Source organism: Triticum aestivum, chromosome 7A (genome assembly GCF_018294505.1).
Source record: "Triticum aestivum cultivar Chinese Spring chromosome 7A, IWGSC CS RefSeq v2.1, whole genome shotgun sequence".
Lineage (NCBI taxonomy): Eukaryota > Viridiplantae > Streptophyta > Magnoliopsida > Poales > Poaceae > Triticum > Triticum aestivum.
This window is the reverse complement of record NC_057812.1, coordinates 330,511,050-330,583,138: the sequence shown is the minus strand read 5'-3', so window position 1 is coordinate 330,583,138 and position 72,089 is coordinate 330,511,050. Positions and strand designations below refer to the sequence as shown.

General features: G+C 47.2%; 1 protein-coding gene across 1 annotated transcript; it reads left to right on the top strand.

Moving 5' to 3' along the window:
• The first annotated feature begins 18,114 nt into the window (after positions 1–18,114).
• LOC123154306 (dicarboxylate transporter 2.1, chloroplastic) lies at positions 18,115–39,972 on the top strand. Its single transcript, XM_044573062.1, has 4 exons — positions 18,115–19,005; positions 28,683–28,996; positions 38,787–39,235; positions 39,606–39,972. Exons 1-4 carry the CDS (start codon positions 18,214–18,216, stop codon positions 39,719–39,721), a joined length of 1,671 nt encoding a protein of 556 aa, XP_044428997.1. The 5' UTR covers positions 18,115–18,213; the 3' UTR covers positions 39,722–39,972.
• The last annotated feature ends 32,117 nt before the right edge of the window (positions 39,973–72,089 follow it).

Sequence of the window (72,089 nt, the reverse complement as noted above, 5' to 3'; positions counted from 1 at the left end):
ACCGCAGGATATCTCGAGGAGGGTGCATGTGGCGGGTAGGGCGATGCTACCGACAAATATGCTCAATGCTGCAACCGGTGCTATGCGGAGTCTGCATGACAGTGTTCTTGCTTTGGAGAAGCGGCGTCTCAGAGAGAAGGATGTGGCATACCTAGTTTTCGCGGCCAAGGTGCCAGAGGGAAAGGGCTTTGTGGATAACTCCATCGGGCGTACGATCGTCCTGCGTTTTGATGACATCCACGCTATGTTGAACCTTCATCCGCTGCACTACACCTTCGTTCGGCTATTTTCGCTGAGTATGGAGATGCGGATCATTCGCGACAAGACCCCGTACATCATGATAGTCGACCCCTTCTACATGCGTGCCAAGATCTTGGGCAGCGCTGGGGACCGGCAAGTCGCGAGTTCTTACCTCGAAGGCGTCATTCTGGCAAACCAAGATAAGGATAACTTCCTCGTGCCTTACTTTCCCGAGTAAGTCCTCCCCTCAACCGGCCCGTAACATATGAATTCTTACATTTCGATCGTTTTTCTTTTAACATTCCGTGTTTTCTGCAGTGACACACGTTGCACGCTCATCCTCCTAAGCCCCAAATATTCCATGGCCACGTATTTCGACCCGGACCGTCAGTCGAACGTAGACTACACAAATGTCAAGAAGGTTCTTGATGATGTTCTCCCCGGCTACGCCCAATCTGGAGGCACCTTCACCAGGCCTATTCGTAAGTACGGCAAGCACGTGTTCTCCCACAATACGACGTTCTGCTGCGTCAAGCAGCCGCCTGGCGGTCAGAAGGGTGCCTACTACGCCATCCATCACATGCGGGCGATCGTACGGGACCATCATCAACTTCTACTACCGAGTAAACTCAAAGATTGGGCCGCGAGCGTGTCGGCAATCCAGGACGCGGACCTCCGACAAGAATTCTTTCGCATCCAGTCGGAGTTTGCGAAAATCATCCATCAAGATGTCCTTCGTACCTCGGGGCAGTTCTACCTCAGAAATCAACCGTCCAACAGTGACATCGACACAATGCTACAAATGTAGGATGACAACGCCCGTTCTTTCATGACTCCCACGATAGACGGCGGCTTCATCCACGCTCCGGTCCCTTGAGTCGAGTTGTCTAGTTCTGAAACATCGATTGGCTCATGTTGTAATTAAACTTTAATGAACTTGTAGTATGTCTCTTTGGTTTCGAAAGTCGTTCAACTTAGATGTAATCGATGCTATTAATGTCTTGCTTTTCTCTTCCGATCGTTCTGTTGCATACTTATATATTGCTTATGTATTGTCTGTGAATTGGTACTAACGTTTCGTTTGGCTAGTGCATAGCGATGCCGACGTATGTCGTGTACAAGGGTAAGGTTCCCGGAGTCTACGATGACTGGGAGGAGTGTCGGAGACAGGTTCACCGATTCAGCGGTAACAGTTACAAAGGGTACACCACTAGGGCCGAGGCCGAATCTAGATACGCCCGCTATCTAGCGGGAGAGGGGAGGGAGCGTTGGAGGAACCGGATGAAGACGAGTTTCATCGTGATGATGCTCATCGTGATGACCGCAGCTCTCTTCTATGTGATGGTAGTTTAGATGATCGGTATCGACTTGTAATGTGAAGACAGACTCGCTACTCTCGGTCTCGAGACTTCTAATATAATGTTCTATCTTTGTTTGGTCTTTTCAATTTGGAGACTAATATGATGAATTGTATTCGGAGACTAATATGATGAATTGTATTCAAAGACTAATCTTCTATTGTATTTGATGAATCTGTTGTTGATGTGTGATGTCTATATTTTGTCAAATTATACATTTTGTAACCTGTGCAAAAAACAGAAAATAAAAAAATAAAAAAAACCTAATATTCATACTAATGGAGCATCACATGACAGTGCGCCATTAGTATGACAGTGCATACTAATGGCGCATCACTGGGCAGTGCGCCATTAGTATGCCGTGGTTACTAATGGCGCATCCGGAGGTGGTGCGCCATTAGTATGCCAAAGCACCTGGGTATACATGGCCCCTGGGAGGCATACTAATGGCGCACCTGGCCTATACTAATGGCGCACCCGAGGTGCGCCATTAGTATACCAGATACTAATGGCGCACCAGGTGGTGCGCCATTAGTAAAAATTACTAATGGCGTGCTGTTAATGGCGCACCACAGATGCGCCATTAATGGCCATATTAGGTGCGCCATTAGTAGGGGTTTTTTTAGTAGTGTCCCAAAGAACCTACCAGGTATTGGAGAACCTGACGTCCATAGCAGCCATGTAGCGACGGACGTGCTCGTCCTCCTCCCTGACACGATGACGCGCCACCTCCGACAGGGCCAGCTTCCTCTGCACCGAATGTGGCCCACGCGAACGCCACCAAACAAGATCAGGGTCGACGACGGGACCCGGGGTCGGGTTCCTCACCAAGCGGCGTGCCCCTGAAGGTAGCACCTCCCAGTGCCAGCCCGGCAAAGCCCAGTCCCGGACATGGGTCCTTTGAAGCAGGATGTCGTCGTGAACGGGTCGACGGCGAGGATGCAGGCCGGGCATCGTCGAAAACAAATACTATATGCAAATGTAACATTTTTTAAATTATTGGATTGTGTCTTATATTCAAATTCTAAATTTCTATAACTAAAATTATAAGAAACTAGAAAAACATCGATCATCGTCTACCAATTTGAAATTAATCTAATTCATCTAGCTAAAACTAACATTTCTAAAATTGCTAACATTTCTATATACTAAAATTTATAACATTTGTATAAAAATAGAAAAAACCTTTGACATTAACAGAAAAATTGTGTGTGTGCGTGCGCGTGTAGTGTGTGTGTGTGTGTGCGCGCGCGCGTGCGCGCGTGTAATGTGTGTGCGTGTGTGCGCGCGTGGCCGGCGCTGGTGGCGGCGCGGTAGATTGGAGGGAGGAGAGGCCGGGGGAGGGGCTCACAGCGCGCATGGGCGAGGTCGAGGCGACGGGGATGTTGACGGCGTGGGACGGGGCGGCGACAGCAACGGGGACGGTGACAACGACGACGACGGGGACGGCGACAGCGCAGGACGGGGCGGTGGCGCGACGGGGACGTCAACAGCGCGGGACAGGGCGGCGGCGCGACGGGGACGGCGACAACGCGGGACGGCGCGACGGGGGTGGCGACGGCGCGGGACGGGGACGGCGACGACGCAGGACGGGGCGGCGGCAGAGAGAAGTGGGGGATGAGGAACTGAATTTTTTTTAAGTGTTTTCTTATATAGGAGGCACCTTTAGTACCAGTTGGAGCCACCAACCGGTACTAAATGCCTGTTTTGGCCAGGCCAAGCGGCGGGAAGGGCTGGCCTTTAGTACCGGGTGGTGGCCCCAACCAGTACTAAAGACCCCCCCTTATTACCGGTTGGAGCCACGACCCGGTACTAAAGGGGTGTGCTGCCAGGCGTGGGGTGCAAAGTTTAGTCCCACCTCGCTTAGCGAAGGGCAGCCGCACTGGTTTATAAACCCAGCCGCGGCTGCTCCTTCGAGCTCCTCTCCAAAGCAGACCTTCTGGGCCTACCTGTTCTGTGTTGCCCTGTGGGCCAACTGGGCCTTACGGGCCTGCATCCTGGCCCAACAACAGGTTGGGTTTCTAGTCGTATGCAGGCCGCTGTGGCCCAGTAGGCAAGCTTTTTTATTTTATTTTTTTATTTTTTTTATTTTTCTTATTTGCTTTATTTATTTTCTTTTGTTTATTTCTGAGTTGTTTTTTGCTGTATTTAGAGTTTCTTTGTGAATATTTTTTCTTTAGATACAAGAATTACAAACTTTCTGTTAGTGCCGGTAGTTTTCAAATTTGAATAGTTTAAATTTTGAATTATTTGAAATTTGTGTGAATCACTAGTTTGTGAATAACTTAACTTTAAAAATAGATTTTTCAGTGATTCTTTTTTCTTATGTTTAATATTAGTGTGTTTTATCATTATATTCAATTTGGTAATGCTTAGGTTATTTAAAAAATGAAATGCCTTTGTAACAGATGAGTTTTTGTCCGAAACTCTGATACTTCGAAAGAGATTGTCCATTTTGTACACGAAGTGCATCCAGTTTTTGTCGTAATCCTCTCTACTTTTTTGCACATGCTATGTGGGTGAATTTATGATACCATGCCAACTTTCAACCTTTTCGGAGTTTATTTGAAGTGTTTTCAATTTCAGGGTCATTTAGCTGGAAAAAATCAGTAAATGCATGAAAGAATTTGTTTGCAAATAAAGCGTTTCAAATGCCAAAACACATAACTACCCTAACTATTACAGAGATTTCCTCCTAGGTGTGAAACACAGAAGAAAGTGATGATAGTGAAGCCGATCACATCCCAGATCTTTGGGTGTGAAACTTTTTCTTCGCGTGCGTCCCTTTGCGCCGTAACCATGGAAAATCTTCATCATTTAACTAGATGCTCGGATCAATATTCACTGTGAATGGAGCAATTTCATCAAAATTTTCATAATCTTCTGACATGTCTGTCTTGTCATCCACTCCGACGATGTTTCTCTTCCCAAAAACAACTATGTGGCACTTTGGCTCATCGTATGATGCATTCGCTTCCTTATCTTTTCTTTTTCTCGGCTTGGTAGATATGTCCTTCACATAGAAAACTTGTGCCACATCATTGGCTAGGACGAATGGTTTGTCTGCATACGCAAGATTGTTGAGATCCATTGTTGTCATTCCGTACTGCGGGTCTTCCTTTACCCCGCCTCGTGTCATATTGACCCACTTGCACCGAAACAAAGGGACCTTCAAACCAAGTCCATAGTCAAGTTCCCATATGTCCTCTATGTAACCATAATACGTTTCCTTTCCTGTCTTGGTTGCTGCATCAAAGCGGACACCACTGTTTTGGTTGGTGCTCTTCATATCTTGGGCGATCGTGTAAAATGTATTCCCATTTATCTCGTACCTTTTGAAAGTCATTATATTCGAAGATGGTAACTGGGACAACAAGTACATGTCATCTTCAATAGAGGCGTCATGCATGGCACGTGTCTGCAACCAGCCGGCGAAAGTCCTCGTTTGTTCACGTGTAATCCAGTCATCAGACCGCTCCGGGTGTTTGGAGCGTAGAAAATTCTTGTGTTCGTCCATATACGGAGCCACCAAGGCGGAATTCTATAGAACTATGTAGTGTGCTTCAGTGAGAGAATGCCCGTCCATACATATTATTTGATTCCCTCCTAGCGTGCCTTTTCCATCCAGTCTGCCCTTATGTCGCGATTCAGGAATACCAATCGGCTTAAGGTCAGGAATAAAGTCAATACAAAACTCAATGACCTCCTCATTTTCATGGCCCTTGGAGATGCTTCCTTCTGGCCTAGCATAGTTATGAACATATTTCCTTAAGACTCCCATGAACCTCTCAAAGGGGAACATATTGTGTAGAAATACAGGACCCAAAACGTTAATCTCTTCGCATAGGTGAACTAGGACATGTGTCATGATGTTGAAGAAGGATGATGGGAACACCAACTCAAAACTGACAAGACATTGCACCAAATCATTCTCTAACCTTGGTATGATTTCTGGATCGATTACCTTCTGAGAGATTGCATTGAGAAATGCACATAGCTTCACAATGGCTGATCGAACATTTTCCGGTAGAAGCCCCCTCAATGCAACCGGAAGTAGTTGCGTCATAATCACGTGGCAGTCATGAGACTTTAGGTTCTGGAACTTTTTCTCTACCATATTTATTATTCTGTTTATATTCGATGAGAAGCCAGACGGCACCTTAATACTGAGCAGGCATTCAAAGAAGATTTCCTTCTCTTCTTTGGTAAGAGCGTAGTTGGCATGACCCTGATATATGTTGTCTTTTCCGTGCATACGTTGCTGGTCCTCCCGTGCCTCGGGAGTATCTTTTGTCTTCCCATACACGCCCAAGAAGCCAAGCAGGGTCACGCAAAGATTCTTCATCACGTGCATCACTCGAGTGCGGAGGGGACCTCTAGGTCATTCCAATAGGGCAGGTCCCAAAATATAGATTTCTTCTTCCACATGGGTGCGCGTCCGTCAGCGTCGTTTGGAACAGGTTGTCCGCCAGGACCCTTTCTGAAGACTACCTTCAAATCCTTGACCATATCATGTACATCAGCACCAGTACGGTGACGATGCTTCGTCTGGTGATCCGCCTCACCTTTGAAATGCTTGCCTTTCTTTCTTACGGGATGCCTGCTTGGAAGAAATCGACGATGTCCCAGGTACACATTCTTCCTACAATTACCCAAATATATACTGTCGGTATCATCCAAGCAGTGCGTGCATGCGCGGTATCCCTTGTTTGTCTGTCCTGAAAGGTTACTGAGAGCAGGCCACTCATTGATGGTCATGAACAGCAACGCCTTTAGGTCAAATTCTTCCCCCATGTACTCATCCCACGCACGTACACCTGTTCCATTGCACAGTTGTAAGAGTTCTTCAACTAATGGCCTTAGGTACACATCAATGTCATTGCCGGGTTGCTTAGGGCCTTGGATAAGCATTGGCATCATAATGAACTTCTGCTTCATGCACAACCAAGGAGGAAGGATATACAAAGATAGAGTCACATGCCAAGTGCTATGGTTGCTGCTCTGCTCCCCAAAAGGATTAATGCCATCTGTGCTTAGACCAAACCATACGTTCCTTGTGTCACCTGCAAACTCCTCCATGTACTTTCTCTCAATTTTTCTCCACTGCGACCCGTCAGCGGGTACTCTCAACTTTCTGTCTTTCTTACGGTCTTCTCTGTGCCATCGCATCGCCTTGGCATGCTCTTTGTTTTGGAATAAACGTTTCAACCGTGGTATTATAGGAGCATACCACATCACCTTGGCAGGAATCTTCTTCCTGGGGCGCTCGCCCTCGACATCACCAGGGTCATTGCAGCTGATCTTATAGCGCAATGCACCGCATACCAGGCAAGTGTTCAAATCCTCATACTCACTACGGTAGAGGATGCAGTCGTTAGGGCATGCATGTATCTTCTACACCTCTAACCCTAAAGGGAAGACATCCTTCTTTGCTTAGTACGTACTCTCTGGCAATTCGTTATCCTTTGGAAGCATATTCTTTATCGTTACCAGCAACTTTCCAAATCCCTTGTCAGATACACCATTCTCTGCCTCACATTGCAGCAATTCCAGTGTGGTGTCCAACTTTTTCTTGTCAGCTTCGCAATTCGGGTACAACAATTTCTTGTGATCCTCTAACATGTGCTGCAACTTCTTCTTCTCCAAATCACTTGCGCAGTTTCTCTTTGCATTGGCAATGGCCCGACCTAGATCATCAGCGGGCTCATATAATGCCTCTTCTTCAACTTCTTCCCGCATTGCCGGCTCAGCTTCTTCCCCCATTGTTGTATCATCGTATTCAGGGAACCCATGGCCAGGATAGCTGTCGTCGTCCTCTTCTTCTTCATTGTCTTCCATCATACCCTCTTTCTCCGTGCTTGGTCCAAACATTATAGTGGGGCATGAAACCGGACTCAAACAGGTGGATGTGAATGGTTCTTGACTTAGAGTAATTGTGATCATTCTTACAGCCAGCACATGGACAAGGCATAAAACCATCCGCCCGCTTGTTTGCCTCAGCCGCAAGCAAAAAAGTTTGCACGCCATTGATGAACTCGGGAGAGCATCGTTCATCGTACATCCATTGTCGACTCATCTTCATTACACAACACCGAAAAGACCAAATTAATACAAGTTCATACATAAAGTTCATACAACACTTAAATGCAACAAACAAATAACTCTCTAGCTAAGCATTAAAATGCAACAACAAATGCGATCAAGATCGCAACTAAGGTAACAATTGATCCAACAGCATAATGATACCAAGCCTCACTATCAATGGCATATTTTCTAATCTTTCTAATCTTCAAGTGCATTTTCTCCATCTTGATATTGTGATCATCGACGACATTGACAACATGTAACTCCAATTCCATCTTCTCCCCCTCAATTATTTTCAATTTTTCTTTCAAATACTCGTTTTCTCTTTCACGTAAATTTAACCTCCCGACTATAGGGTCGGTTGGAATTTCCGGTTCACATAGCTCCTACATAAAAATATCTATGTCAACTTGATGGGCATAATTTGTCATAAACATGAAATGCAACAAATAGTTTCAAAAGAGAATATACCACATCCGAATCATAACAAGGACGAGGGCTGACGGGGACAGATATCAAAACCATGGCACTATGTATAACAAACAACGTACGGGTAAGATAATTATACGAGTAACTATATATCCAAATCACACAAACATCAATTTTTTATATAAAAAATTCATGAACAAGAGGCTCACCACAAGGTGGTGCCAGCAACGGGACGATGCGGGCGATCGACGGTGGTCACGTCGGAGATTTAGAAGGCACTAAGTAAACCACACCTACATATGCAAACTAAGTGTTATTTTGACCTCAAATTGCATATAAATCAAATACTACCACATATAATTCCTCCCAAATTACTAAAACCCACAAATTAATCACTATATAAACCATTGCAAGAGCTAATCTAGCAATGAGATATGAAAGGACAAAGTTGCTAACCTTTGTGATCATTTGAATGGATGGGGGGCCTTCAAATCTTGACAAAATTTGGGCAAAATTTGTGATGAGCTCGAGAGGAAGGGAAGAACAAAGGAGAGGGGAAAGGGGAAAGAAGCGAGCTCGAGTGGATGAAGGGTTTATATAGGGCGACCTTTAGTACCGGTTCGTGGCACGAACCGGTACTAAAGGTGCTGGAGGGGCCCCAGACTGACAACATCCTACCACCACTCTCATTAGTACCGGTTCGTGGCACGAACCGGTGCTAAAAGTTTGGCAAGAACCGGTACTAATGAGAGCGGCCGGGCTAGCCGTTGGAACCGGCACTAATGGACACATTAGTGCTGGTTCAAATTCAAATCGGCACTAATGAGCTGAACATTTGACCCCTTTTCTACTAGTGGTCTTACCAAAATCAGGAAGTGAAAGCAATGGGGCTGATGTCAATCTCATCTTCAGTTCTTGGAAGGACTTGTCCTGGGCACCACCCCATTGGAATGGAGTGTCTTTCTTCAGTAACTCATTCATGGGTGCAACAATGGTGCTGAAATCCTTCACGAACCGGCGGTGGAAACCTGCAAGTTCGAGGAAGCTACGTACTTGGCTCACATTTTGTGGAGGCATCCACTCACTAATAGCCTTGATCTTCTCTTCATCGACCTCCACACCTTTTGCTGAAACAACAAAGCCAAGAAACACAACCTTGTTTGTGCAAAATGTGCACTTTTCCACGTTAGCATACAACTTTTCCTCCCGTAGAACAGCAAGCACACATTTTATATGTCCAACATGATCCTCCAAAGTTTTGCTATAAATCAATATGTCATCAAAGTAAACCACTACAAACTTGCCAATGAAGGATCTAAGCACATGATTCATCAATCTCATGAAAGTACTAGGTGCATCCGTTAATCCAAAAGGCATGACCAACCATTCATACAAGCCAAATTTTGTCTTAAATGTAGTTTTCCATTTGTCACCCTCTTTCATTCTTATTTGGTGGTAACCACTACGCAAATCAATTTTGGAAAATATGGTGGAGCCACAAAGTTCATCAAGCATGTCATCGAGCCTATGAATAGGGTGTCGATATCTCACAGTTATATTGTTAATGGATCTACAGTCAGTGCACATGCGCATGGTACCATCTTTCTTTGGAACTAGAAGTATAGGAACAGCACAAGGAGAAAGACTTTCCCTTACATACCCTCTGTTAAGAAGATCTTTCACTTGCCTCTGAATTTCCTTCGTCTCCTCTGGGTTTGCTCGGTAAGGTGGTCAGTTTGGTAGTGGGGCGCCCGGAACCAAGTTGATTTGGTGCTCAATGCCCTGCTTCGGTGGCAAACCAGGTGGTACCTCCTTGGGAAACACATCCTGATACTCCTGCAAAAGATCAAAAGCAACACTAGGAAGAGTTGTGGGTAAATCGTTAGCAGCCAATAAATTTTCCTTGTACATGAGTACAAAGAATGGAGTATTAGGTTCTCTCAATTCCCGCATATCCCTTTTCCTAGCCGTCATAACTAATCCCTGTTTTTCTCCGGGCTTGGTCATATTTGGATGTGGAGCTTTTGGTTGTGGAAACACTCCCTCACTATGTTGGTGGCTCACTCGTTGTGTATGATCACTCTCTCCCTTTTTCTTTCCTTTTCTTTTCATCTCATCAAGATAGACTTCCTCGGGTATCATGGGCACCCAAGTGAACTTTTCTCCTTTATGGACAAAATATAAGCGATTCGCATGCCCGCTGATGTGCACATCATGGTCATGCAACCACGGTCGTCCAAGAAGCAAGTGACAAGCGTGCATTGGCACCACATCACACTCAACATCATCTTGATATGTCCCAACAGAAATTGGTATTTGCACGCTGCTAATCACCTTAATTGCGCCACAATCATTCAACCATTGCATGCGGTCTGGGTGTGGGTGACGTTTTGTTTGCAATTGAAGCTTGTCAACCATCTCTGTGCTTGCAATATTGTTGCAGCTGCCACTATCAACAATCACTCGACATATCTTTGAGTTGACATGGCAACAGGTGTGGAAAAGATTATGCCATTGCCCCTTGTCCTCCTCCACAGCCTGGGCATTAAGTGAACGACATACAACCAAAGCTTCTCCATCAAGTTCCTCATGAGATAAAATAGTTCCTCCTACTTCCCAACCTTGCTCCTCTTCCACTTCATCATTGCCACCTTCAGGGTCACTTTAAGACTCCCATTCACCTCGTTCATTGATGATCATAGTTCTTTTGCTTGGACATTCCGAAGAGATATGACCTCTTCCTTTGCACTTGTGGCATTGAATGTCGCTGCTGCGTGTAGAACTCTTTTCTGGAGGTGGAGCAGAGGATACTCCAGCTGTACCTGATGACCTCTTATCTTGATTGCGAATAGCAGGTGAGGAAGCCATCGAGGCATGTGGGTGTCTAGGTGGTGCACCCTCAAACTGAGAACCATATGGCTGTTGTGCTCACTGCCATGAGCGTGTGGTGGTGCGACCTTGGAAGGCACGAGTATGACCATTACGCATATTCTTCTTCTCAACTCTTATAGCTTGATGTACCACATCTTGTAATGTATCATAAGGAAACATATCCACAAAATCTGATGTTTCATCATTCAACCCATGTAAAAATCTCGCCATCTTCACCTCATCACTTTCACAGGTTCTTGTCCGAATTAGCAGCACCTCCATCTCTTTATTGTACTCCTCAGCAGTGTGAGAACCTTGAGTGAGCCCCTGCAACCGCTTATACAATTGACTCTCATAGTATGATGGAACAAAACGGCGCCTCATGACTTCCTTCATCAAAGTCCAGCTGCGGATATGATTATTGCATGACATCAACCGATCGTCTTGCAGCTGATTCCACCATGTAAGAGCATAACCAGATAACTCCATAACAGCAAGATCAACTCTCTTGGCTTCAGAAAAAACATGTATGTGAAAGATTTGATCACGCTTCTCTTCCCACTCACTATATGCATCCGGATCCTCTTTTCCCGTGAATGATGGCACATGGAGCTTCACTCTCGCTTGGTTGTCACGATCATCCTGATCACGACAGTCATAATGATGACCATTGCGACCAAAAATAGCACCACATCGAGGCGGGGAGTAGGGTTCATAGTCCCCCATGCCTTCATCTTTGTCACCATGCTCGGAGAGATCTTCAAGGAAGATGGCATCACCATCATGTGCCACTCGTCTCTAGTGAGCAGCAGCAAACCCGCGGGGGTCATGGCCTCACCCGTGAGCTTCTCCTCCATGTAGCCAGCCCTCACGGGGGCAGCAAAGTCGCCACGCCTCCGTTCAGCACCAACAGCAGGGGCGCCGCGGGCAGCAGCTCCTGCCACTCGTCCACCACCAACATGGCGATCGTTGTGTTCTTGACGTTGCCGGTTGTCGGCGGCCAACGAGGCAGCGGGGCTGTGTTGATGTTCATCCCCATTACCCGCAATAGGAAGATGACCACCGAACATCCTTCGCATAGCTGCAACTATACTCTCCTCAATCATATCACCAAGTGTTGCGTGAGTTTTTGGGAGATCATCTTCCACATGTTGATGTCCATGTACACTCGGGTTGGATCATGTCATGTTAAATCTTGGAAACAAGTGGACAAAAGAAAAATATATGTGGAAAACACTCAGCTCACCTTCTTGCTTACCCAAATTCTAATGATTCCTTGGTGGCTATGCGGAAGTAGCAAATCAGGAGTGGACAAGCGAATGAAAGGAAGGAAGCTGATGGTTTCTAGGTGGATTTGGGTGGGGTAAAAAGGGAGGGCTAGTGCTGAGATCCAATCGATGCAAACCAAATGAACAGGAAAAAATTGTAGATCCTTGCACCATGTTTGAGCTGCAACACTTGCCACTACAACTTCTGAAATTTCTCACCCAACTGAAAATGATTGCACACTTGCTCAACACTTTCTCTTCTCTTTTTTTGCTCTTTTCACTCTTGTTTGCTCTTTTTTGTAGCACAATAGATCCAACAACAAGACTCAAAGAAAAACATCAGCAACTTTGGATAGAACTTGGTGCAAACACAAAGAGGAAAGCAAACAACTAGATCTCAGCAACAAAGGCTTGGATTTTTTTGTGGCTTTTTGGCTTTGGACTCTAGGACAGGGAAAACCAAACTAAAAAGGATAGATCTAGCAACAAAGAACATATCCTACCGTGTAAACCTTGCTCTGATAGCAGATGATGCGACACCGTCTTCGGAGAAGAGGGTGTTTAAGGGGAGGTCTGATCTTCACGGCGTAGGATTGATAAACGGATGGGGATAACCAGCTGCAATCAGCCAGAAAATGGAAAATAAGAGATTATGACCCGATGAGGAGGAGGCTCACCGAAGCTTGCAATCCGAACATTCACCGATCCACAACCCGCAATACTACCCCACACAACCACACTCAAGTCGTGGAGCACGGGATAGGTGCAATCCGTAAGGGAAACCACGAACTCTAACCCACACAACACGATCTGGTCGTGGAGCACGAATTAGGAGCGATTTCTCAAGGAATCACGAGAATAAGGGTAACAAGAGCTCTCCAATCTCAGGAGGAGTCTATGTCTTTGGTCTTTGATAGAAATGGAAAAAGTCCCCAACGAAGGGAAGAGCTAGCCTATTTATAATCGGGACAACCCCCCTCGATAGGTGTGAAAGAGAACTAGCTTCTGGAACCATCTTGGGTGTGAAAGGGTACCAACTTTGTTTGACTAAATGGCTTCAAGACTTAATGAGGTAGCTTCTGGAATACTCTCGTTGGAGGTGGTTGGCAGTTCCCGACCAAACATTGTTCACTGGAGTCGAACAATGTTTCCTTCAGCAGCAAACTCGAGTTCTGGGAACCTTTCGCAAGTTGGAATATGCAAACTCGTACAAAACATTGTTTCGTCAGAATCAGAACAATGTTTCTTCAGCAGACAACTCATCTTCACGAAATCCTAACTTTGTTCCTTCGCCATAAAACATTGTTTTGCATGGACTGAAATGTGTTTGGCCTTTTTCGATATCGCACCTGAGTTCAACCAACAACAAAGGAGGTGAAGGCACAACCATGTTTTCAAGGTCAAATGATATACTTAAGTTAGAGTTCACCTGATCATGTATTTGCATTGCGCGGCTTCTTGTGATTGGACCGTTGATGATTGGTGGTGTGTTGCCCATGGTTGGGATGTCCTCATCAGAACGTGACTTTGCAACATCAAGATCAACAATATATCAGCAATACCTACGTCGCTATCACAGCCGTACTTTCCAGGAGGGCGACTTAGTGCTCCGACTGATACAAGATCAAACTAGCATGCATAAGCTTTCACCTCCATGGGAAGGGCCTTTTGTCATCAGCAAGAACCTCAACAATGGGTAATATTATTTGATTGACATACGTGAACACAAGAAGTCACGTACATCTGAGGAGGAAACCAACATGCCTTGGAATATTGCTCATCTCCGTCCTTACTACACTTAGAGCCACTGGCTCCAGCTTTTGTACATACCTATGTGTATATATTTTTTATGATCAATGTTAATAACGCCGACATCCCCGAAACTCGGGGCCTCTGTCCCTTTGTCCCATATATTGTACATGAGTCTTTATTTATTGATCATAGGTTAATTGGGGGCTTCCAACTCATTGAGTTTAGCTACTAACATCCCTCTTGGCCCGACATATGCCATTATATATCATGGTTAAACCTGCCTGTTTGCTTGATGCTCATCCGCCGAGATGACCCGGCGTACTCTTGACAGTCAATGTATTATGACCTTGAACTTGTCAAGGTTAAAACACCGTCTTAGTCATGAGAGAGTCGGCTTATAGAAAGCTAGGATAAACCATAGGCTATCAAGCCAACTTCATTGTAGCAAGACTCGAGCCTCGAAAGGCGACCTAACATCTATATTTATCTGTGTTTATTAAACTTGTTCATTTTACAGGACTATCTTCTTTGATCGCGATTGATATTGGCCATGAGCCACCAGGTCATTAATACAATGTCTTCTTTCTGATCATGGACAGACAAATATCAACCATGATTTGCCGGGTCAATAAAGCACTTGATTATTCTGATCATAACTCATGGTTCAGTTGGCAGACAAGAATTAGTTATTGGCGACTCACACAAATATGACTCGCCAAATCATTACTTAACAAAACAGATTTTTCAAAGGAGACTGGGCCAGTCAACATAACCCACACCAGTCAAAATCTTTATGCTCAAAGTATCAAAAGTGCGCGAAGGCACCAGAAATGATGCAAAAGTTTTACTACCCTATTACATAGCCACGCTTGGGCTCAGTATGTTAACAAAGTTTTTTCAGGAGTTATCTACTCCTATAAGCCGGCCTCTGTGCCCTCCGGGTTGTCTCTTTCCCGGTTGACACCTTCTTGAAGATCTTCCGTGTTTGAAGCCTCTGGCTTATCCTGCACCGGCTCTTCTTCTTCTCCGATCTGAAGGTTGTTCAGATCCCAGTCGATAGTTGTTAATGCTTGGAAGATGGCATCGACTTGCATGATAATTGATGGATCGACATCAGGAGCGAAGATATGCTTACGCCGTGCAGGAGTCAGGTCAAAAGGTTCAATGGTTGGCGGCTTAACTCGTGCGTTCTCCTCATTATAAGTTGGCTGATACTTGTTCAAATCAAGATCTTGAACTAGTTGACTCGCCAAGACGCGCGTTTCCTTCATGCAGCGGGCATAGTCTATTGCAAAAAACTGAGTGCCGTCAACATTGAATTCATGAAAGCCGCCAAGCATCTCAGCCGTCTCCATCTCTGGCAAAAAAGCTTTGGCGCGACTAAGTGACATCATCGCACCAGTCCGGGCGGATGATTTCTTCCACTCCTCAATTTGTTTGGGGATGGTGGATAGTTGTTTCAACACATCCTTTATAAATTGTGGCGGCTCTTTACCACCCTTCACAACCATGATGGTAAACATGCTTCCTACATATAGCTGCTCCAGGAAGGTATGTACAGCCTTTACCTTCACCAGGGGTGCCTAACAGAGATTTCCACTTCTCGTACCTACACAATTTCGAGATTCAAAGGTTACAAAAAATGCCGCCTAAAAATTGTTAGGCGGGTTATCATCAACTTAGTTCAGAACAAGCTAGCTTACCAAAGTAGTTGTGGTCGTCTGAGTGATATACTGCTTCAATGAGTTCAGCTCTTCAGTAACCGGCTTAAGCTAGCCCTCTACTTCCTCAACGTGTTTCAACAACGCTGCTTTTTCCTCCTCATGAGAGGTCTTCAAGGAGCTCAAGTTTTCAGAAGCAACAAGCACTACTTTTTGCAATGAGGAAGCTGATGACTCAGCCTTCTCGCGCAACCTTTTCTCAGTTTTGAGCTGCTCTTGAAAGCTGGCAGCCTTTGATTCCGCAAGGTTCAACATATCCTGTCATAAACCAGCAAAGTCAACATGGATACATATTGAGTCCCGAGCCGACAAAGTTGCATAACCCCACCCTTGGGGATTCAAGACTGAAAAGTTTCTATATTCTAGTCCCAAGAAGTTGCAAGCAATCTACATGGCACTTGGGGGCTAAAAAGAATGACCCGGCCCTAAACGAGCGGGTGATATCGCGGGGTTATATCCCCAACAGATGGTGTGTATCCTGCGCGACCCCGGGCATGCGACAGACTCTCTGGCAAGGTGCTCGTCATCGTGTACCGTTGGCTTGCTCGACTGCCTGTGCGCCTCGCGCTGGCCGTGCGAGTTGCAGCGCCGCGAAGCGAGTTGCACTGTCAGCTGAGGTTGAGCTGTCTGACGAACCGGCACCGAGGAGGAGCAGCAGTGCTAGCTCGGCTCGGCCAACCAATTTGGCTTGGTTGGACCATGTATAAGGTTTGAGTCTAAATCGCGTTGGAGCCCGAGGGCGTCGCCAACGCCTCCACAATAAGACATCATCGCGAGCATCTCCGCGTCGCGAGGAAGAGAGCCACCACTGGTCCTGATCTTCTAGAGATGAACCGAGGGCCGCGTCGTTGTGTCACGTGCTGGAGGATGTTCTGCGCCGCACACCGTCTCAATCAAGGAGCTTGGACATGGTCAAATGGACCAGGACCAAGCCGAGTGCAAGCATGGGCGGTTGTGCGTTGGTGGCGGGGCGGCCCATGTTGTATCTCAGGCCGAGGGGGTCTTGCCAAGCATGCACCGGCCGATGGCCATGGCAATATACGTGTCGCCTATGAGCATCGCCGCACCATTGTTGGCTGCACACTGGAGGGTTGACGGGTGTCGGGTCGCTGCTGGCCGAGGAGAGCCTCGCCTTGGATGATGCCGTTCCTACCGCGCACTGTGGGTGAAGGATGTTGTCTCAGGTGCTGCCACTCTGCGAGGATGCGGCCCGAGCGACCGCACCATGACTGGTGAGCTGATCGTTGTTCCGTTCGTCACTAGTGCCGCCGCGTGATATGAGCGAGAGAGAAGGCTCAGGCGCGGTCCACCACACAAGGTTCGCGGGCGTAGTCGGCATGCCTCCCCGCCATGTCATCCTTGCAAGCGGGCCCTATTTGTCCAGTTAGGCTTTCAAAAAAAGGGTTCAAACTAGAATTAGTCTAATTTTTGCGGCCTACCCTAAGCTTTGTACTGATATGCTAAAAAATCAATGAAAACCCAGCCACAAATGTGGTAATTGTATGCAATTAAGGAAGTGTTTGGTTGCAGATCGGTAACGCAAACGCAAATGTAATCGGGTTACAGCGTTAACGTAAACGGTATGGGCAAAAATCAAACTTTGTTTGGCTACCTACGCTGTAACGTTAATGAATACCCTGGACCTGCGCATGGGGGCGAGGAAGAAGGCAACATCGTTCCTGTCTTGGAGGCGAGGGCCCGAGAGCGAGGCTAACAGCAACGACAACAGCGGCAGCGCCGGCGGCGGACACGACGGCGGCTGGTTGCGGCAGCGCAGGCAGCGGACGCGATGGCGCCGGCGGCTGGTTGTGGTGGCGACAGCGGCGGCGCCGACGGCGGTCGCAACGACGGCGGCTGGTTGCGGCAGCGCAGGCAGCGGACGCGATGGCGCCGGCGGCTGGTTGTGGTGGCGACAGCGGCGGCGCCGACGGCGGTCGCAACGACGGCAGCTGGTTGCGGCGGCGCCGATGGCGGTCGCAACGACGGCAGCTGGTTGCGGCGTCGGACGCGATGGTGCCGGCGGCTGGTTGCGGCGATGGCGTAGACGGCTGGTGGCGGCAGCAACGCTTTAACCATCGCAGAGGAGATAGCTAGGAGGGAGACGGCTGCAGCGGCTTTCGTTACGGATAATTTTGACCGGTAACAGATTTGTACTAGGCTGGGATCTAATACCGTGTTATGGGATTATGGAGCAACGAAAACAAACAAGATTTGACGGTATCTGTTAACGCTGTAATCAGGTTACGATACAAAAGCACGAACCAAACACCTCCTAACTCTCATCCACAAATCAGAACAAAAAAGCGCAAAATGCACACTAAGACACTGACACGACGGGCCAGTGTCTACACTGTATACAGAACCCTAACGGATTATGCTTTCCCGTATAGACCAATCTCACCCGTAGCTCTCCGAAGGCCACAGCCACCAGTATCCGACCCCCGGTTCCTCCGCTCGGCCGCTCGCGCCGCCGTGCACAGCCGGGTGCCAATGGAGCGCCTACACCTCGCGGTGTCCCACCGCCCGGCTCTCCCCCTCCCCACTCCTCACAACCACCTACGCCGCCGCCATCTCCAGCTGCAGCCCTCCACTAGTTCTCTCTCCCTCTGCCGCCCCATCTCCCCTCACATCTCCCTCGCCCCTCGCCGCCACCTCCATCCTCTCCTGGCCTCCGCGTCCGCCACCCAAGCTTCAAGCCCCAACACTGAGCCCGCACCGGCGCCGGCCCCCGCCGCGGCCTCGTCCGGCGCGAAGCTGCTCCCCCTCATCGCCTCCATCGCGGTCGGCCTCGCAGTGCGATTCCTGGCGCCGCGGCCCCCCGAGGTGACTCCGCAGGCGTGGCAGCTCCTCTCCATCTTCCTCTCCACCATCGCAGGGCTCGTCCTCGGCCCGCTCCCCGTCGGCGCGTGGGCATTTCTCGGCCTCACTGCTACCGTGGCCACGGGTACGCTCCCCTTCACCGCGGCGTTCGGGGCGTTCACCAACGAGGTCATCTGGCTCATCGTCATCTCCTTCTTCTTTGCACGGGGGTTCGTCAAGACCGGCCTCGGCGACCGCGTTGCTACCTACTTCGTCAAGTGGTTGGGTGGAAGCACTCTGGGTCTATCCTACGGTCTCACCATCAGTGAGGCATGCATCGCGCCGGCCATGCCCAGCACCACGGCGAGGGCTGGAGGGGTGTTCCTTCCCATTGTCAAGTCGCTGTCGCTATCGGCCGGCAGCAAGCCGAATGATCCATCAGCGAAGAAACTGGGTGCCTACCTTGTCCAGTCTCAGCTGCAGGTACACTACAATTTACTGACGCACATGCCAAAAGACTGCGCTTTTTATTTACGAATTTAAGATATTACTGATGAATCATTGTAATCTTGGAGGTGCATTTTGCCCAGATGGTCATCAATTTTTCCCGAGATCGCTGAGTCCGTGATATGCGCTCATAGCTAGGATCACGTTCTGTTTCTCATATCCTGATAGAATACATAATTACCATTTTATCTCTATACTACATTGCTTATGGGGGTGCTCAGAATGAGTTCTTCATTGCGTCACATGGGTTGTCCATATGCTGACAAGCAAGTAGGATGGATCTTAGTAATAATTATTATACTCCTAAGATTATAATTTCTTGTGCGAAAATTTCTGTCTTGCTATTATTAATCAAGAGTTCTGTTTGCTTCCTCATTGCATCCAGAAGCATGCGTTCTGGATCATTCTTATACTTGAAAGCACCTTCACTCTGAAACTATTGGAAAATATGTGGCATTTGTATCACAAGATCTGGTTTGCATGGCATTTTTTAGTATGCTAGCTACCTGCGTTAAACACCGTGTCAGGGGCAGAACTTGATACATGTAGGCTGTACTAGTGTTGTTTGAATGGGTTTACACGGTCAACAGATAGTTGTGGTCATGGAGTCGATATATTTTTACTATTAATTAAGGGTTCTTCATAATTACTGGAATTTGACTCTGTTATGTGGGCTAGCTCATCAAATGATGGAGTCTTATTCCTTAATTAGAGTCCTGGTTGATTAAGCAAGTTTGTTAGGACTTAGGAAATAGTCCAATCAGTTTAGATTGTATTAGAGTTTGAGTAGGGCGGATGCTAGGAATCATCCGGCTGATCCGTGTGTGGGATCAGCCGGGTCGGTAGCCACTCGATCGTCTTGCCAGCCCGTATTATAAGCCATCCGATCCACCCGTCAAACCTGTTCGATTCATTTCTTTTGGAGGGTGCGGGTCGCGACTCGCGGGTACTTCTTTCACATAAAGCTACGCACACATGACACAGTGAAGAGCTTCTTGTTCAGCTAAGTAGCAAAGTCATCTCATATCAGTTCCGTAGCAAGTCACCCATTGCCTAATAAAAAAACGAAATTGCTATGCACACGATTGTTTGACAGACGATTTTTGCACGATGCTCCCATCGATGGCTGCTGCATGCAATACATACGTGATAAACGGTTGTAGATCTCTACAACAACAACAACAACAAAGCCTTTAGTCCCAAACAAGTTGGGGTAGGCTAGAGATGAAACCCATAAGATCTCGCAACCAACTCATGGCTCTGGCACGTGGATTGCAAGCTTCCACGCACCCCTGTCCATAGCTAGCTCTTTGGTGATACTCCAATCCTTCAGGTCTCTCTTAACGGACTCCTCCCATGTCAAATTCGGTCTACCCCGCCCTTTCTTGACATTCTCCGCACGCTTTAGCTGTCTGCTATGCACTGGAGCTTCTGGAGGCCTGCGCTGAATATGCCCAAACCATCTCAGACGATGTTGGACAAGCTTCTCTTCAATTGGTGCTACCCCAACTCTATCTCGTATATCATCATTCCGGACTCGATCCTTCCTCGTGTGGCCACACATCCATCTCAACATACGCATCTCCGCCACACCTAACTGTTGAACATGTCGCCTTTTAGTCGGCCAACACTCAGCGCCATACAACATTGCAGGTCGAACCGCCGTCCTGTAGAACTTGCCTTTTAGCTTTTGTGGCACTCTCTTGTCACAAAGAATGCCAGAAGCTTGGCGCCACTTCATCCATCCGGCTTTGAATCGATGGTTCACATCTTCATCAATACCCCCATCCTCCTGCAGCATTGTCCCCAAATACCGAAAGGTGTCCTTCTGGGGTACCACCTGGCCATGGCTAACCTCCTCCTCCTCACACCTAGTAGTACTGAAACCGCACATCATGTACTCGGTTTTAGTTCTACTAAGCCTAAACCCTTTTGATTCCAAGGTTTGTCTCCATAACTCTAGCTTCCTATTTACCCCCGTCCGACTATCGTCAACTAGCACCACATCATTCACAAAGAGCATACAACATGGGATATCTCCTTGTATATCCCTTGTGACCTCATCCATCACCAATGCAAAAAGATAAGGGCTCAAAGCTGACCCCTGATGCAGTCCTATCATAATCGGGAAGTCATCAGTGTCGACATCACTTGTTCGAACACTTGTCACAACATTATCGTACATGTCCTTGATGAGGGTAATGTATTTTGCTGGGACTTTGTGTTTCTCCAAGGCCCACCACATGACATTCCGCGGTATCTTATCATAGGCCTTCTCCAAGTCAATGAACACCATATGCAAGTCCTTCTGCTCCCTATATCTCTCCATAAGTTGTCGTACCAAGAAAATGGCTTCCATGGTCGACCTCCCAGGCATGAAACCAAACTGATTTTTGGTCATGCTTGTCATTCTTCTTAAGCGGTGCTCAATGACTCTCTCCCATAGCTTCATTGTTGGCTCATCAGCTTAATTCCACGGTAATTAGTACAACTCTGAACATCTCCCTTGTCCTTGAAGATTGGTACTAATATACTCTGTCTCCATTCTTCTGGCATCTTGTTTGCCCGAAAAATGAGGTTGAAAAGCTTGGTTAGCCATACTATCGCTATGTCCCCGAGACCTTTCCACACCTCAATGGGGATACAATCAGGGCCCATTGCCTTGCCTCCTCTCATCCTTGTTAAAGCCTCCTTGACCTCAGACTCCTGGATTCGTTGCACAAAACGCATGCTGGTCTCATCAAAGGAGTCGTCCAGTTCAATGGTAGAACTCCCATTCTCCCCATTGAACAGCTTGTCGAAGTACTCCCGCCATCTATGCTTAATCTCCTCGTCCTTCACCAAGAGTTGGCCCCTTCACCAAGAGTTGGCCTGCTCCGTCCTTGATGCATTTGACTTGGCCAATATCCCTCGTCTTCCTCTCTCGGATCTTGGCCATCTTATAGATGTCCCTTTCGCCTTCCTTCGTGCCTAACCGTTGGTAGAGGTCCTCATATGCCCGACCCCTTGCTTCACCAACAGCTCGCTTTGCAGCCTTCTTCGCCATCTTGTACTTCTCTATGTTGTCTGCACTCCTATCCAGGTATAGGCGTCTGAAGCAATCTTTCTTCTCTTTAATCGCCTTCTGGACATCATCATCCTACCATCAGGTATCCTTATCTTCGCTTCTCCTCCCCCTGGACACTCCAAACTCCTCCGAGGCCACCTTACGAATGCAAGTCGCCATCTTCATCCACACATTGTCCGCATCCCCTCCTTCCTCCCAAGGGCCCTCCTTAATGACCCTCTCCTTGAACGCCTGAGCTACCTCCCCCTTGAGCTTCCACTACTTTGTTCTAGCGACTTTGGCACGCTTATCCCGCTGGACACGAATCCGAAAGCGGAAGTCAGCAACCACCAGCTTATGCTAGGGTACAACACTCTCCAGGTATCACCTTACAGTCTAGGCACGCACGCCTATCCTCTCTTCTCGAGAGGATGAAATCAATCTGGCTAGAGTGTTGGCCACTACTAAAAGTCACCAGATGTGATTCTCTCTTTCTAAAGAGGGTGTTAGCTACAATCATGTTGTAGGCTAGAGCAAAGCTTAAGACATCTTCTCCTTCTTGATTCCTGATGCCATAGCCAAAGCCCCCATGCGCCCCTTCAAAACCTGTGTTAGATGTACCCACGTGGCCATTGAGGTCTCCTCCTATGAAGAGCTTCTCACCAATCTGTACACTCCTAACCATGTCTTCCAGGCCTTCCCAGAACTCCCTCTTGGTGTTCTCATTGTGGCCTACTTGCGGGGCATATGCGCTGATAACATTGAGAACCAAGTCCTCAACTACCAGCTTGACTAGGATAATTCGGTCCCCACGTCTCTTGACATCTACCACTCCATACTTGAGGCTCTTGTTGATCAAGATGCCTACGCCATTTTTGTTTGCAGCCGTCCCCGTGTACACAGCTTGAAGCTGGTATCCTCCACCTCCTTCGCCTTCTGTCCTCTCCATTTGGTTTCTTGGACGCAAAGGATATCAACACCTCTCCTCACCGCTGCATCAACTAGCTCCCGAAACGGCTGTAGATCTCTGTCGTCTGAAAATCGTGCACAAACGGTCGTCCATGTAGCAGCGCTCATAAAAAAATAGCAAGTCATCCATTCTCATGCAACGACACCAGCTGCTTCATAGACAATCGACAGAGTGGCTGCTGCATACGAAGGTAGACGCGCTGCAAGCAGAGACAACATTGTCGCAACGGGTTGTCTGACTGTTGCGAGCGAAGTGTCGCAACGGGTTGTCTGACTGTTGCGGGCGTAGTGTGAGGGTGCGAGCAGTGTCACGATGCTGGACGGTCATCTCTGCGATAACAACCCGACTACTTTGACGGCGGCGGTGATGCTACAAGGTGTGCTGTGAGGAAAACCTGGCCACTTCAACGATGTTGCGATGTCATGCTTCGACGGCTGTGGCGATGGCACGATGCGTGCGGCCGCGGTGATGCTGCGACGACAGCCCATCTGCTTCGACGGTGTTGCGACCGCATGCTTTGAAGGTAGCAGTGATGCTACGGCGACAAGTTGTCTGCTTCAATGATGTTGTGATGGCGTGCTTCGACCACCACGGCGGGTGCTTTAACAGCCGCGGTGATGCTACGATGTAAACACGGGTACTTTGATGATGTTGCATCGACATGCTTTGACGGCAGCGGCGAGTGCTTCAATAGTCGCAACGATGCACGACGGCATGCCGACTGTTTCGATGATGTTGCGACGGCATGCTTCCAACACTAACGACTATCTTGCGGCGAACCGCGATGATGGCGTTCTTTGAACGATTGCGGCAATGCTGCGATGGCGTGCTTTGATGACCATGGTGATGCTCCGACGATGGTTCGATTGCTTCGACGATGCTGTAACATCGTGCTTCCCAGCCGTAGCAGTGCTTCGATGATAGGATGGCTGTTTCAATGATGCTACGACATCAGCCCGACTGCTCCGATGATGTTGCGGTGGTATATATGTTTCGACGGCCATGACGGCGGCAGGAACGCTACTCTAAGCATTGCTATATCTAAGCAAATCATGACTCCATGTGCTTGCTAGTACCAAAATCCAACAAAGACCTACAATCAACGTCAAATATATGGCATTCTGAAATCCTTGTTTAGTGCTGGCTATGTACTTCCTCTTGAAATTGTTGGTAGCGTCACGTAAATATGTGGGGACGTGCTAAGCACTATGTGTGAAAGTGAAAGTATAAGTAAAAAGAACCTGTTAAACGCGTCACGATAGGTGTTCACGCGAAGGCCAGAGGCTCCACGCCACACGATGGCGTGCGATCACACGGCGCACGACGCGGCTTACGAAGCCCAAAATCATCCGGCTGTTTTAGAACATTTCCCTTTGAATATACTTACCGGCTTGTCGGTCAACTCTTGTCTACTGTATAAAAGGGCCGACCTTGTAAATAAAGCAAGCAAAGAAAAATAGTGTTGTTACTTTCATCTACTTTTCAATAATTAGGGTTATGTCATCAGTAGATTATTCCAGTTTGGTACTTGAGCCATCTACGATGGTGGGCAAAGAAATCGAGATCGAGGCTGTGGAGCAGATGAAGAGCATCATGAAGCAATTGGAGGCCTTCACGCGCCAACGAGCAGAGGACCAGACGCTCCTTGCCGGGCTAGTGACGGCCCTCGAGCAACGGCTGCTGCCTTGCCTGTGGCACTAGATCCCACGGCTGCAGCGGCCATCCATTACACCACCTCCCTGTCCCAGGCCCTCCTCCCCGGCGACAATGTGCCCCTAGTGCCCCCCTCGCCAACCCTTCTCGAGCGGGGAATCATCGATTGCCCATCCCAACCACCCCTCGCTTTCCTGCCATCAACCGGCTGCTTGCTGTCGCAACACAACCCTGTGCTAACTCCTGCTAACCACCACCAGCAACCATTCCCCTTTTACCACCTCCAGCCATCTCCTTACTCACCAGCTGCCTCCTAACATCAATTTGGGCCACTTCGCACCCTCACCTTACAACTCAAATCCTACCCCAAATCCCGCCCCAATTTTGTCGCCCACCTACTAACAACAGCTCTACCATCACCAGGCGCAGATCTCTGCCGCCTTGACCGCCTTCACGCCTCCAGCCACCAACTGATTCCTTACACCAGTATGGCCGTGCCCCCTTCCACAACCCATCTATGGATCCACCCTGCCCATCACCTCCCTCTGCCCCTGCCTAACCATTACCTTGGCTTTGGTTTAGGTTCCGGCATGCTCCGCTTCCACAAGCTCGACTTCCCAACATATGCTGTCTTGCTTGATCCTCTTGGTTGCCTCAATAGGTCTGAGCAGTTTTTTCATGGACAACACATGAACTAATGATGCCCAGTTTTGGTACTTACAACTCGAGCACAATTTCGACAGTTGGCCATGGGAACAGTTCAAGGAGGCTTGCCACATTCAGTTTGGGCCATCACGTCGAGCAAATCCCTTGGGTGAGTTGGCACGTTTCCCATTCACTTCCTTGGTCGTTGACTACACCAACAGGTTTCTAACGCTCAAGTGCTGCAACAATGAGCCATTAACACCGTCCCAACAACAGTACTAGTACACAGTAGGCTTGCCTGATGGTCTTCGCTTTGACATCGAGCTTCAACGACCATCTGACGTCCACACCGCCATTTCCTTCACCAAGGCCTATGAGCAGTGGCATTTCCTCGCAACATCACTACACTAGCCTTCTGAGCGGCCCCTCCGACCCTCCCATGATCAACGCAACTCCAATACCGCCACTTCCAGCACCACTAGCACTTGTTCTATCGTCGACCACTCCAGTGAACGCCGCCATGGCAAGTTTGGCGCCTCACCCCAATTGAGTTGGTAGAACGTCGTCGTTGGGCCTTTGCACAACATCGTCGACCACTCCAGTGAACGATGCCATGGCAAGTTTGGTGCCTCACCCCAACTGAGTTGGTAGCACAACGAGATTTATGTTCGGTGGTCATCATTGTGCGTGGCTCTTCTTCATCGAGGCTGATGACTACGACCAAGATAGCTCCACAACTAGTAGTACCCAAGGTTCCTTGAAGAAAGGGAGAGATGATATGTGGACCAGCCCATCAAACATGGAGTCTTGCTCTTATCCCTTAACCAGAGTCCTGATTGATTAAGCAAGTTTGTTAGAAAGCGTCTAGTTAGTTTAGAGATCGTATTAGAGTTTGAATAGATTTACCAGCTTGTTGGTCAAGTCTTATGTACTATATATGTTGCTTAATGAAAAACCACATAAGGTGTTTTTTTGTCGATCAAGTCTTGTCTGCTATATATTCGATCTGAAGTTTGAATAGTCTTGGTAGATATTTGTCGTTGATCGAGTCGACGTGGCACAATGCTAGCAAGCATCGCATTCATCAACCTTAAAAACGGGCATACACATTGGTTATGCAACCGGTCGACGTATACTGGAGAGAGGTGTTTTCTTTTGGGTTTGTCCATGCCTCCTGATCGAGTGAAGCTTAATCTCGTTGAGGGGTGGACCCCCAAGTATTGTTACGATACCCGGCCCCGTGTTGTAGGCTGAATCCTCGACACGTGGTAAGCTTTCTACGTGATGTTTCCGTTCCGAGCCTGGGCTCGGAGGGAAATTCACTTGGCCCGATTGCCTAAGCGGTCGTCTCAAAAGGAAGCCAAGGTCTTGCCTGTTGTGAGAGCTCTCTTATTCCAAATGAGAGATAGGTTACAAATGATCCATGTGGTGCCTTTTATAGGCTCAAGGCCTTGTACAAATGACCACCACTACCCTTGGTGGGGAGGGAAAGCATGGGCAAAAGAGTCTATTGTAGAAAAAACTAAATGCCCCTACGAACAAAAAGAAGAGGAAGGTTATTTCAATCTTCTTTGGTCCATGAGGGATGTGCATGAGTGGGGTTAATGGGCTTCATACTTTCTTGGGTCTCTTTATCATTAGGTTGCCATTTGACTTGGCATTTGACCTTTCTTTTCGTGTCTTTGATCTTCAATATTTCTTGGTGCTCTGGCTTATACAACATGGAGAACCAGGAACCTTCTGATTGATAGCTGATATTTTTATTTACAACAATATAAAGGGGCTCGGCCCCTCTCAACAAAGCAGAGAAGAATATTATCGTCTGGTTTTATCTACTTTTCAATAATTAGGGCTATGTCAGTAGTAGATTCTTCAGACTGCGCAAGAAAGCTGCTTTGATTTGCATTGGGCATGGTAGTTCAACATCAAGTTTGGAGTATTATATTGGATATTCAGTCTAAAAGTCCATCACTAAGGGTGCAATTTTAGATATTTGATGTTTATACACAAGGTTGCGCTGTAGAGCTCATCTGAGTAGACGACACCATCAAATTAATAAACTGGCACTGGTGCTGAAAAAGTCTGCGAGTGTTTTGTATAAGCGTGTTGTTGGGTATGTGGAAAAAGAAAAGAGAAGGGGGGAAATTGAAGCAGCACAAGGTTGTGGAGGAACAACTCCACCTTGCTGGTTGCTCCTACACAGTGTGCAACACAAGTGTTGAAGGAACTACTTCAATGTGCTCCTTAGATATCGCTCTAGAGGCCAAATAGGCCAATGTGGCAGCAGGAGTTTAGTCCAAAACTCCTTGAGCACAAGATCTACTCCAAGATCTTAGATAAGAATACCAAGTTCTATTATAGGTAGTGGGGGGTACATAGCCTTGTCACAAGTTAGAGATGAGGACCTCTATTTATAGGACTTTGGGAAGTCTTCACATCCCAAATTCTACTTGTAGCTAGAACATTCTAGAAAACATCACTTAAGATACAATATTCCATTTATATCTAGAAGACTCTAGAAAACAGTAGCTAGGTTAAGAAAAGAAAATACTGGAGGGGACAGATGTGCGTGGAAGCTAGCTATCCATGTGCTAGAATTATGAGTTGGTTGCGAGATCTTATGAGTTTCAGCTCTAGCCTACCCCAACTTGTTTGGGACTAAAGGCTTTGTTGTTGTTGTTGAGAAGTATCTAGAAGTTTGCTCTCTTCTTCTTCTTCTTTTATTTTCCTCTATTGTTCCTCATCATTCTCCCCTGGTTGTTTGTAACTCGACCTTGAGTTATCTTCATAGAGCGCTTCTTCTGGGTGGTAGAGAGTCAAGTCCGCAACATTGTATGCCCATCTCGCCTGGAAGATCTATCACATAAGCATTATCATTTATCTTCCTCATAAGAGGGAAGGGCCTATACCTTTGCTACCTAAGCTTCCCTTTAATAATGAAGGTCTTGAAGTGTGGTTTTGTAATGTCCGCTGCTCTTTGTGTGATCTGGAGCTGTTTCTGGGTATGTGCGTAGAGGATCTGGTGCGATCCTATGCATAGTGGAATACTGAGACTAAATCATTAAAATAATGATAATATGGAAGGATAAGATATACTTTAGTATGTCGATGTTTTGGTGGAGAAATCTGAGTTTCAAAGTAAACCATGGGCAACCAACAATCCTTCTTTAAGTTTGGAAGTTCTGGTGCCGTTTCTCTGTGATATACTCCCAGAATTTCTGATGTGTTGCTTCTAGAGTGGTTGCATGTATAATTTCTCTCTGTTTCACTTCTTAACCATTTAGCTTGAATTTTAAAACTACCAATAACAGTGTCGTGTTGGTTTCTGCTGCTTGACAGGCATCTGGCAACTCCAGTGCTCTCTTTCTGACCGCTGCTGCGCAGAATCTCTTGTGTTTGAAGTTAGCGGAGGAGGCTGGTGTCAAAATTGCAAGCCCGTGGATATCATGGTTCAAGGTTGCAAGTTTGCCTGCCATCATTTCGCTTTTAGCAACACCTTATTTGCTATACAAAATATTCCCTCCAGAAATAAAGGACACTCCTGAAGCCCCTGCATTAGCTGCTCAAAAACTAAAGAAAATGGGCCCAGTGACAAAAAATGAATGGGTCATGGTTGCTACAATGATTCTTGCAGTCTCACTCTGGATTTTTGGGTAAGATTTATGTCTTTTTGACTAAAGTATTTCTCTGCACTGAGTTTACCTACTAGCAATATACTTCAGATTTATGATTGATTTACAAGAGATAAACGCATCATTAGTCATACAGCTCATGTGATATGTGTAGTCTAAGAATGTTCTAATTTTAAAGTGGCCACAAGACTTATAGTTTATGAGCAAACATGTGACATGTAAATTAAACCCCTCTCTTCCCCTCACGCTCCCAGCCATGAGGCTGATGAGGCTGTATTTTTTTTAAAAGTAACTATGATGACGCTTTAGTGTCGTTTAGTGCAAATTAAACCCCTCTCTCTTCCACGAGGTTGATGAGGCTGCGAAACTGACTTATGGCACGACGCACTTAAAAAAGGGACTTCGACTGAAGTTGTCAATCGATGACATCATCGCAGTTTCCTCCACCTATTTGTGTAGCCGTGTCGTGCGCGTCGAGAACATAATGTCAGCATTCTGATCCGATAGTAACTATCGGGGGTCTACGAGTGGTAGATCAGAATGGCGACACACAATACTCTACTCCTGCTGCTGAAATGTATTGCTTAGTGGGCCGGCTGGATATCGGAGACATCTCAGCTAGGGTTGTACAAGGGGCGCCACGGTGGCTGCAGAGGTGGGAGCTGAAGGGTTAGGTGAGGAACCATAGATCTCGCTAGTGGTGTGTAGAATGATCTGAGATGAATCTCTTGTTTCTCGAGAGGCCTATAACTTTCCTTATATATGTGGTCAGGTTAGGGTTACATTGCTCGGGTCGGTTTACAAGTTGGTGGGGGCTACTGGGTCACAGCGGACCCTGGCTTGCTGGGTGAGCTGGTTGGTTGACTTGTCCATCGAGATGATGAGACATCCCATCTAGGAGCCGGACGTGAGTCGCCAGTCCGGCCATGCTAGGGTCGCTGGGCTGGTTTTCGGCCTTGCTGACTATACCCTGGTGCCGTCCGTGTCCTTGTCACAACCCCTTTGACACCGCGGAGAAGGAGGTCTGTGACGCCAACGAGCTCATCGGCCGGGTCCTCTCCGTCCACCTCGCCGCCCATGGTGCAATGGGGAAGGGAAGGGCTATGCCTTTGTCGAGTACGACGACGACTCCGAGCGTGTTCCACGACTTGCATGCCCCTTGCGTAGCTGTGGGTCAGCCCCCAAGACCTCTTCCATGACTTCTGCGGACCATCACCGCTGTGTTCGTCACTGCCACACATGCCTTCCATTGGCACCGTCTGAGCTCACATCCAGTGACAATCCGGCCACCTCCACTCCTGTGGACGCCATGGGCAAACTGGCGTGCGTGTCCTCGTAGCTCACGGACCCGTCCAGGGCCGCCATGGGCTGCTCCATGGCCCTGCCTAGCGCCGAGCATGGACAGTAGGTCCGTAAACAAACCGAACTCGAGCCACCCAGGCTCAGCTCGAGCTCGATTTCCATCACAAGCCAAAAGGTTAGCTCGAGCTCGGGTCGTGAGCTTAGGCATGAGGTTGCGCTCTACTAGCTGAAGGCTTTACAAGCTTGCAGAACTCTTTATTTTTTATATTTAACAAATTCAACCAGCACATCTGTTAGACGGCACAAATTAGAGTATACTGGCCAAGATGACAACAACACAAGCCTCTATTTATTGCTGGAGCTCTGCCGTGCTCTGTATCAGCAACCGATGTGGTATGAACTGGAGTGCTCCAACGCACATGCATTAACGATGAGTTACTAGGCTGCAAAAGGCTTCATTGCCTCAGGAGTGAAGTCCCGTGAGGTGCCCAGACTTGTGCATATCAGGTAGTAGTGGCAGGGGTATGATAACATTGGGCCTACAGTTATTTGCTGAAAGAGCTGGAACGTTGAGCATGCTCGTTCTACCGAGCCTTTGCGAACCGTTCAAGCTTGAGCTCGCCAGGTTCGTGAGCTTCACATCAGGCTTGAGCTCAGCTTGTTTAGCTCTCAAGCCAAGCTCGAATCCAGCCTGGAATGAATCAAACTCGAACAACATGACGAGCCCAAGCTTTTTTTACAGCCCTAACGGCCAGCCCCTGAACCCCAGTGCCGTGGGCGGCGACACGCTGTGCTGTCGGACAAGAGGGCATGCGGCGGCGAGCATGAGCGCCACCGAGCCATGGCTAGGAGCGCGAGGGGAAGAGGGAGGTTTAAGTTGCACATTAAACCACTGTAAAGATATTATCAGGGTTTATTTTGTAAATAGACGGCCTCATCAGCATGCCATGTCAGCTGTGGTTACTCCGCAAAAGGGTATGTGATCTGTTTGCTCATAAACAAATGCGACCGCTATTTAACAATCTAATAGTTCTGTGACTAAAGTACTCATCCTGCGTAAGCAATATGACTAATGGTGCGTTTGTCTCCATTTATATCTACTTGTTATCTGCAGTGTTGCTTGCAGTTTCACGAACTGCATATCTTGCTGCTTCTCTTATTACGTTACACCTTCTTTGTGAAAGCAGACACACATACACATCACATGATTACAAATACTTCTATGGTTGGCTCTGCTGACTTTGTAGTTGTGTCCAGTTGTCGAAACTAAGAGGGACCTAACATGAATTAGGCACTATTTAATTAAGATACTGGGGATGACTGTCTAGCTCACGATCGGTGGTGCTGACGAGTTGCCCCTGGATGACGTCTCCAGTTATAACAAACTATCATCATTAGACTCCAATAGATGATGTAAAATAGGGCACCAAATTGTGGTTCGAGTAAAATTTACATCACCTAAAAGTGCTATTTTACATCACCAAAAACCTCCAACTCCGATAGATGATGTAAAATAGGGCACTAGCGCTCCAAGAGGTGATGTAAAATAGAGCAGCCGCACAACAGCCGCTCCACAATTTCATACATATGTGAACCAAATCATTTCAAATCAATCCTAAACCTAAACCGGCATTGAAAGTACCTCTATGAAAAAACTGGTTTAGGAGTAAAATAGTTGCCCATCAATCTTGCGTGAGCCTCGAGCTGTTCTCTTCGTGTGCTCACGGCCAAACATGGAACCGCCATGCTTCGGCCTCTTCTTGTGCATCATCAAGAGCAAAGCAATCACGAGCGAAATAGTGTCCTCTTTGTCGGCCAAATCATATTCCTCATCCGATGAGGAATCATCCCAAACAGAGGAGTCACATGAGCTCATCTACAATACGGAAATCTCCATGAAAGTACTTCTTTCGTGCACGTTAAAAAAACCATGACAGATTTAGGATATTTTTATCTTGTGCAATATTTGTCGAACACCTTGTGCACGAGGAGGAGAAAACTGGGCGGCTGCTCGTCGGAGCAAAGATGGTAGCCGTGCTGGCGACGAGACGCTCACTAAGGCCTCTTCTACGCCTCGTTGACGCGTGCCGGTTGGGGGCTGCCCGTGATTTTGGTGACATGGTGCCGGCGGCGCCGACCAAAATCATGGCGGTCGCGCGACTGCCCGCGGTAGCACCGGTGGCCAGAAGTCCTATCCCGGACAACGGCCATGAGCTGCGAGAGCCATCACGGGAGTCAGCGCTCTGGCCAACAGCCGAATCGGACAAAACATGGTGCGGCGGCAGGACCTTCAGCGGCTGGATGGGGTCGCAGCGAACTCAGGGGAGGATGGACGAGCGGCGGCCGCAGCCTTCCCTTGCAAAATTGCTGGCAGCGGTGGTCGGGTGGACGAGCGGGCGGCAGGAGCGGCGTAGGAATGTTCCACGCGGCAGTTGGGCTACGCCACGACTGCACAAGTTTTGCTCGAGCGACACAAGTTATGCAAATTTGCATCACTTGGTGGCCTATTTTACACCACACCCTATCCCTCTAGTAAAAATAATTGCATCTACATCATCTATTGGAGCACCAATTTTGCCCCTGGTGGTGCTAAAATATGTTATTTTTTCATCTACATCATCTATTGGAGATGCTCTTATGGTACAGAAATTTGTTCCCTCCAGAATTTTATGTTGAAGTTTCCTTTATCAGTCTGACGTAAAGTTCAAGGGGTTTAAAACGAATTCCATTGTCTTGAAAAAGGTATGCGTCGTTTTGTTTTCAACTATAGAAGTCATGCATTTTTGTTGGTTGCACCTAACTGACATTTGTACCCAAACAAATATTTGCTCCCCTCGTACAACAACTATGAACCCTTTAGTCCCAAACAAATTGGGGTAGGCTAGAGCTGAAACCCATAAGATCGCACAACCAACTCATGGTTCTGGCACATGGATAGCTAGCTTCCATGCATCCCTGTACATGGCTAGTTCTTTGTCGATACTCCAGTCCTTCAAATCCCTCTTTACGGACTCCTCCCGTGTCAAGTTCGGTCTACCCTGACTCTCTTGGCATTATCATCATGCCGTTCGCTATGCATAGGAGCTTCTAGAGGCCCGCGTTGAATATACCCAAACCATCTTTGACGATAATGGACAAACTTCTCTTCAATCGGTGCTACCCCAATCCCATATAACATCATTCCATACCCGATCCTTTCCTATGTGGCCACACATCCATCTCAACATGCGCATCTCCGCTACACCTAACTGTTGAACATGTCATCACCTTTTAGTCAGCCAACACTCAGCACTATACAACATTGCAGGTCAAATCATCGTCCTATAGAACCTGCCTTTTAGCTTTTGTGGCACTCTCTTGTCATAGAGAACACCAGAAGCTTAGCGCCACTTCATCCACCCGGCTTTGATTCGATTCGATTGTTCACATCTTCATCCATCCTTGTGCATCATTGACCCCAAATATCGAAAGGTGTCCTTTTGAGGTACCGCCTACCCATCACCTGCCCATCAAGGCTAATCTTCTCCTCCTCGTGCCTATTAGTACTGAAACCGCACCTCATGTACTCGGTTTTAGTTCTACTCAGCCCAAACCCTTCCGATTCCAAGGTTTGTCCCTATAGCTCTAATCTTATATTAACCCCCGTCCGACTATCATTGACTAGCACCACATCATCCTCAAAGAGCATACACCATGGGATATCTTCTTGTATATCCCTTGTGACCTCATCCATCACGAAAGCAAAAAAATAAGGGCTCAAAGCTCCCTGGTGCAGTCCTATTTTAATCGAAAAGTCATCAGTGTTGCCATCACTTGTTCGAACACTTCCATAGCATTGTTGTACATGTCCTTGATGAGGGTAATGTACTTTGTTTGGACTTTGTGTTTCTCTAAGGCACACCACATGACATTCCGCGACATCTTATCGTAGGCCTTCTCCAAGTCAATGAACACCATATGCATGCTCTTCTTTTGCTCCCCGTATCTCTCCATAAGTTGTCGTACCAAGAGAATGGCTTCCATAGTGGACCTCCTACGCATGAAACCAAATTGATTTTTGGTCACGCTTGTCATTCTTCTTAAGTGGTGCTCAATGACTCTCCCATAGATTCATTGTATAGCTCATCAGCTTAATTCCATGGATTTAGTACAATTCTGAACATTCCCCTTTTCTTGAAGATTGGTACTAATATACTCCGCCTCCATTATTCTGGCACCTTGTTTGCCCGAAAAATGAGGTTGAAAAGCTTAGTGAGCCATACTATTGCTATGTCTTCGAGGCCTCTCCACTCAATGGGGAGACAATCAGGGCCCATCGCCTTGCCTCCTTTCATTCTTTTTAAAGCCTCCTTGACCTTAGACTCCTGCATTCGCCGCACAAAACGCTTGTTGTTATCATCAAAGAAGTCGTCTAGTTCAATGCTAGAGCTCTCATTCTCTCCATTGAACAACTTGTCGAAGTACTCCCGCCAACAACAACAACAATAGAGCCTTTAGCCCCAAACAAGTTGGGGTAGGCTAGAGGTGAAACCCGATCTCGTGACCAACTCATGGCTCTGGCACATGGATAGCAAGCTTCCACGCACCCCTGTCCATAACTAGTTCTTTGGTTATACTCCAATCCTTCAGGTCTCTCTTAACGGACTTCTCCCATGTCAAATTCGGTCTACCCCGAGCTCTCTTGACATTCTCCGCACGCTTTAGCTGTCTGCTATGCACTGGAGCTTCTGGAGGCCTTCGCTCAATATGCCCAAACCACCTCTTACGATGTTGGACAAGCTTCTCTTCAATTGGTGCTACCCCAACTCTATCTCGTATATCATCATTCCGGACTCGATCCTTCCTCGTGTGGCCACACATCCATCTCAACATACGCATCTCCGCCACACCTAACTGTTGAACATGTCGCCTTTTAGTCGGGCAACACTCGGCGCCATACAACATTGCGGGTCGAACCGCCGTCCTGTAGAACTTGCCTTTTAGCTTTTGTGGCACTCTCTTATCATAGAGAATGCTAGAAGCTTGGCGCCAATTCATCCATCCGGCTTTGATTCGATGGTTCACACCTTCATCAATACCCCCATCCTCCTGCAGCATTGACCCCAAATATCGAAAGGTGTCCTTCTGAGGCACCACCTGCCCATCAAGGCTAACCTCCTCACACCTAGTAGTATTGAAACCGCACATCATGTACTCGGTTTTAGTTCTACTAAGCCTAAACCCTTTCGATTCCAAGGTTTGTCTCCATAACTCTCAACTTCCTATTTACCACCGTCCGACTATCGTCAACTAGTAGCACATCACCCGCAAAGAGCATACACCATGGGATATCTCCTTGTATATCCCTTGTGACCTCATCCATCACCAAGGCAAAAAGATAAGGGCTCAAAGCTGACCCCTGATACAGTCCTATCTTAATCGGGAAGTCATCAGTGTCGACATGACTTGTTCGAACACTTGTCACAACATTATTGTACATGTCCTTGATGAGGGTAAAGTACTTGCTGGGACTTTGTGTTTCTCCAAGGCCCACCACATGACATTCCGCGGTATCTTATCATAAGCCTTCTCCAAGTCAATGAACACCATATGCAAGTCCTTCTTTTGCTTCCTGTATCTCTCCATAAGTTGTCTTACCAAGAAAATGGCTTCTATGGTCTACCTCCCAGGCATGAAACCAAACTGATTTTTGGTCAGGCTTGTCATTCTTCTTAAGCGGTGCTCAATGACTCTCCTATAGCTTCATTGTATGGCTTATCAGCTTAATTCCACGGTAATTAGTACAACTTTGAACACCCCCCTTGTTTTTGAAGATTGGTATTAATATACTTCGTCTCCATTCTTCTGGCATCTTGTTTGCCCAAAAAATAAGGTTGAAAAGCTTGGTTAGCCATACTATTGCTATGTCCCCGAGGCCTTTCCACACCTCAATGGGGATACAATCAAGGCCCATCGCCTTGCCTCCTTTCATCCTTTTTAAAGCCTCCTTGACCTCAGACTCCTAGATTCGCCGCACAAAACGCATGCTGGTCTCATCAAAGGAGTTGTCCAGTTCAATGGTAGAACTCTCATTCTCCCCATTGAACAGCTTGTCGAAGTACTCCTGCCATCTATGCTTAATCTTCTCGTCCTTCACCAAGAGTTGGTCTGCTCCGTCCTTGATGCATTTGACTTGGCCAATATCCCTTGTCTTCCTCTCACGGATCCTGGTCATCTTATAGATGTCCCTTGCGCCTTCCTTCGTGCCTAACCGTTGGTAGAGGTCCTCATACGCCCGACCCCTTGCTTCACTGACAGCTCGTTTTGCGGCCTTCTTCGCCATCTTGTACTTCTCTATGTTGTCTGCACTCCTATCCAGGTATAGGCGTCTGAAACAATCTTTCTTCTCTTTAATTGCCTTTTGGACATCATCATTCCACCACCAGGTATCCTTATCTTCGCTTCTCCTTCCCCTGGACACTCCAAACTCCTTCGAGGCACCTTACGAATGCAAGTCGCCATCTTCATCCACACATTGTCCGCATCCCCTTCTTCCTCCCAAGGACCCTCCTTAATGACCCTCTCCTTGAACGCCTGAGCTACCTCCCCCTTGAGCTTCCACCACTTCGTTCTAGCGACTTTGGCATGCTTATCACGCTGACACGAATCAGAAAGCAAAAGTCAGCATCCAGCAGCTTATGCTGAGGTACAACACTCTCGAGGTATCACCTTACAGTCTAGGCACGCACGCCTATCTTCTCTTCTCGAGAGGATGAAATCAATCTGGCTAGAGTGTTGGCCACTATTTAAAGTCACCAGATGTGATTCTCTCTTTCTAAAGAGGGTGTTAGCTACAATCATGTCGTAGGCTAGAGCAAAGCTTAAGACATCTTCTTGATTCCTGATGCCATAGCCAAAGCCCCCATGCACCCCTTCAAAACCTGTGTTAGATGTACCCACGTGGCCATTGAGGTCTCCTCCTATGAAGAGCTTCTTGCCAATCGGTACACTTCTAACCATGTCTTCCAGGCCTTCCCAGAACTCCCTCTTGGTGTTCTCATTGTGGCCTACTTGCGGGGCATACTCGTTGATAACATCGAGAACCAAGTCCCCAACTACCAGCTTGACCAGGATAATCCGGTCCCCATGTCTCTTGACGTCTACCAGACCACCAATCCATACTTGAGGCTCTTGTTAAGCGAGATGCTTACTCCATTTCTGTTTGCAACTGTTCCCGTGTACCACAACTTGAAGCCGGTATCCTCCACCTCCTTCGCTTTCTGTCCTCTCCATTTGGTTTCTTAGACGCAAAGGATATCCACACCTCCCCGCCATATCAACTAGCTCCCGAAGCTTACCTGTCAGGGACCCTACATTCCAGCTACCTAACAGACCCTCCTAGGCTCAGCTAGCTTCCTTACCCTTCGCACTCGTCGAGTCAAATGCGAAGACCCTTGCTCATTTTCCACTACAACGGGGCGTCGACGTAGCGCGCCACTAAGGATGCGACGACCCGATCCTTGCTCACTTGCCACCGTATCCAGATCATGATACGGCGGGCTGGGGGGGGGGCCCGGCCCTTGCCCATTTGATAGCACACCCGGGCTCCGATGTGGCGCGTCGCTGAGAGCAACAAAAATCTTTTGAGTTTCATCTCCAATAAGAGTGGCTGACTTTTCACGTTGGCTCGCCAAGCCTATCACAACCCTCCTCCTTTACTTGGGCTTGGGACCAGCTATGTTGAGACAACATAGGCGGAGTTGTCGAAGTACTCCCGCCATCTATGCTTAATCTCCTCGTTCTTCACCAGGAGCTGATCTGCTCCGTCCTTGATGTGTTTGACTTGGTCAACATCCTTCGCCTTCCTCTCTCGGATCTTGTCCATCTTAGGGCCAGTTCTTTTGGCGGCTTTTTTGGGCTTCTAGAATAAGCTGCCCCCTACCGAGCTTATTCTGGAAGCCCAACCAAAATTTTCTTTTTGGAAGCCTACTAGTCAAGTCTTAATTGGTAGGCTTCTAAAAAAATAAATTTGGTTGGCAGCTTATTCTAGAAGTCAGCAAAAGAACTGGCCCTTATAGATGTTTCTTTCGCCTTCCTTCGTGTCTAAGTGCTGGTAGAGCTCCTCATACGTCCGGACCCCTTGCTTCACTCACAGCTCGCTTTGCGGCCTTCTTTGCCACCTTGGCTGCCTGATCGTAGTAGTAAATAAAACTGAAATCCTTTAAGTTTTACTTATGCCTTCATTGTTCGGAAATACTGTTATGTTCTTCCTGCGCAGGGATTATGTGATTGTTTGCTTCCAAAATCTCGACTTGCGGTCACATTCTGTATGGCATGGAATTTTTGTAAATGTTTTCGTAAGAGGCAGCATGGTGACAACAAGATTAGAAGTAGGAAACTAAAACAGCAACAGAAGTTCTTAAAAGTGCAACACCATGCCTGTTTTTACAAATAGATAGAAATGTGTAATTATTTGTTTATTATTCAAAATATAGCTTCATGTTGAACTGTTGTACACTTTGTTTTGCAGGGATGCTATTGGTGTGTCGAGTGTTGTTGCTGCAATGATTGGGCTTTCAATTCTTCTTCTACTTGGAGTGATGAACTGGGATGATTGCTTGAATGAAAAGTCTGCATGGGACACTTTAGCTTGGTTTGCTATTCTAGTGGGAATGGCAGGGCAGCTCACTGACCTCGGGATTGTGTCATGGATGTCAAACTGTGTTGCAAAGGTTCTTCAGTCTTTCTCATTGAGTTGGCCTGCAGCATTTGGTGTTCTTCAGGCCTCCTATTTCTTTATTCACTATCTATTTGCAAGCCAAACTGCACATGTTGGAGCTCTATACTCGGCGTTTCTTGCCATGCACCTAGCAGCTGGTGTTCCTGCTATACTCTCAGCACTTGCTCTGACGTACAATTCAAATCTCTTTGGAGCACTAACACATTATAGCAGTGGGCAGTCCGCGGTTTACTATGGAGGTAATTTTACTTGAGATTCAAATTTATGCATGTTCACAAGCACTTGTGTGTTACATGCCCGTCAATTTGCATTGTCCAGTTTGGTGTTTCAATGTAAAAACACATCTAAACAAAACCATTTTTCTGATATATCGGGTTGTTTGTCCTGTTTCTTAAAAAAAAGAAGCAACGTTCCATTTAAGTATGGGGAGTGTGTATAAACCACCTTCAAGATTGTTGCATAGAACAACACCATTCCAATGCCTCGTTCGGAAACCACGAGTCCATATACACAAGCTGACATTTAAAGAAGTCCTTTTTTTTAATGTATTTAACTGTTAGATTTCTCATATCAGGGCTTTAACCAAATTCTTGTTATTTTGCACTGCAGCTGGGTATGTTGACCTTCCTGATGTATTCAAGCTGGGGTTTACAGCAGCAGCGATTAATGCTTTGATTTGGGGAGTAGTTGGTACATTTTGGTGGAAATTCTTGGGTCTTTACTGAGGATTTCTGCGGTGTAAGTTGATGGAAATTGTTCTTTACTGCACCAGAAACCTATGTGGCTCACCATTTGGAGTGAGCTCATCTTTCTTCAGAGGTGCTTGTTGAAATGTATAATAAGAGAGGGATGTTCACCGCTCAGAACTTTGAACATGCTACATTTGTGAAGACCCAGAAGGGTTCACATAGTTTTCAAGACTGCATTGTATCTCTATTTTGCAGAACTAAATGCAATGTAGGGATGAGTTTAGATCTGGAAGCTCTGTATTTTCTTGATGTGGATATTGCGTATGCAATGACTTTTTTTGTGTGCCAACAATGGAGAGCTTCTGTCTTGATTAGTGGTGGCTGCATTTTGGAGCAGAGCGAGGAGCCCCCTTGGAAGAGGTGCCCGCAGCTCCAAAATTGGCCGCATCAAAGAATGGGTACTACTCATTAAAAAAAACTGGCACTGTAGCTGTGTGGGATGCTAGTTTTTTTTTTTAATGTTGGTAGGAGAGCTATCCAAATCCATTGATTAGAACGGCGTACTAAAGAAGGAATGCACCGCATAAGGCATATATAGGAGGAATGCACTGCACGCATCATGGGCCACAAACTCGTCGAAAGTTACTTTGGGTTGTAAATGGGCTAAAATGGATCATGGGCCTACACTGGCCCAGATACAAATGGGTGTAGGTCGAAAGAGACCATGGGCTGAAACTAGCTAAGACGCACAACAGACTGGAAATGAGCCGATATACATCACGGGCCGAAAATGGCCCAAAGACACCATGGGCTGTAAATGGGTCGAATTCATCACGGGTCGTAAAAGGTCCTAGAGGTTGTATAATTGTAAATGGGCTGAAAGGCAGTATAGTCTAAAACTGATCCAGAGGCACCACAAATCACACATGAGCCAAAAGTATCAACGGCCTAGAACCATGTTGAAAGGCCCACGTGCTGGAGCTGAATTCATGAAGGTCCTAACTATGTGAACCCGAGCCGTAAATTGGCTACATGCAAGCAGCCGTTAAAGGGCCTTACATGAGCCAAATCGCCTATGTAGCCCATGGGCTTTAACCAGGCCTTTGTCTGGGTTGGCCTATTTTGCTCCCAACAAAACTCATAAACGGGTCTATGGTGCGAAGTGGTGCTCCCCACAAAACTCACATACGGGTCACCTCGGGTGCTTGTCTATGATGTGTCAGAGTAAGAGCAGTTGCGGCCACTTGATGCAACGCTCCTTGAGGAAGATCGTCTTTGGGCGGCTGTGCGAGTTGCATGCTACCAGCAAGCTTTGCGCCGCTACCATAGCCGCAAAGTTTATGCCCAAAGCTTTGAGGAAGGCGACCTTATTCTTCGACGCATTCAAGCCGCCAAGAGATCAAACAAGTTGACACCAAAGTGGGAAGACCCTTATCGGGTAGTACAAGTCACCAGACCTGGCGCAGTCTGTCTAGAGATCGAGGATGGCATTAAAGTGCAGAACTCATGGAATATTGAGTATCTTCGCAAGTTCTACCCATGAGGCGCAGTTGCCGAGCCTTATTACCAACGAACCCTTTTGTACAAGCTTTGTCGGCAAGACTTGTTAGCCTTTGTACAAAGCCAGGCGTAGATCATGTGAATAAAGCTAAGTGTTTCTACATATTCATTTATGTATAAATGCATGTAATGTTGTGATTACACTTTGGTTTGTATGAGATGGCTGATGAACCGCCAAGGTTTTCAAACCACTCTTTTCTCTTCTTTCTTTTTCTCAAAGGACGGAAGGATCCCTCGCGTACAAGCTTCCCTGAGGGAGTGACAATGGGAATACCATTTGAATGGCGTTGGTGTTTCAAGTGATCATTTCGTAAAAAAGAAAAACAACATAAGGGAAAAGCTGAGTTGAAAAACTTTGAAACAATTTCCTTGTTATATTTGTAATTCCCCTTTGAACGATTTTGTGTTTGTATGAGAAACTTGCACGCGAAGGAACCTTGTCATGATCATTCGCGCTCTTACTTTGTTTCGAGCCCGCTCAACAATTTAAGTAGCTGCATTGAAAACATTAAAGGAAAACTTGTCGGCGGCAAGACTACCGGCTAGCTGCTAAGGACCCGTTCCTCAAACGCTCGCGGCAAGTGCGTGCCCCGGCAAGCTTCTGGCATGCGTAGGGTAAAAAATCAAATCATACAAAGATGAAGAGAAACAAGGGAGACATCACACATTCATCTGAGCATGATAAACGGTAGATATTCATTAACGAGTGCTCGATAACATTTTCTTAGCCCTTCCCTGCGGGGTTTACACCGAGTGCAATACAGGAGCAAAAGGAGTGCCTAGGCGAAGCCCGACTCGCTCCCGGAAGACCAGATGATGGTGCTGCCCGTGTTTAGCTGGAGTCGGAGCCGTCGTCCTCGATCTGGACACCTGGAGAGTTGTATCATCGTCCTCGGTCTTGGTGGAGGAAGCGGTGTCGCTGTCGCTCGAGCTCTTCGCGCAGCATTCCAGGCGAGCGCCTGAAGCCTCGAAGAACTTCACAAAGAGCGTGTTAGATCCGACCAGCCTGAAGTGAAGAAGGTGTCCCTGCCCCAAGCTGCGGGAGTGGACGAAGGACTTCCATCCGCGTGTGAAGTACATGATGTCGTTGGCGGAGATCTCGACGATCACCTAGACGGGGCCGTTGCAGCAGCCGTCCACGCATAGCCATAGGCCGCGCGGATGGCTATCTTCCATCATCCTAGCCAAGGGATGGGGAAGACGCAACCAGCTCCGCGGCCGATGGCGTAGTTCCATGACGAACTCGTGCGCCGTGTCCTCCGCATGGCCTTCTACCGGGGGAGGAGTGGCTGTAGATGAAACAACGAGTGCTCCGCCGTGGCGACCCCAACCCCGGCCGCCGCGTTCGCCATGACCACAGACCACGGCCCTTCCTCGAGCGCCGGAGCCGGCCTCCGTAGCTATGGCCGGAACGTGTGTGTGGTGCCGAGGATAAGCTCTCGCAGCAACGACGGATGCACGAGCTCGACCCTTTCCCCTTGCCATAGTGACAGCAGATTCAGGAGGGGAAGGTAGAAGAAGGAAGAGGCAATGATGGCTGGGGGATTGGAATGGAAAGAGGTGAATGAGCATCGCTCTCCCTGACCCCCCCTCTTTATAGGGAAGGCGCGAGGGCTGGCTCTTCACTATTTTTCGATGACCGCCCATTTTCACCAATCCCATGCCCTGCATTCCTGGCCAGGTGCACTACCCCAGTGACAGCCCAGTTTCATCAACCCCGTGCATCACGTTTCCTGCCAGGCGCAACACTCCAACGACCGCCTTGTTTTTATTAACCCTGCATTTTGGATGAAGTGCGTGTGGCGAGAGGGCGCAATAAAAGAGAAAATTAAGACAAATATGGTAGTTACTCTTCGCCACGCGTGGCTGTGCACCTGTTCAGGTCTGGCCCGACGATGCCTCGTGTACGTGCATACTCTAGATCTATGCACAGGCAGTAGCTGCTCGCCGACGTCAGGTTTGCCGGAGGATGGCCAAAAGCAAATTAAATCCAGATTAATGAAGAAGCAAAGAAGATCTCAGAAGACGAAAACCATCATGACAAAAATTGCAGGGTTAGTTTCCTGCCGCGTGTGTGTGTGCATTATTTGGGCCTAGCCCAATGACGCTTGGGAAACGTGTATGGCCTAGGCCCGGGGGCTCCTGTCGGTGTATAAAACATGGGATTTTACACCATGAGTTATGCACAGACGGTGGCATCTTGCCTGCTGGCCAAGGCTTGCCGAAGACTGCCAAGACCAAGATTCAAGGCCCAGTTGCAGAAGCTACTGGGAGAAGATCAAGACAAAGCACCAAGATCAACACCGAAGACAACTGAGGGAGTCCTAGACTAAGGGGTCCTTGGGCTGTAGTCCTATCTCTTATGGGCCGGACAGGTGGGATGCTCTGCGACTACTAGAAGACCAAGCTATAAGGTGACTCCGTGTCCGAACAGGAAACCATCAAAGCCTTGGTGTGTCCTCCAAGTCAAGAAGGAAGAATCAGCATGTTTATTCCCTGATGGCAACCGACCATGTGTAACCCTAGGTACCCCTAGTGTCTATATAATCCAGAGGGTTTAGTCTGTAGAGGCTAGAAGAAGAACCCTCATCCTACTCACCTAGGGTTTAGTTCATCTGATCTCGTGGTAGATCGACTCTGTAGACATCATATACACATCAATACAGTGAAGCAATGCAAGACGTAGGGTTTTACCTCTTCAAGAGGGCCCAAACCTAGGTAAATATTGTCCATGTGTTCTCCTATTCCCCATTGATCTAAGATCCACAGCTCGGGACCCCCTACCCGAGATCCGCCAATTTTGACACCAACATTGGTGCTTTCATTGAGAGTTTTGCTGTGCGATCACAAAAGGATCGATGGCTCGCCTAGTCATTGGAGATGGCATCCGCACCGGTGACATCTTTGTTCCCGGCTAGCTCTTCACGTTCAATGGCATTGTTCTACATGCCAACCCGGCCGGTCACCTGGACCAGGTCAACCGTTTTGCCCCTGAGCATCAAATCTGGTTTGGCAACCTGGAGTACATCGCCAAAGCTCGGAGCGATCTGATCTTCACCAGGTTCTCAACCTCGTTTGAGGATCTCAAAAACCCCGAGGCTTCGTCCTCGGATTTTCTTTCTGACCCTATCTCCGGGTCGGCCCTTACCTCGGATCCGGCTTCAACCCAGGAGACGACTTTGGCGCCTGAAGACTAGGAGTCAACCCTGGCTGGATGCGCCCCTTACACTACCACACCGGAGATTGACTCCGAAGAAATCCCGGACATCGATCCGGCTAGTCTCTCCCTGTTACACGAGCTGCTAGATCAGATCCAGACAATGAGCATCACAGGCACCCCTCCCTCGATCTACAATCGGATTGGTCCTGATGCAGATAGTGGGGATTTTTTTGTCCCACCCACCACCCACTTGGTAGCCACTGTCCAAGATTTAACCGACATGCCGGACTACACTTCTGAGGAGGACGACGACATGGATGAAGATGTCGATGCCATGGCCTATACTGCTACTGCCCCTCCCATCACCGAACGGTGGACAACCACCTCCACCTATGACGTCTATATGGTCGACACCCCTAACGATAAGGGCGATGACACCACTGGGAAGAACGGCGATGGCACCCTCGGAAAGGATGGTGATAAGCCTGACGAGGAGCAGCCCAAACGCCGACGTCAGCACAGACGATCCATGGGGTGCAAGGGCAGGGAAAGCAACACGGGCACTTCAGAAAGTGATACCCCGGACAATTTGGAAGACCTCGGCGACCCCGTTGCCCTCGAACAACAGCTCGATGACTCGGAGGGGCATGAGGATCAGTATAATCCCGAGGACCTCAATGACTCTGAGGACAATAACTACCTTCCTCTCTCTGAAGAGGAGGTTAGCCTCGGAGCCAAGGATTTCATCATCCTCGAGGACTAGCTGGACCATGAATGATTCAAGCAGCAACTTATAGCCACTGCTCGAAGCCTAAAGAAGAAGCAGAAGTAGCTAAAGGCCGAACAAGATACCCTCAGTGACAGATGGATGAGAGTCCTAGCAGCTGAAGAGGGGTACGACAATGAGCGGTAGGATCAAAACAAAAGCTACCCACACCGATGTTCGCTACCTCAGTTCGACGACGAGGCCCTGGAGCCCGCACCCCCAAACGCACTTAGAACAACCAGCCAGAATGCCTCCCTCGAGCACGGGACATGACGGCTGGAGAGGCCGAAAATCTACTTGCACTCCTTCGACGGAGAGGCAAGGAACCAATGCAGCCTGAAGATCCGTATGACCTACAACACGACCTCACCATTAGAGCAGGTCAGACAAGATCCATCTATGGATCTAGAGGGTACGCCCCACTGGACGGGACAGATACCCAGCTTGGCGCAACCGAAACGATAGAGCTCGAGAGAAGCACCGGGCATAGATGATAGCCGATCTCCGGTGCGACGTAGCCCGGGTCAGGGGCTCCGCTCACCCAATGTGCTTTACAGATGAGGTGATGCAGCATTAGTTCCCCAAAGGGTTCCAACTCATAAATATCAAACAATACGACGGGACAACATACCCAACCATATGGATCAAAGACTTCCTTCTCCACATTCGCATGGCCCAGAGACGACCTCCATGCCATCAAATATCTACCACTCAAGCTCAAAGGACTAGCCAGGCATTGGTTGAATAGCCTCCCCGAAAACTCCATTGGGAGTTGGGAAGAGCTCGAGGATGCTTTCCGAGCTAACTTTCAATGCACCTATGTTCGGCCTCTGGATGCCGATGACCCGAGCCACGTGGTCCAAAAGCTCGGAGAGTCAGCCCGACAATTTTGGAATCGGTTCTTGACGAAGAAGAATCAAATCGTCAACTATCCTGATGCCGAGGCAATAGCCGCCTTCCGGCATAGTATCAAAGATGAATGGCTTGCTCGCCAGCTCGGCCAGGACAAGCCGAAGACAATATTAGCACTAACCTCTCTCATGAACCGCTTTTGCGCGGGCGAGGATAGTTGGTTAGCTCGTAGAAGCAACAACCCGGACAAACTCGACACCACAAAAGTCTGGGACGGTAACGGGAAACCACGAGGCAACAAGAACAAACGCCGGCACAACGGTGGTGAAGCCAAAGACATGATAGTAAGTGCCGGATTCAATAAATCAGGACCGCGGAAGAAGTCCTCTAAAGGGAACTAGGATGGACCCACCGCGTTAGATAAAATCTTGGATAGACCCTACCAGATCCACGACACCCCAAACAAGCTCGCCAACCACACCAATTGTAATTGTTGGGTGATCAAATAGGCTGGCAAACTCATAGCCGAGGAACAAGGCAAGGGGCCCTGCAACGAAGACGATGACGAGCTTTGCGGGCCGAATAATAGAGGCCAAAAGCAATTCCCTTCCGAGGTAAAAATTGTGAACATGATCTACGTCACACATATACCCAAGAAGGAGAGGAAGCGCATTTTCAAGACGTCTACACCATAGAGCCGATAGCCCCAAAATACAACCCGTGGTCGGCATACTCGATCACCTTTGACCGCAGGGACCATCCGACCAGTATCCGGCATGGAGGGTCGGCGCCCTTGGTAATTGACCCCATTATCGATGGGTACCACCTAACTCGAGTCCTCATGGATAGAGGCAGTAGCCTCAATCTGATTTACTCAGATACAATGAGAAAGATGGGCATCGATCCATCAAGGATCAAACCCAGCAACACCACCTTCAAAGGAGTAATCCCAGGCATCAAAGCCCGCTGCTCGAGAACTATGACTTTGGAAGTAGTGTTCAGTTCGCCCGACAACTTTCGCATCAAAGACTCGATCTTCGACATCGTCCCTTTCCGCAGTGGCTACCACACACTTCTCCGCCGTATAGCGTTCGCTCGCTTCAGCGTCGCCCCCCACTACGCATATCTAAAGCTCAAGATGCCCAGACCCAAGGGCGTTAGCATCGTTAATGGGAACACGGAGCACTCACTCCGAACCGAGGAGCACACAACGACCCTGGCAGTTGAAGTCTAGTTCGGCAATGAGGCGCTGAAGTCCTAGTCTGCCGTTATGGCAAGAGAGGCGAACAAATGGGATCGAGCCCTATCTCAGCTCCTAGAACCTCCCCACGGTCAATGTAAATAGGAACACGCTCCCCACAGCATGACCTCGCTAGCTGCGGAGTCCTGGACTATGGGGTCCTCAGGCTACCGGCCTATCTCTTATGGGCCAGACAGGTGGGATGTTGTACGACTACTACAAGGCCAAGCTATAAGGCGATTTCGTATCCGGATAGGAAACTGGTGACGCCTTGGTGTGTCCTCCAAGTCAATATAATAAGAATCGACATGTTTATTCCTTCCTTGTAACCGACCATGTGTAACCCTAGTGCCCCTGGTGCCTATATAAACCAGAGGGTTTAGTCCATAGAGGCTAGAAAAAAACCATCATCCTACTCACCTAGGGTTTAGTTCATCTGATCTCGTGGTAGATCGACTCTGTAATCACCCAATACGCTCGAATATAATCAAGCAGGACGTAGGGTTCTATCTCTTCGAGAGGGCCCGAACCTGGGTAAACATCGTGTTCCTTGTCCCTTGTTCCACATCGATCCAAGATCCACAGCTCGGGACCCCCTACCCAAGATCCGCCGGTTTGGACACCGGCATTGGTGCTTTCATGGAGAGTTCTGCTGTGAGATCGCCGAAGGATCAATGGCTCTCCTGATCATAGGAGATGGCATCAACACGGGGGGCATCTTTACCCCTTGTCAGCTTTTTGCATTCGGAGGCATCGTTCTGCATGCTAACTCGTTCGATCATCTCGACTAGGTCGACAGCTTCGCCCTTGAGCACCAAATTAGGTTTGGTAACCTAGAAGACGTCACTTACACTTTGGGCGATATGATCTTCATATGCTTCTCAGCCTTGCCTGAGGCGCTCGAAGACCCTGAAGCTTCGACTTTGGGATCTCCCTCTGACCCGATCCCTGGGTCGGCTCTTACCTCGGATCTGGTTTCAAGCCTAGATTTGATCTCCGCGTCCAAAGATCGGGAGTCAACCACGGTCGGACTCGCTCTTCTTGCCTAGGATCCGGCATCAATCCTATACGCGGCTTCGGCGTCTGAACACCAGGAGTCAACCCTGGCCGGACTCGCCCCTCCCACCATCATAATGGAGGTCGAATTCGAAGAAATCCTGGATACCAATTCGGCTAGCCTCGCCCTGATAAATGAAATGCTAGATCGGATCCAGATGATGATCACCACGGGCCCATCCTTGACCTATGCTCGGCTCGGTCTTGAGGCGGGCTCCAGGGAATTAAATGCCCCACCCACAACCCACTTAGTAGCTAGTGTTGAATACTTAACCAACATGCTAGACTACACCTCTGAGGAGGCCGAAGACATGGATGAAAATGTCGAAGCTATAGCCCATGCTGCTACCGCCCCTCCCATCACCGGACGATGGACGCCCACCTCCACCTATGATGTCTATATGGTGGATACCCCCAACGATAAGGGCGACGACACCAATGGGAGGAACAACGACAACACCCCCAGAAAAGATGGTGATGAGCCCGGCAAAGAGCCACCCAAACGCCGGAGACAGCGCCGATGATCCAACAGGCGTAGCGGTAGGGAAAGCAACACATGCACTAGAGAAAACGACATCCCGGACAATATGGAAGACTTCGGCGACCCTGCTGCCCCCGAGCAACAACCCGATTACTCAGAGGTGCACGAGGATCAGTATAATCCTGATTCGTCTCCAATGTATCTATAATTTTTGATTGTTCCATGCTGTTATATTATCATTCTTGGGTGTTTTATATTCATTTTATAGAAACTTTATATCTTTTTTGGGACTAACCTATTGACATAGTGCTCAGTTCCAGTTGCTGTTTTTTTTCTTGTTTTTTACTTCATAGAATATCCATATCAAACAGAAGGCCGCAAAAGATCAAGCCAAGGAAGAATAAAATCTTCGTATAATCAAATCATACTTCGAGAAGAAAAAGGAAGAAGGAAAAGCAGAATGTCGAACAAAGAGCAAACATGATCCGATATCTGCTGCTCAGAAGAAAAAGAGTGCCCCGAGGAAAAGGTCCGCGAAGCCAGCTGAACCTGAAAGTGATTCCTCTGATCAAGATGATCCTCCGCTCACCCTAGAAGAAATTGACTGAACTATCTCCGAATAGGTGAATGTCACCACATCCACTATTCTGCCTGATCTTTGAACAAGTGCAGTTCCAAATGCACCTCCGAAAAAGAACCCATTGAAGAGAAAGACCACTACAACCACTGTCACCATGGTTGTCAAAGTAAACACAGAACCTCATCCTGATGCAATAAACTTGCAAGACTTGGTGGTTGAAGCCCTTGTTGGCACAGCTAAGCCAGGAGAACAAGTCCCGAAAGAAAAGGCGAAGCAAATCAAAGCCCCTGCTGCCAAGCAAAAGGCCCACCTAATGATTTTGTGAAAGAAAAGGTTGCCAAATTTGCTTCAAAACTAACTCAACCATTGGCCTCTATGCCTCCGACCGAGCAAAATGTGGCACACACTACTCCTCCTGCTCATGCTGCTACACAGACTGAAAATGTGCACCACATTATTTCAATCGCACATTCATTATGGAGTAGCTGGACAAGATTTGTTTGATGGAGAAGTGGCATCTTTGCCCATTCCCACTGAAGTCAAAGCTCAAGCTTTTGATCTGGTCTAAGAGATGAGAAATGACTCAGTAGAGATCAATGACCTCATTGCGCAACTCAACGAGCTTGACAACCGCATGAAGGCCATGAAGTCTAAGTTTATCATCAAGCAACTCGAAGAATCTTATGAGGATGTCGACAAGGCTCTGGCAATTCTTTGGCACAGGAGATTCGGATTTCATTCAGATTTCGATCAGATTGTTCGCAAGATTTTCCTTGATCACCAAGCCAAAGTGTCTGGGTATAATGAACTGGTCAAAGGGCACATTGATCCATCCAAGCAGTAGAAGAAGAAAAAGATAGCGAAGAAGAATGCTCCTCCTCCTCCAGATGCTGATGCACAGAGAGAAAATTCTCATGTACAAGCAATTCCTTCGGCTACTCATGAACCAGTTGCAGACGCATCAAATTCTCTGAGGCCAACTGAATCACTCACTACTGTAGGATGTTGCTAACACGGCACTACAATCAGAGACCCTTTGACGGAACTGTGTGCGATGAAATAATCGCAAACGGTGGTGTAAAAAAACGTCTAAAAAGGTGCAATACATTTGCGATGACGGATGCATCAAACACGGTTCAGATTTTAGTTGCGTGTGTGATGCAGGGCATACGGTTCAGTTCAATGAAATGTTTGCGATGAGGAGGAACAAAAGAAACATGTAGCCAGATGAAGGTGTGTGCAATATACAACATACGGTTCACTCAGATGAACTATTTGTGATTAGGCAACACAAAGAAACGGTCAACCAGATCAAGGTGTGTGCGATATATGGCATACAGTTCACTCGGATGAACTGTTTTCGATTAAGCAACGCAACAGAATCGGTTCAACCAGATCAAGGTGTGTGCAATGGATGGCATACAATTTATTCAGATAAACTGTTTGTGTTGAGCCAAGAGAACATAAACGTTTCACATAAACCAGATGTGTGTAATACGCGGCAAACATCCAGTTACATAGGTGGCTAGTACACACATGACATTTCCACACACCAAAGTAAACTATTAGATGCATAATTAACTAGGATAAACGATCATCTGATCATCATCTACTTCTTGTGCTAGCTAGATGTTCCTTCTATGCTAAGTTTCCATTAATTGATGGCATTTTATGAACACGCCACCGTTTCCCACCATTTCCTCACCGGTTTCCCCCCACCAAGTGATATTGCGCATAAACGTAGGCGGCGCGCAACGCACGAAGGCAACAAGTGCAGCTTGTAGCACATCCACCATTTCCAAGCATGCCAACCCACCAAAGCGTCGCCTCTGCCATCAACCTCATCGACGAGGAAAATGAGAAGGTGCCACGGCTCATCGAGGCCGAGGCACTCCCCGGCAACGCGATGGACAACGCCGTGATGCGCGTCATCGCCAGGGTTGAGCGGACCCTTAGCGCATGGTGCTTTAGCGCCGCGGATCAAGATAGGCATGTCAGCGCCGAGAGGCTGCAGCTCACCGCACAACATGATAGATGGCGCGCTGCAGAGCAAGCTAGGCGCGTCCACGCCGATAGGCTGCGGATCGCCGCACGATGAAACCGTTGGAGCGCCACAGAGCGAGAGCGGGTCCATCGGCGCTTGCCTGCTATCAACAGGGTGTCGCAGCTAGGTACACGTCCCGTCAGTACCCCCATTCCTCGCCAGGAGTGGGTAGAGGCCCTCTGCGCCGACTTGCACCAGAGGCCGGTCACGCCGTACTTGCACCAACGCCCGCCGCATGGTTCACATGGGTCGCGCCGTTTGCTTTGTCCGCGTCCCGCTCGATGCCAACACGTTGGTCTGTAGGCTCGACCGCCTCCTTGGCCCAGGTGTCCACCTGGGCGCAATAGAGGAACATGGCTGTCGCATCCTCAAGTTGGTGATCTCCAATGTAATAGCCAAATTGGAGCTCGAGATCGCGATCCAGATGTACCACGAGCGTGTCAACCACTTGGACGAACGCATGCACGAGTTCAGGCAGAGCCAAGAGCTACCATAGGCAAGGGCTGCTGGTCATGGTTTCATGAACGCATTCTATTTTGTTGAATCATTTCGATGTGGATAGCTATGTATTCATAGAAATCATTGTATTGCTCTGTTTATTACTCTGTTTCAATGTGTGAACTCTGTTTTCCGTTCTTATATGTTCTGTTTCAATGTGTGTATATATGCTTTCCATTCTGTATGTGGATGATAACAACTAGATTCAAATTAGTATACAAAAACAGATAGAAAATGGAATTCATAATATATATATATATATATATATATATATATTAATTGTTCATTAGTTCATCACATAATATACATAATATCATCACATATACGTGATGATACTTAACTACTACGTACAATGCATAAAATTGAAAACGAACAATACTAAAACTAATAATTCCTCCTGGGGCCAGTATACTGGCAGCCCCTCTCCAGTAGCTCCCTGGTACCCGGCGTCTTCCTAGCACAGAGGCAATACTCTGCCTCCTCCGCCTCGCAGCGCTTGACGTACCGATTTGCCTCTTATTGGTAGACGGGCGAGAACGATCTTGCCATTTCATTGGGCGCCCACCGGAGCTCCTCGTCGATGGCATGCTGGAGCTTATCGATCCACCTCCAGGCAGCGATGAGGCGCCTAACGCCTTTGACCTTCCTCACGAAGTACCCGTCTTCGTACACCTCCTCCGCATGATGACGCGCCCGCCCCCAAAGCTCCACCGCCTCCTTTTTCCAGGCAGCATCACGGGCTTCACAGGCCGCTTGGTACCTGGCTTCCTCCTCCACCATCTCCTTCTTGAACGCCACTTGCCTGGCTTTCTCAGCCGGCGGAAGCAACTTCCACAGACAAAGATTGTACTGGCCCCAAAACCAATCCAAAGTTGGGCGGTCCGTGAAGGAAATATGCCCTAGAGGCAATAATAAAGTTGTTATTTCCTTATATCATGATAAATTTTTATTATTCATGCTAGAATTGTATTAACCGGAAACTTGATACATGTGTGAATACATAGACAAAACAAAGTGTCCCTAGTATGCCTCTACTTGACTAGCTCGTTAATCAACGATGCTTAAGTTTCCTGACCATAGACATGTGTTGTCATTTGATGAACGAGATCACATCATTAGGAGAATGATGTGATGGACAAGACCCACCCATTAGCTTAGCATAATGATTGCTAAGTTTTATTTCTATTGCTTTCTTCATGACTTATACATATTCCTTTGACTATGAGATTATGCAACTCCCGAATACCGAAGGAGCACCTTGTGTGCTATGAAACGTCACAACATAACTGGGTGATTATAAAGATGCTCTATAGGTGTCTCCGAAGGTGTTTGTTGGGTTGGCATAGATCGAGATTAGGATTTTTCACTCCGAGTATCGGAGAGGTATCTCTAGGCCCTCTCAGTAATGCACATCATGCTAAGCCTTGCAAGCAATGTGACTAATGAGTTATTTATGAGACGATGCATTACAGAATGAGTAAAGAGACTTGTCGATAATGAGATTTAACTAGGTATGAGGATACCGACGACCGAATCTCGGGCAAGTAACATACCGATGACAAAGGGAATAACGTATGTTGTCATTGCGGTTTGACCGATAAAGATCTTCATAGAATATGTAGGAATCAATATGACATTCAGGTTCCGCTGTTGGTTATTGATCTGAGATGTGTCTCGGTCATGTCTACATAGTTCTCGAACCCATAGGGTCCGCACGCTTAACGTTTGATGACAATTTGTATTATGAGTTATGTGTTTTGGTGACCGAAGATTGTTTGGAGTCCCAGATGAGATCATGGACATGACGAGGAGTCTCAAAATGGTCGGGAGGCAAAGATTGATATACTGGATGATGGTATTCGGACACTGGAATGGTTTCGGAGTGTTTCAGATATTTATCGGAGTACCGAGGGGTTACCGGAACCCCTCGGGGAAAGTAATGGGCCAACATGGGCCATAAGGGAGAGAGAGGTCAGCCCACAAGGGGTGGCGCCCCCCATGGGAGTCCAAATTGGACAAGGGGAGGAGGCGTGGCCCCCCTTTCCTTCTCCCTCTCCCTCTCTGTAACGCCCCGAGTCCGGAGCTTCAGATGCCTTCCAGGGTTTCCGGGTTTCGTTGTGTGTTTTGTTTCGTCTGTTGCATTCATCTTTGCATCGCGTGCATTGCATCATGTCATCATGCCATTTCTTTTTTCTTAACTCAACTAAATAAATGGCATGGATCTTTGATCCATTTAAACCGAGGGAACTCACATGGTGGTTTCTCTTTATAACCTATCCTCCCGATAGTAGGGAGCTATATTCAATATTTCTTTAATTTGATATTCACCATAACACACGTGCAAAAATAATCCTCATGCCTATTTCCACTTCGAGTTTGACCTTCAAATCTTGTCCACAATTCTGTATCTCTTTTATCGAGGTTCCTCTAAAAACCGAACATTTTGGACCTTCCAAACCTCCACTCCCTATTCACCCATTTGAATTTAATTCAAATGTGTTTGAATCTAAGCCTTGCATCCATGCCCACTCCTATTTTCTTGGATTAGACTCAATTTTATGAGTTTGAGAGTATATTCTTTCTCCTACCATCTTCTTTTCTCTCTTTTCTTTCTTTCTTTCTTGTTTTTCTTCTCTGTTTTTTTTCTGTTCTTTAGAGTGAGAGAGAGAGAGAGCCCAGCCCAGCTACAACCTATGCTAGGCCGGCCCTTTAGGCCCACCTAACCCTTGCATGCAGCCCACTAGTGCCGCAACCCTAGACCCAGGGAGCCTGACTCCCTTCTCCCTCGATACCTTCCCCCTCGCGCTGCCATCTCCCTCTCGTTCCCTGGCCCGATCCTCCTCTTCCCCCGTGCTCGATCCCCCCAGCGCTGCGGCGACGACCGAGCCGTCACTGGCGAAGCCCTTCTCCTCCTCCGCCTCTCTACGCCTCCTCGCGCGCGCCATAACCCCCCCTCAGGGCCAGCCTCACCGCCTCTGCTTCGTCATGCAGCACCATCCACCAGGCTGCCGCATCACCAGGAGCTCTTCTTGCCCCGTGCGCTACTGGCCGTCCATGGTCGCAACCCCGTGTGCTCCGCCGCCCAGTGCCTCCGCCTCACCGAACCGGCTCCATCCTCCGCTGCTGCCATGAGCCCACCATGGCGCTGCTGCTGGGCTTGCCTCCCGCTGGCCCCTGCTGATGCCATGGCCGCCTCGTTAGCAGTTTGCCTCCGCCTCTCCTGCTACCCCTCCCGGTCTAGCCTCGGCTCCGCTAGCCCCCCCGCATCGCTTCCTCACCAGGAGCTGAGCTCCATCCAGTTCGGCGCCAATCCCTGTACAAGTTCAATTGCGTCGGTTCGCCTAGGTTGTTCGTCCTCTGCTCGTAGCTCCATCCATGGCAGCCTCTGTTCGTTGACCACCGAGACCCGAGGCCCTTTTGTGTTGCTTCGCTTTGGATGCGCCAAGATCCTCTCAAACAAGTGTATGACTACATGGTGATTCGTGTGTACCACTACTGTCGCCCCGAAGACGTTGGAGTCATCAAGTACCCATCCGAATGAACGTGAACGACTACCATCGCAAGAATGGGACCGGCAGGTCCGAAGACCCCAAGTACCACGACAACCGCGAAGGGAGCCGAGTTCGTCAAGTTCACCTTCGAAACATGTACCACAACCAACGGCTGAGACCCTGGATTCGACACATTCCTCACGGTGACCCTGAACATCTACGGGACATGCACGACTTCGAACCGTGTACCACGTCGAACATGTGCGGCTACACGATGAACCGCCAAGACCCTGAACGACTACCGCCGCCGAAGTCCGCGAGTACAACTACTTCCACAATGCGTCGTGTACGACTACCATCACTTGGGTTTGACAAGACTCCGAGTACCACTACATTTGCCATGTACAACTACACCAAGTCCGGACCGACAAGTGCCTTGAGAACGTCTGTACCTCTTCCGTCGCCAAGGACCGAAAGTACCACTACGCCCCATCGAACCCAAACCGTCTCGTTTGCACGCTTGGAAGGTATAACCGCCGAGATGACCTTCCGAGAATGAATGCATGTTGTTTGAGATGCCCGTGCTTGCTCCGTGCCCGAATTGTCGGTGCATGTTGCCCCTCTTTTGCCTTGTCACCGTCGTCGACTCATGGGACACCCGGTATCCGGGAGTGCCCCACCATCTTTTGCATGCATCCGCACACTTCTCCTTTGCATCGGTATCTCAATTGAGTTACTGGAACTGGAACGTTGCAGTGGCACTGTTTTCATTATCGTCACCGTGGCACCCCTTTTGTTTCCGCCACGATGTCAAATGCCTCATCTCTTATCCTGTCAACTTTTAATAAAACTTGCATAAAACTTGAACATGTCATCCGCATCATGTTAACAACATTTGAATGTTTAAAATTGTTGTTTGCATTAATTTACTAATGCATATGGGGATTTAACGGATTTGTTGTTTGCTATATCCGGCCCCATTTAAATTGTTTAGATAGATAATCCCTTTATGTTTCACCTCTTGACATGCTTAACAACATTTAATATTGTTGAGTACCTAACCGAGAGTGAACAAAATAATTGATGTGGTGTTCCGTCAATATGCAACTCGTTGCATATTCGGCTCCATTTAACTTGTAGTTTTGTTTGTGCACTTTGCCATGCCATGCTTCATTAAACCGGACATGCATCATACTCGATTGTGCATCACGCCATGTTGATGTGTTGGTTGTTTACTATGTTGTATGCTTCTTTTCCGGTGTTGCTTCTCCGGGTTGGTTCCGATAACGTCGCGTTTGTGAGGATCCGTTCATCTACGTCCATTTGTTCTTCTTCATGGACTCGTTCTTCTTCCTTGCGGGATTTCAGGCAAGATGACCATACCCTCGAAATCACTTCTATCTTTGCTTGCTAGTTTCTCGCTCTTTTGCTATGCCTATGCTGCGATACCTACCACTTGCTTATCATGCCTCCTATATTGTTGAACCAAGCCTCTAACCCACCTTGTCCTAGCAAACCGTTGTTTGGCTATGTTACCGCTTTGCTCAGCCCCTCTTATAGCGTTGTTAGTTGCAGGTGAAGATTGAAGTTTGTTCCTTGTTGGAACATGGAGATGTTGTTCCTTGTTGGAACATGTTTACTTGTTGGGGTATCACAATATCTCTTATCTAATTTAATGCATCTATATACTTGGTAAAGGGTGGAAGGCTCGGCCTTATGCCTGGTGTTTTGTTCCACTCTTGCCGCCCTATTTTCCGTCATATCGGTGTTATGTTCCCGGATTTTGCGTTCCTTACGCGGTTGGGTTATAATGGGAACCCCTTGACAGTTTGCTTTGAATAAAACTCCTCCAACAAGGCCCAACCTTGGTTTTACCATTCGCCACCTAGCCTCTTTTTTCCCTTGGGTTAGGCCAGCCCAAGGGTCATCTTTATTTTAACCCCCCCGGGCCAGTGCTTGTCTAAGTGTTGGTCCGAAATGGGCAGCCTGCGGGGCCACCTCGGGGAAACTTGAGGGCTGGTTTTACTCGTAGCTTGACCTATCCGGTGTTGCCCTGAGAACGAGATATGTGCAGCTCCCATCAGGATGTCGGCACATCGGGCGGCTTTGCTGGACTTGTTTTACCATTGTCAAGGATGTCTTGTAACCGGGATTCCGAGTCTGATCGGGTCTTCCCGCTAGAAGGAATATCCTTCGTTGACCGTGAGAGCTTGTGATGGGCTAAGTTGGGACACCCCTGCAGGGATTTGAACTTTTGAAAGCCGTGCCCGCGGTTATGGGCAGATGGGAATTTGTTAATGTCCGGTTGTAGAAAACCTGAACTTGACCTTAATTAAAATACATCAACCGCGTGTGTAACCGTGATGGTCTCTTCTCGGCGGAGTCCGGGAAGTGAACACGGTGTTGGAGTTATGCTTGACGTAGGTTGCTCTAGGATCACTTCTTGATCATAGATTTTCGACCGTGCTTTTGCCTTCTCTTCTCGCTCTCATTTGCGTATGTTAGCCACCATATATGCTAGTCGCTTGCTGCAGCTCCACCTCATACCTTTACCTTACCTATAAGCTTAAATAGTCTTGACCGCGAGGGTGTGAGATTGCTGAGTCCCCGTGACTCACAGATACTTCCAAAACCAGTTTGCAGGTGCCAATGTTACCGAGCAGGTGACGCAATAAAGCTCAGGAGGAGCTCGATGAAGATCTTGTCCTTTGTGTTGTTTTGTTCTAGTTGAGCAGTAGTGGAGCCCAGTCGGGACGATCGGGGATCTGTGTAGCTTTTGGGGTAGTCTTCTTTTATTTTGGTTCTGTAGTTGGACCTTGATTGTATCTGGATGATGTAATGCTTTAATTCATGTAATTATGTGAAGTGGCGATTGTAAGCCAACTATGTATCTCTTTCCCTTATGTATTACATGGGTTGTGTGAAGATTACCTCACTTGCGACATTGCTTTCAATGCGGTTATGCCTCTAAGTCGTGCTTCGACACGTGGGAGATATAGCCGCATCGAGGGCGTTACAAGTTGGTAATCAGAGCCTTCCCTGACCTTAGGAGCCCCCTACTTGATCGAATAGCTGGCGTTGTTGAGTCTAGAAAAATGTTTTGAGTCATTTAGGATTATATATCGGAGAGTTAGGAATTCTTTTTACTCCTCAGTCCCTTCATTGCTCTAGTGAGGCATCCTGATGTAGAGTTTTGACTCTTCTCTTCTCAAATTTCATGATTTTTTTAGGATCACGCGGGTATCTTGGAATTGTTCTGATGGTTTTGTGACGAGAACATTGTTCTTGGTGCCTCCTGACATTTAGGGGTTGTGGCAGTGTCCCGGGGAGTTGAGCTCCGAGGTGTTGTCGTCACAATTTTATCGTTGCAGTTCAGGAATACCTGAGATAGCTTCGCCGACATCGAAAATCTCTTTTATGAAGTTGTTGGTGAGATAACCTCGACGCCACCCAGTACTGGGGCGGGAGTTTGGGAGTATTGCCATAACTTGTATAACGGATGCTTTTCGAAGGTTGAGGTAGATGGTTTCCGAAGTTTTTCTCGGTTATGTGTTGAAGGATGGATACAGCTGGATGTAGGAATTGCTAGATGTGGGTGAGATATTATGCTTCCCCTGTATCCCCAACACCTGATTGCATAACCGGAAAGGTTCGGGAGTTTCATAGGTGGGAATTCAAGTAGCTCTTAGGATATCTTCCCTACAGATGTATGATATGAAATTGGGGTTCGACGTCTAGTGGTCCGCCTATTCACGGTTGGTTTTACAGTGGTCTTGTTGTGTCTTAAAGAGTCCTCGGCTATGCCGACTCAGGGACGCTTCGTATGTCGTGTGCACTGCCTTGTACATGATGGTGCTGTACGATCGAGCCCGTGTAGGCCCCACCACGAAAACTTCGGACGAAATCTCTATCATATGTTTGTTCCGGATTACTCCGCAAGCCAATCCTTTGTTTTGTTTTGAGTTGTGGTATTCGAGTTGCTTTGAAGTCAAATGTTGATTCCATACCTTTCCTAAGCGGTGTTCTCATACTCCAATGTGGATACCAATCCTTCTTGATCATCAAGATTGTCTTGTCAAAACTTTTCACCCGGCGTGTTTGTTCTCTTCAAGTGGATCCGATCATTTTCAACATCCGCAAGATCAACTCAAATTTTGGTCAACGGTGTTTGTTTCATCCATCTCCAAGTTGTATTTGTTTTCCCACCCTCCTACCCCTTTTCTTCAAGGACTCAAATTTCTTAATCAAGTATCCTTTTATTCATGAGAATTATCTCCATTCTTTTTTCCTTCATGTTTTTACCCGGTGTTTCTCATGAAGATGCTCTACAAGTTCATCATTATTCATTCTCTTTCTTCTCCGGTGGAACTAATTCAAGCTTTGTTGATCATATCCTTCCCTCGTTTCAAATGCCTTCTCATACCCGTGCTCCTCATATTCATTCTTTTCTCGCTATTCAATTGTTCCAGAGTGTTCATAATATCTAGAAGAATCGTGTTTCCACTCTGCTTTCATTCAAGCTCTTTCGAGGATGTTATATCTTTTGAGCCATGTAATTCAACCGGTGCAATCTATCTTTTAAATCCTTCAACGATGTTTCTTTCGAGTGGGCCCTAACCCACAGGTCTTCTCCCAGGATCTTACCTGACTCTTCTTATTTTTTCCCGGAGCTATCCTCAAATTTCTTTTCGAAGTTTGACGTAAGAATGATTTATCATCAGTCAAATGTCTTTCTCCAAGATCTTCCAAATTCTTTTCATCATTGGTTCAACTTTTCTATTCTTCTCTATTCCGGAGTGTCTCAACAATTCACGGTGGTGTTTCTCATCGTCTTTCTCATCATTTGAAGACCAAAGAAGAGCCTTACCTCCATATCTTATCCATTCTCTCAGGGATTTGTGGTTCTAGTTCGGGACCATCCTCTCATAATTGTTTTCAAATGTGAGATTTCTTTTCACCTATCCGGAGCAATTCAGGAGTCTTTTCAGTTTGATTCTCTGGAGGCCATCATATCAGAATTATTCATTCCAGCTTTCAGTTCTCATACTCCAAATCTTACCGGTGCATCGTTCAAGTGATCTCTAATCAGCTCGTGATCTCGTCGTCTCATGTATCTAAATTCCTTCAAGTATCTTCATTCGTTTTCTAATTCTTCCCGGTGTTTCTTTATCTTTTCTTCGTTCATTTTGATTCTTATGGTGGTTCGTTCAAGACTTCTCTTCCTCATCAATTTATTCGTTATTTCAATTCTACCAGTGGTGTGTTGAAGATTTTCTCAAGTTTATGTTATATCTCTCTTAATTTTTTCTACGAGAATAAGTAATATGTCAAATCCGTTGCTTGTGAGCAATTAAATTGTTGAAGGATACGCATAACATAATTCTTATTCTTGTTCCATCCAAGGGATTAATTCCTTTTTCCGGAGTGGTTCATCATATCTTATTCTTAGTTCCATTTGTTTCATCTTTTCTTTTTCCGGAGTTCCAAGCTTTCATCATCATGAAGATCCATCTAATCATTGCAAGGCTTCAACCTTATTCTTTTCATCCTCCATTTCGATTGATCATTTCTTTTATTTCCAGAGTTCTCATGGAGGTTCTACATGATGGTTCATCAAGGATTTAATTCCTTCTCGAAGTTTTCATCGAGATTCTTTTTAGAGGAGCTCAAGTATTCTTTATCTTGCATTTTAAAGTGCAATTCTTTCAACCGTATCATTCGAGGTGGTATTACGTCATTCTTGATAATTTGAGTTCATGTCTCATGATTCACATGTTGTTAAGAATGAGGTATTTTAAATCCATCAATCTCTTCTTTGGAATTATCTTGAGTTATATTTCACCAAAAGCCTTCCCTGAGGATTGTTGCTATCCATGGTGCTTATAAAGGACCCACGTTCTTCTTTATCCTCCCGGTGAAATAACCTTCTCGTCAATTTGTTCATATCTATCCAATTCTTTTTCCCGTGAATGGCAGGTTGTCACCTCATAATTGGAGACGTATTCCATAAGACCATATCAAGCTTATTCTTTTCGTTGTTGGTTTTCCAACAACTCCGTTCTAGCTTTTGTTGTAAGCGTGCTCCCTCAAGACCTTGTTTCCCTTCGTTCACTTCATTCCATTCTCACTTTTGTTCCGGAGGCATTATGATGCTCATCTTTTCAACCCATCATCTCGTTTTGTCAAAGATCATGCTCTTTTCATGCCTATCCATTTAACCGGAGTGTTGTGCCCTTTTTGCTCAAGTTCTTTTCGCCTTATCAAGCCTTGCATCTCTTTTCAACCGAAGTGCTGTCCGAATTTGTAATTCCTTGTTTCCTCTTCCCTACCAGAGTGCTTTCAACTTCTTTCATCTCCGTCGTATTCTTTTCTCGATATGGCTTAACCTTTTCAAGGTTCTTTGGTCTCACTCATTGGTCAAAGAAGCAACTTAGCTTTACCTCTCCTCTTTCTCTTCCGTTGTCCCTCCGGTGCCATTCTAGATCTCGGGACGAGATCCTCTCGTAGTGGTGGAGTGTTGTAACGCCCCGAGTCTGGAGCTTCAGATGCCTTCCAGGGTTTCCGGGTTTCGTTGTGTGTTTTGTTTCGTCTGTTGCATTCATCTTTGCATCGCGTGCATTGCATCATGTCATCATGCCATCATGTCATTTCTTTTTTCTTAACTCAACTAAATAAATGGCATGGATCTTTGATCCATTTAAACCGAGGGAACTCACATGGTGGTTTCTCTTTATAACCTATCCTCCCGATAGTAGGGAGCTATATTCAATATTTCTTTAATTTGATATTCACCATAACACACGTGCAAAAATAATCCTCATGCCTATTTCCACTTCGAGTTTGACCTTCAAATCTTGTCCACAATTCTGTATCTCTTTTATCGAGGTTCCTCTAAAAACCGAACATTTTGGACCTTCCAAACCTCCACTTCCTATTCACCCATTTGAATTTAATTCAAATGTGTTTGAATCTAAGCCTTGCATCCATGCCCACTCCTATTTTCTTGGATTAGACTCAATTTTATGAGTTTGAGAGTATATTCTTTCTCCTACCATCTTCTTTTCTCTCTTTTCTTTCTTTCTTTCTTGTTTTTCTTCTCTGTTTTTTTTGTTCTTTAGAGTGAGAGAGAGAGCCCAGCCCAGCTACAACCTATGCTAGGCCGTCCCTTTAGGCCCGATGAGGACATCAATACAATTGTTACACCCACAGCCCCTGCTGCTATACATACTGGACCAATTACTAGAGCTCGTGCACGCCAACTAAATTACCAGGTACTTTTGTTTCTTGGTAATGATTCTAATGTTCATTAGAATATGATGCTGCCTAAATTGGATACATTTGTTTTGCTTACAAAAGAAGGGCCTAGCTTGGAGAAGGATGAACATTGGAGCAAGAACAAGCATGGAGATGATGACATGCGCAAGGGGAACAAGAACGGAGTTACAAGTTTTGATTTCAGGACTTTGAAGCCAGCATAATGGGTGCATGAAGCCTTGGACGAAATATACAAGATGCCATTTCATAAATTTCGTCCCGAGGCTATTTTAGGTGCTGCGTCACCTTATTATTGGGCCAGGCCCATGTAATTTTGAAATACATAAGTATAGGCTATTTTTAGAGTCCGTATGTGTGGGGAAACAAGAGATAGGGTTGATTTCGGACCCCTCCACCAAGGGCCACGAAATTCCCCCCCTCTTCCTCCATATATACAGCCCTTAGGGCATCGTTTAGACTTTGGGGTTTTGTTTAGATTAAAAGTTCGCCATAGCTGCAACTTCGCGTACTTCGTTTGTGTTCAACGACCAGACAAAGGCGTCACAGAACCCCACCTTGATCAATAAAGCTTTCATCTTATATTCGCAATATCCAGATTGCAATCTCAGTTTCTTGCTTGTTCTTCATTTGCTCGCAGGAAACAGACCCTCATGGTCAGGTTGATCGTGCTCCGGCGTGGTCAATAACCTCTCGGAGTTGGTTTAGCGATTGCTAAGGCGCGACGTCCTCGCATGTTCGTAGTCGGATCGTCAAAGTCGACTGCCACCAAAGCGATATCCATCATCTCATCGAAAGACGGGACACCTTTGCCTCTATCAAGGCCCACCTAACCCTTGCATGCAGCCCACTAGTGCCGCAACCCTAGACCCAGGGAGCCCGACTCCCTTCTCCCTCGATACCTTCCCCTCGCGCCACCATCTCCCTCTCGTTCCCTGGCCCGATCCCCCCAGCGCTGCGGCGACGACCGAGCCGTCCCCGGCGAAGCCCTTCTCCTCCTCCGCCTCTCTACGCCTCCTCGCGCGCGCCGTGACAACCCCTCAGGGCCAGCCTCACCGCCTCTGCTTCGTCGTGCAGCACCATCCACCAGGCCGCCGCATCACCAGGAGCTCTTCTTGCCCCGTGCGCCGCTGGCCGTCCATGGTCGCAACCCCGTGTGCTCCGCCGCCCTGCGCCTCCGCCTCACCGGACCTGCTCCATCCTCCGCTGCTGCCGTGAGCCCACCATGGCACTGCTGCTGGGCTTGCCTCCCGCTGGCCCCTGCTGATGCCATGGCCGCCTCGTCAGCAGTTTGCCTCCGCCTCTCCTGCTACCCCGCCCGGTCTAGCCTCGGCTCCGCTAGCCCCCCTGCATTGCTTCCTCACCAGGAGCTGAGCTCCATCTAGTTCGGTGCCACTCCCTGTACAGGTTCAATTGCATCGGTTCACCTAGGTTGTTCATCCTCTGCTCGTAGCTCCATCCATGGCAGCCTCTGTTCGTTGACCACCGAGACCCGAGGCCCTTTTGTGTTGCCTCGCTTTGGATGCGCCAAGATCCTCTCTGACAAGTGTACGACTACATGGTGATTCGTGTGTACCACTACCGTCGCCCCGACGATGTTGGAGTCATCAAGTACCCCTCCGAATGAACGTGAACGACTACCATCGCAAGAACGGGACCGGCGGGTTCGAAGACCCCAAGTACCACGACAACCGCGAAGGGAGCCGAGTTTGTCAAGTTCACCTTCGAAACGTGTACCACTACCGACGGCTGAGACCCTGGATTCGACAAATTCCTCACGGTGACCCTGAACATCTACGGGACATGCACGACTTCGAACCGTGTACCACGTCAAACATGTACGGCTACACGATGAACCGCCAAGACCCTGAACGACTACCGCCGCCGAAGTCTGCGAGTACAACTACTTCCACAACGCGTCGTGTACGACTACCATCACTTGGGTTTGACAAGACTCCGAGTACCACTACATTTGCCATGTACAACTACACCAAGTCCGGACCGACAAGTGCCTTGAGAACGTCTGTACCTCTTCCGTCGCCAAGGACCGAAAGTACCACTACGCCCCATCGAACCCAAACCGTCTCGTTTGCACGCTTGGAAGGTATAACCGCCGAGACGACCTTCCGAGAATGAATGCATGTTGTTTGAGATGCCCGTGCTTGCTCCGTGCCCGAATTGTCGGTGCATGTTGCCCCTCTTTTGCCTTGTCACCGTCGTCGACTCATGGGACACCCGGTATCCGGGAGTGCCCCACCATCTTTTGCATGCATCCGCACACTTCTCCTTTGCATCGGTATCTCAATTGAGTTACTGGAACTGGAACGTTGCAGTGGCACTGTTTTCATTATCGTCACCGTGGCACCCCTTTTGTTTCCGCCACGATGTCAAATGCCTCATCTCTTATCCTGTCAACTTTTAATAAAACTTGCATAAAACTTGAACATGTCATCCGCATCATGTTAACAACATTTGAATGTTTAAAATTGTTGTTTGCATTAATTTACTAATGCATATGGGGATTTAACGGATTTGTTGTTTGCTATATCCGGCCCCATTTAAATTGTTTAGATAGATAATCCCTTTATGTTTCACCTCTTGACATGCTTAACAACATTTAATATTGTTGAGTACCTAACCGAGAGTGAACAAAATAATTGATGTGGTGTTCCGTCAATATGCAACTCGTTGCATATTCGGCTCCATTTAACTTGTAGTTTTGTTTGTGCACTTTGCCATGCCATGCTTCATTAAACCGGACATGCATCATACTCGATTGTGCATCACGCCATGTTGATGTGTTGGTTGTTTACTATGTTGTATGCTTCTTTTCCGGTGTTGCTTCTCCGGGTTGGTTCCGATAACGTCGCGTTTGTGAGGATCCGTTCATCTACGTCCGTTTGTTCTTCTTCATGGACTCGTTCTTCTTCCTTGCGGGATTTCAGGCAAGATGACCATACCCTCGAAATCACTTCTATCTTTGCTTGCTAGTTTCTCGCTCTTTTGCTATGCCTATGCTGCGATACCTACCACTTGCTTATCATGCCTCCTATATTGTTGAACCAAGCCTCTAACCCACCTTGTCCTAGCAAACCGTTGTTTGGCTATGTTACTGCTTTGCTCAGCCCCTCTTATAGCGTTGTTAGTTGCAGGTGAAGATTGAAGTTTGTTACTTGTTGGAACATGGAGATGTTGTTCCTTGTTGGAACATGTTTACTTGTTGGGGTATCACAATATCTCTTATCTAATTTAATGCATCTATATACTTGGTAAAGGGTGGAAGGCTCGGCCTTATGCCTGGTGTTTTGTTCCACTCTTGCCGCCCTAGTTTCCGTCATATCGGTGTTATGTTCCCGGATTTTGCGTTCCTTACGCGGTTGGGTTATAATGGGAACCCCTTGACAGTTTGCTTTGAATAAAACTCCTCCAACAAGGCCCAACCTTGGTTTTACCATTCGCCACCTAGCCTCTTTTTTCCCTTGGGTTAGGCCAGCCCAAGGGTCATCTTTATTTTAACCCCCCCGGGCCAGTGCTTGTCTAAGTGTTGGTCCGAAATGGGCAGCCTGCGGGGCCACCTCGGGGAAACTTGAGGGCTGGTTTTACTCGTAGCTTGACCTATCCGGTGTTGCCCTGAGAACGAGATATGTGTAGCTCCCATCAGGATGTCGGCACATCGGGCGGCTTTGCTGGACTTGTTTTACCATTGTCAAGGATGTCTTGTAACCGGGATTCCGAGTCTGATCGGGTCTTCCCGCTAGAAGGAATATCCTTCGTTGACCGTGAGAGCTTGTGATGGGCTAAGTTGGGACACCCCTGCAGGGATTTGAACTTTTGAAAGCCGTGCCCGCGGTTATGGGCAGATGGGAATTTGTTAATGTCCGGTTGTAGAAAACCTGAACTTGACCTTAATTAAAATACATCAACCGTGTGTGTAACCGTGATGGTCTCTTCTCGGCGGAGTCCGGGAAGTGAACACGGTGTTGGAGTTATGCTTGACGTAGGTTGCTCTAGGATCACTTCTTGATCATAGATTTTCGACCGTGGTTTTGCCTTCTCTTCTCACTCTCATTTGCGTATGTTAGCCACCATATATGCTAGTCGCTTGCTGCAGCTCCACCTCATACCTTTACCTTACCTATAAGCTTAAATAATCTTGATCGCGAGGGTGTGAGATTGTTGAGTCCCCATGACTCACAGATACTTCCAAAACCAGTTTGCAGGTGCCGATGTTACCGAGCAGGTGACGCAACCAAGCTCAGGAGGAGCTCGATGAAGATCTTGTCCTTTGTGTTGTTTCGTTCTAGTTGAGCAGTAGTGGAGCCCAGTCGGGACGATTGGGGATCTGTGTAGCTTTTGGGGTAGTCTTCTTTTATTTTGGTTCTGTAGTCGGACCTTGATTGTATCTGGATGATGTAATGCTTTAATTCATGTAATTGTGTGAAGTGGCGATTGTAAGCCAACTATGTATCTCTTTCACTTATGTATTACATGAGTTGTGTGAAGATTACCTCACTTGCGACATTGCTTTCAATGCGGTTATGCCTCTAAGTCGTGCTTCGACATGTGGGAGATATAGCCGCATCGAGGGCGTTACACTCTCCTTCCCCTTTCCCCCTCTGAAATAAAGGAAGGGGTCGACTAGGACTAGGAGTCCTAGTGGGTTTCCCCCCACTTGGCATGCCCCTCGGGCCGACCTCCTCCCCTCTCCTCCTTTATATACGGGGCGGGAGGGTACCCTAAATCACATCAATTATTTCCTAGCCTTGTGCGGTGCCACCCTCCACCGTTTACTCCTCCGGTCATATTGTCGTAGTGCTTAGGCGAAGCCCTGCGCGGATCACATCACCATCACTGTTACCATGCTATCGTGCTGACGAAACTCTCCCTGGACACTTTGCTGGATCAAGAGTTCGAGGGACGTCATCGAGTTGAACGTGTGCGGAATTCGGAGGTGCCGTATGTTCAGTACTTGATCGGTTGGATCGTGAAGACGTTCACTACATCAACCGCGTTAAACTAATGCTTCCGCTTTCGGTCTATGAGGGTACGTGGACATACTCTTCCCCTCTCGTTGCTATGCATCTCCTAGATATATCTTGCGTGATCGTAGGATTTTTTTTGAAATTGCATGCCACATTCCCCAACAGTGGCATCCGAGCCATGTCTATGCGTAGATGATATGCGCGAGTAGAACACAAAGAGTTGTGGGCGATCATAGTCATACTGCTTACCACCAACGTCTTATTTTGATTCGGCGGTATTGTTGGATGAAGCGGCCCGGACCAACCTTACATGACCACATTCATGATTCCGGTTCCACCGACAGACATGCAACTTGTTTTGCATAAAGGTGGCTAGCGGGTGTCTGTTTCTCCAACTTCAGTTGAATTGAATTTGACTACGGTCGGTCCTTGTTGAAGGTAAAACAACAAACTTGACGAAACATCGTTGTGGTTTTGATGCGTAGGTAAGAACGGTTCTTACTAGAAGCCCGTAGCAGCCACGTAAAACTTGCAACAACAAAGTAGAGAACGTCTAACTTGTTTTTGCAGGGCATGTTGTGATGTGATTTCGGTCAAGACATGATGTGATATACGTCATTGTATGAGATGATCATGTTTTGTAAAAAGTTATCGGCAACTGGCAGGAGCCTTATGGTTGTCGCTTTATTGTATGAAATGCGATCACCATGTAATTGCTTTACTTTATCACTATGTGTTAGCGATACTTGTAGAAGCAATAGTTGGCGAGACGACAACGATGCAACAATGGAGATCAAGGTGTCAAGCCGGTGATGATGGAGATCACGACGGTGCTTTGGAGATTGAGATCAAAGGCACATGATGATGATGGCCATATCATATCACATATTTTGATTGCATGTGATGTTTATCTTCTATGCATCTTATTTTGCTTAATACAGCGGTAATGCACCATTGCAACAGTTCGTCGTGCCGAGACACCACGTGATGATCTGGGGTGATAAGCTCTACATTCACATACAACGGGCACAAGATAGTTTTGCACATGCAGAATACTCGGGTTAAACTTGACGAGCCTAGCATGTACAGACATGGCCTCGGAACACTGAGACCGAAAGGTCGAACGTGAATCATATAGCAGATATGATCAACATAGAGATGTTCACCATTGAAGACTACTCCATCTCACGTGATGATCAGACATGGTTAAGTTGATATGGATCACGTGATCATTTAGATGACTCGAGGGTTGTCTATCTAAGTGGGAGTTCTTAAGTATTATGATTAATTGAACTTAAATTTACCATGAACTTAGTCCTGATAGTTTTTGCATATCTATGTTGTAGATCAATGGCCCGTGCTACCGTTCCCTTGAATTTTAATGCGTTCCTAGAGAAAGCTAAGTTGAAAGATGGTTGTAGCAACTACATAGACTGGGTATGTAACTTGAGGATTATCATCATTTCTGCACAGAAGAATTAGGTCCTTGATGCACCACTAGGTGCAAGGCCTGCTGCAGGAGCAACTGGTGACATTATGAATGTCTGGCAAGCTAAATCTGATGACTACTCGACAGTTTAGTGTGCCATGCTTTACGGCTTAGAATTGGGACTTCAAAGATGTTTTGAACATCATGGACCATATGAGATGTTCCAGGAGTTGAAGTTAATATTTCAAGCAAATGCCCGAGTTGAGAGATATGAAGTCTCCAACAAGTTCTATAGCTGCAAGATGAAGTAGAATAGTTCTGTTAGTGAACACATACTCAGAGTGTCTGGTACCATAACCGCTTGACTCGGCTGGGAGTTAATATTCGGATGATAGTGTCATTGATAGAGTTCTTCAATCACCGCCACCAAGCTATAAAGGCCTCATGATGAACTATAATATGCAAGGGATGAACAAGACGATTCCCGAGCTCTTCGCAATGCTCAAGGCTGCGGAGGTAGAAATCAAGAAGGAGCATCAAGTGTTGATGGTTAACAAGACCACTATTTTCAAGAAAAAGGGCAAAGGAAAGAAGGTGAACTTCAAGAAAATAGCAAGCAAGTTGCTGCTCCCGGGAAGAAGCCCAAGTCTGGACCTAAGCCCGAAACTGAGTGCTTCTACTACAAAGGGACTGGTCACTGGAAGCGGAACTGCCCCAAGTATTTGGCGGATAAGAAGGATGGCAAAGTGAAAGGTATATGTGATATACATGTTATTGATGTGTACCTTACTAATGCTCATAGTAGCGTCTAGGTATTTGATACTGGTTCTGTTGCTCATATTTGCAACTCGAAAGAAGGTCTACGGATTAAACAAAGATTGGCTAAGGACGAGGTGATGATGCGTGTCGGAAATGGTTCCAAGACCGATGTGATCACTGTCGGCACACTACCTCTACATCTACCTTCGGGATTAGTTTTACACCTGAATAATTGTTATTTGGTGCCAGCGTTGAGCACGAACATTATATCTGGATCTTGTTTGATGCGAGACGGTTATTCATTTAAATCTGAGAATAATGGTTATTCTATTTATATGAGTAATACTAGCAAAAATGCCCGTGCATTACAACGGGAGAAAAAGAATCCTCTCATATCTCTAGCTGGGTCAGTTGGACAAATTGTGCGTGACCGGTTGGAGGGTTATGCGATCGAAACCTACCATCGGTTCTTTTATTTTTTGCCAGCTCTTCGGACGTGGGCCACAGTGAGCCGTCAGGTGGGCTTCCTTGATTGGGCCAAAACGGATGGCAAGGAACAAAATCAAAAAGCGTACGTGAAATTAATTGAAGCGGGACCAAACGAAGTGGGACGAAACCAAGAATATCACCTCCCTTTAATAGTAGGTATAGATCTTTTATGGTCATGCACCTTTGATGAGTGGTCTATTTTTGTTGAATTTCGATCGTAGTGATACACATATTCATTATATTGATGCCAAAAGATGAAAAGTTAGTAATGATAGTGCAACATATTTGCGGCACTGCCGTTTAAGTCATATTGGTGTAAAGCGCATGAAGTAACTCAATGCGGATGGGCTTTTGGAATCACTTGATGCTTGCGAACCATGCCTCATGGGCAAGATGACTAAAACTCCGTTCTTCAGAACGATGGAGCGAGCCACTGACTTATTGGAGTACATACCGATGTATGCAGTCCGATGAGTGTTGAAGCTCGCGGCGGGTATTGTTATTTTCTGACCTTCACAGATGATTTGAGCAGATATGGTTATATCCACTTAATGAAACATAAGTCTGAAACATTTGAAAAGTTCAAAGAATTTCAGAGTGAAGTGGAAAATCATCGTAACAAGAAAATAAAGTTTCTATGATCTGATCACGGAGGTGAATATTTGAGTTACGAGTTTGGTCTTCATTTAAAACAATGTGGAATAGTTTCGCAACTCACGCCACCTGGAACACCACGGCGTAATGGTGTGTCTGAACACCGTAACCGTACTTTATTAGATATGGTGCTATGATGTCTCTTACCGATCTACCACTATCGTTTGGGGTTATGCATTAGAGACAGCTGCATTCACATTAAATAGGGAACCATCTAAATCCGTTGAGACGACACCATATGAACTGTGGTTTGGCAAGAAACCTAAGCTTTCAGTTCTTAAAGTTTGGGGTTGCGATGCTTATGTGAAAAAGCTTCAGCCTGATAAGCTCGAACCCAAATTGGAGAAATGCGTCTTCATAGGATACCCAAAAGAAACTGTTGGGTACACCTTCTATCACAGATCCAAAGGCAAGATATTTGTTGGTAAAATGGATCCTTTATAGAGGAGTTTCTCGTGAAAGAAGTGAGTGGGAGGAAAGTAGAACTTGATGAGGTAATTGTACCTTCTCTCAAATTGGAAAGTAGTTCATCACAGAAAACTGTTCCCGTGATGCCTACACCAATTAGTGAGGAAGCTAAAGATGATGATCATGAAACTTCAGATCAAGTTACTACCAAACCTCGTAGGTCAACCAGAGTACGTTCCGCACCAGAGTGGTACGGTAATCCTGTTCATGATCATGAAACTTCAGATCAAGTTACTACCAACTTGTAGCGCCCAAGATGTGATTCTATCCCAATCACGTGATGAATTCATGATTGGGGCACAACCGCATTTCGAGCGCATAGCAAGGTGGATATCATTACAACATACCATGTACTGAATAGATGAGAATACAAGATAAAGGCTTACACTCGCCACAAGTTACAACATTCATACAACAATACATCAATACATAGCAACCATCATACAGAAGAGCAGGATCCGACTACGGATGAAATCAAACAAAAAAGAAGAACGAAATCCACCCTGCTAATCCCAGGTTCCCCGGCCCGGAACCTAACCCTTGATCGAAGAAGAAGAAGTAGATGAACACCAAACAAGCAAGCATCGCACTCGCGTCAGATCATTGCATTACCTGTATGTGCA

Excerpts from the sequence above, each read along its gene's own strand:
- LOC123154306 (XM_044573062.1), top strand. The coding sequence starts at position 18,214 with ATGGAGCGCCTACACCTCGCGGTGTCCCACCGCCCGGCTCTCCCCCTC. Across the intron at positions 19,006-28,682 it reads TTGTCCAGTCTCAGCTGCAG|GCATCTGGCAACTCCAGTGC; the intron begins GTACACTACAAT and ends GCTGCTTGACAG. Across the intron at positions 39,236-39,605 it reads GTCCGCGGTTTACTATGGAG|CTGGGTATGTTGACCTTCCT; the intron begins GTAATTTTACTT and ends TTTGCACTGCAG.